The following is a 72,089-nucleotide window of genomic DNA, read 5'->3' on the forward strand; positions in this document are numbered from 1 at the left end:
TCTTCGATTATTCTTTCTTCCTTAATTCTTCTTTTGCAACCAGCGACACCAAATTCTTTTCTTTTTTCTTAGATTGATTTCAAATTTGGATGTAAAATTGATTTCTTAGATTTCTGGGTTTGGTAAAAGAGAAAAGAAATCGACAGTGAGCAATAAATTTGAGATCGATTTCAAATTTGGTTATATTTAGCGGATTTAAAATGAAAAAAAAGAATTGAGATTAAATTTTAAAAGTATGAAGAAGAATAAGGAAGAAGAAGCTACAGTAAAAAATAGTCATTAGGGTATTTTAGTAATTTTATACAAAAATATATCAGTTATGGACAAAAAATCGCATAGCAGACGCGTGATATACAACCACCGTTAAATCCTAATGGATGAGAGATTTTTTGCAACATTTTGGAAACCACAATGAGGTTTTTTTAGAGTTTTAAAACCACGGGGGATTTTAAGTAAATTTGGGAAACCACATGGAGTTTTTTGCTATTTTGCCTAAAATATATATATATATATATATACATACATGTCTTTTTAAAAAAAGTAGTATCTAAAAAAATAAATTGATTAAAGAAAACAGTTATGAATTTTTTTAGCAATATTAAAATTATAAATATTTTATATTCCATAATTTTAAAAAATAATTGTATCGTAAAATTTAAATAATAAATATTTTAAAATAAATAATTTAGTAGTATCAACATTTTGAACTAATTGATTTAGTTTAATACAAAATATTTTAATAAATTTATTAATTAGTTAAATTAAATTTAAAATATATTTTAAAAGTTACTATAAAATACTCCATTCGGCCCACCACAATTGAAATTATTTCCATTTTTGCATGTCATGTAACAATTGACACATTTTTATTTTTGGTAAAAATTATTAAACCAAAACATATTTAATAAATATAAATCAACTTAATTAATTACATAATATACAACATCATAAATGAGGTAGGACCCACTCAAAACTCTTTTATTTCTACCTCTTTCCTAAAAACAAAAATATTACTCCTTCCGTCCCAGATACCGTGTCTGCTACACTGTAGACACGGTATTTTAGGATGGGTGTAATTAGTAGATAATTAAGAATATATTAGTGAAAATAATTATCCTATAATATAAATAATTATAAATTAATATTAAGATAACTTATTAGTTTAATTGAAATTTTAAAAAAATAAAATTTAAAAATTTAAAATGAGATTAAAGTATATAATCATTTTCCAAAAAAGGAAAGTGACATGGTACGTGGGACAGGACAAAAACGGCAACGTGGACATGGTATATGAGACGGAGGGAGTATTATCTATATTTAAAACTACACATCTTTTATAAGATTGATTTATGTTAATTATAAATAAACAAAAATATTTTTTTATTTACTTGTATTATAGAAGATTTTATTCTCTACAAAATGATATTCATATTGTATATATTTTTTAATTGCTATATAATTTTTAAATATTTAAACATATATTTTAATTTTTTTAATCATATATATTAAAGTTACTTTAAAACTATAAATATTATTAATTATACAAAAAATAATATAATAATATCATAACTAATTAAACATCTTCACCTTAAATACCGTCCTTAATTAAATGGTTCAATTCCGATGGAACGAAGGGAGTATAATATTAATGATTAACATAATTATAAATTTACTAGTAGGGAGCCGTGCTATGCACGGTCAAAGTAATAAATTAATTATTTTTTTAAAAAATTTGTTTGTGCAATATATTATATTTAATATAGAACAATTTTGCTAAAAATTTGTATCGTATTTATATGTGTTAAATAAATCTCTGTATGGCTTGAAGCAGTCTCCGAGGCAATGGTACAAGAGATTTGACTCATTTATAGTGTCTAATGGTTATACTCGTAATCAGTTTGATAACTGTGTTTACTCGAAGAAAGTTTCTACTGATTCATTTGTGTATCTGTTGTTGTATGTGGATGATATGTTAATTGCAGCTAAAAGCATGGCTATAATTAATGATTTGAAGGCTCTACTAAAGGGTATGTTTGAGATGAAGGATTTGGGTGCGGCAAAAAAAATACTTGGTATGGAGATCTGGCATGATAGAGAAGCAGGGCGGCTATGGGTTTCTCAAGAAAAGTATATTGAGAAAGTTTTGCAGGCATTCTCTGTTGATCAGTCCAAACCGGTAAGTACCCCTTTGGCGGCACACTTTAAACTTGATCGAAGCACTATACCGGGTACAGATGCAGAGATTAGCTACATGAAGACGGTTCCATATTCAAGTGCAGTTGGAAGTCTTATGTATGCGATGGTATGTACGAGACCGGATCTCTCTTATGCGGCTAGTGTGGTGAGCAGGTTTATGGCTAATCCGGGTAAAGCTCACCGGAGAGCTGTAAAGTGGATCTTGCGATATTTGAAAGGAGCGTCTGATATTTGTCTGGTATATGATGATAAAGGCCATGGTGATGGTCTTGTTGGCTATGCAGACTTTGATTATGGGGGTGACTTGGTGAAACGAAGATCACTGACTTGCTTTATCTTCATTCTGTTTGGATGTGCAGTCAGTTGGAAGTCTACTTTACAACCTACGGTTGCACTGTCAACGACTGAGGCGGAATACATGTCAATGACTGAAGGTATTAAGGAAGGTATTTGGTTACATGGTCTGGTGTAGAGTTTGGATCTGAAGGTGGAGAAACCGGTGTTATTCTATGATAGTCAAAGTGCTTTGAGTTTGGCTAAAAATCCAGTGTATCATGAGAGAACCAAACATATTGATGTAAGGTTGAATTTTATTCGTGATGTTCTGGGGGAAGACAAGTTTTCTATTCAGAAAATAGCTACATAACACAATCCAACTGATATGTTGACAAAAGCGCTGCCGACGGAGAAGTTCGAGCATTGCTTGAACTTGGTGAATATTCACAGGACGTAAAGCCCTCTAGGGGCATCTGGCAGGAAGGAGACGACTGAGAGATACTGACGAACCTTTGGTGGTTGGAGAAACTTCAAGTCAAGGTGGAGATTGTTGAAACGTGACTTGGATTTAGCGGTCTACCCGACCCGAAACCAAAGCGAAAGGGCTGTTTCAATTGGCAGGGTTCCTTTTGGGCTTATCCTAATTAATAATAAATAGGCTTAGGATTTAGGGTGTTTTGGGGTGCTTATAAATAGACAACTATGGTTCTTAGTCGAATGACATAATTGTAAATCTCTGAATCAGTATAATAAAATCTCTCCGGTTCCTGCCCGTGGACGTAGGTTGACACACCGTCACCGAACCACGTAAAACCTCCGTGTTCTTTATTTGCTTTATTTCTCGTTTTCTTATAACAAGTGGTATCAGAGCCATATCTCATTGATTGAAGATGTCCTCGTTTAAGTTTGATCTGGAGAAGTTTAATGGGTCGAATGACTTTACGCTCTGGAAGGTCAAGATGAGGGCACTTCTGGTTCAACAAAGATGTGCGGCTGCGTTGGAGGGAGAAGACAAGTTTCCTAAAGACACGAATGAGGAGGTGAATAAGAAGATTTTGGCAAAGGCTCATTCCGCGATCTTGTTGTCAATTACTGATGAGGTGTTACTGGAGGTTATAGATCAGACAACGGCTTTTGGGTTATGGAATAAACTGTGTGAGAAGTACCAAAGCAACTCTCTCACGAACAGACTATATCAGAAGCAACGTCTTTACACCCTCCGGATGTCCGAAAGTACTCAAGTAAAGGATCATCTTGATACCTTTAACCGTATCATTCTTGATCTTCAAGGGGTTGAGGTTAAAGTAGATGATGAAGATCAAGCCCTAATTTTATTGTGTTCACTACCTGGTTCATATGAGAATTTTGTAGATACTATGCTATATGGTAGAACTACAATTTCTGTTAATGAAGTGAAAGATGACTTTATGTCCAAAGAATTGAAAAGAAAGGTTTTTGTGGAAGAGGGTTTTGGTTCAGGTCTATTTGCAGGTAGGGGAAGACCACAGGAGAGGGGTAACGGGAATAGGAGGTCGCGCTCAAAATCAAAATCCTCTAGAAACTTTAAGTGTTATCTTTGCAAGGAGAAGGGGCACGTTAAAAGGGATTGTCCACAGAAGAAGAGAAATACAAAAGTTGATTCTAGTAACAGTGGCAGCAGTGTTGCTATGGTACAAGATAGTTCTGATGATGATGGGGACTTTGGTGAAGTTCTGACAGCGTATAGTGCTAGTACTGCTGATTCCTGGATTATGGATACCGGTGCTTCTCACCATATGACGTTCTCTCGTGATCTTCTCACTTCTTTTAAGGAGTGGAATGGAACGGTGAAGTTAAGTGATGATGGGATTCTAGACATAAATGGGAGCGAGATAGTGCAGATAAAATTGCATGACGGTACATTCAGAAAATTTGACTGTTGGTATGTTCCTGAACTCAGAAAGAATTTGATTTCTCTTGGCACCTTAGCCAAGAATGGTTTAAAATATTATGGTGAAGGTGAGTGGGTGAAAGTCCTGAAAGGTGCTATGGTAATTATGAAGGGAAAACTGCAGCATGGAATTTATTTTCTACAGGGCAGTTCAGTGATGGGAACGGCGGCGGTATCCCAGTCCTTGGATAAACATGATGACAGGACAAATTTGTGGCACCGTCGATTAGGTCACATGAGTGAACTAGGGTTGTCTGTGTTGAGCAAGCAGGGTTTATTTGGTGGGGATGTGATAGGTAAAATTCAATTATGTGAGGCTTGTGTAAAAGGGAAGCAACGCAGGGTGAGGTTTGGTACCAGTCATCACACTTCAAAAGAAATTCTGGAGTATGTTCATTCAGATTTATGGGGTCCCTCTCCGGTGAAATTGCAGGGTGGGTGTTCTTACTCTGTCACTTTTATAGATGATTATTCGAGAAAAGTCTGGTTGTACTTTCTGAAGACTAAAGATGAGGTGTTTGGGAAGTTCAAAGAGTGGAAGACAATGGTTGAAAAACGGACGGGTAAACAGGTCAAAACTCTAAGAACTGATAATGGGTTGGAGTTCTGCAACGCTCCATTTGATGATTTCTGCAAGAAAGAAGGTATAGTGAGGCACCGCACTGTACGACACACACCACAGCAAAATGGAGTTGCAGAGCGAATGAACCAAACCCTCATGGCGCGTGCTAGGTGTATGCGCATATTTGCTAGCTTATCTAAGCAATTCTGGGCTGAAGCAGTTAACACTGCTAGCTATCTGGTTAATAGATCTCCATCAACTGCAATTGACTTAAAAACTCCTCAAGAGGTATGGTCCGGTAAACCTTCTGATTACTCTAATCTAAAAATATTTGGATGCCCTCATACGCTTATGTGAATGATGGTAAGCTGGAGACGAGGGCGGTAAAATGCATATTTCTATGGTATGCAACACGAGTGAAAGGTTATCGATTGTGGTGTACATAAGGTAAAAGTCCTGGTAAAGTTCTTATTAGCAGAGATGTAACCTTTGATGAATCTGCTATGCTTGATCAGAGTAGAGGTTGTGAAAGTATTGCAGGTACAAAAGATTGTGGTGCTGACCAGAGGGTGGAGTTTGAGCTCCTGATAGAGTTGTGTTAGAAGAAAAGCAGCAGGATAATACTATTGATCAATCCGATCAACCAAATCAGTCAAAACCTCAAGGGAAAAAGGTTGAGGGGGAAGCTGATGACGCTGGTACTGGGGTTGAAGATTCCATAGCAGCAAGAAAGGGAAAGAGAAATATTCAGAAACCAGCTAGGTTTGCAGGATGTGTCAATACATGTGACATGAATTCTGTTGCTTATGCACTGGCGGTTGGTGATGATCTTGGCTCTGATGAGCCAAAGACATATAAAGAAGCTGTGGCGAGTAAAGATGCAGAAACCTGGATTATGGCAATGAATGAAGAGATGCAGTCTCTTGAAAATAACAAGACTTGTTGCACTACCAAAAGGGGTGAAGCTAGTGGGATGCAAGTGGGTCTTTAAAAGAAATGAGGGAATTCCTGGTGTTGAACCTGCTAGGTTCAAGGCAAGACTGGTGGCAAAAGGGTTTTCACAGAAGGAAGGAATCGATTACCATGAAGTCTTTTTTCCTTTGGTGAAATACAAAACCATTCGAGTTCAGGCAATGGTGGGTGCTTTTGATCTGAAGCTGAAGCAGCTTTATGTAAAAACAGCATTCCTCCATGGTAATCTAGAAGAACAGATTTACATGTCTCAACCGGAGGGGTTCTACAGTTCTAAAGAGGACCAGGTATACTTGTTGCAGATATTCCCAGGAAATCAAGATGAGACAATAAAGACAAAAGAACACAAGAATTTGGTAATCCAGTTCGGTCGCAATGATCTACGTCTGGGGGCGCTTCTAAGCCAGGAATTTTAATATAAAGTACGCAGGCATATGTTAAAGTGAGAATACATGGATATTTATAGCCTAAGCCTTTGACAATAATATCCAAATCATATCTCTAAAATCTAAAATATAATATCCAAATCATATCCCTAGATTTTAGGATATAATAAGACTTCATATCCCAACAATCTCCCACTTGAAGACTTATTTCATCTTCCACTTCAACATACCTCATCCAATCTCCACTCCCCACCATTCGGTGTTCTGATTCGAATCATTCCTTTACTTACAATTTTCAGTGTCTCATCTGCAAGATAGACAACACCAAAATTACATGTAGTATAGGATTTCATGATTCCCGAATCACTGCATGAGTGGAATGACGCTCCTGAGACCAAAATCCATGACTTCATTGAACTGCCGACACTCAGAATCAGCGCATCGGATATCTCATCCGTTGCGTTTGCTGAACCCTGATCCTTCTCCAGCGCCCTGCATTGTCGTTTCAAGTGCCCCTTGCAGTTTCAATATACCACCTGACTTGCATCTTCCTTGTCCGTGTTCTCCGGCTTCAACTAAGACCATTCTTGATCTTCACCCTTTCCTTTTGGCTCAGATCTAAATTCAGTCGAAACATTCTCCTAAAGGGTTAGTCAAACCGCACTCATCGTCTTCCTGTCGATCTTCTTTTACTCGACTTCATCCATCTTGACTCCCACAAACAAACCTAAGGTTCACTTGATACGAGAGCACATCGGATATCTCCTCCGCTGCGTTTGCCGAAACCCTTATCCTTCCCTGCCAACCTTGCACAGCCTATCACAAAGGGACTCGCTGGCTGACCTACCAGTCGGGACCGACCCAACACCGCTAGGAGACTTTCGACACAAGGCACCTCCGCAGGTCATAAGGGATTCCCACAACGACCCACTGTCCGATTCCTCTCAATCCACCCTACCAACGAACTAGGCTCTGATACCACTTGTTACGGAAATTCCCAAGAAATCAAGATGAGACAACAAAAACAAAAGAACACAAGAATTTGGTAACCCAGTTCGATCACAATGATCTACGTCTGGGGGAGCTTCCAAGCCAAGAATTTTACTATAAAGTACGCATACACATGTTAAAGTGAGAATACATGGATATTTATAGCCTAAGCCTTTGACAATAATATCCAAATCATATCTCTAAAATCTAAAATATAATATCCAAATCATATCCCTAGATTTTAGGATATAATCAGGCTCCATATCCCAACAATATGTAATATAAGAATTCATTAAAAATTAAAAGAAATTATTAAAGAATAAAATATAAAAGATCGTTACAAATTAAAAAATATACTACTCCCTCCGTCCCAAACATGGTGAAACATTTGGTTTTGGCACGGGTTTTTAGGTGGGTAGTATTAAGTGGGATAATTTAGAAATTAGATGATGTGATGAGAGAGAGAAATATATATTTTATTTTTTTATTTGGATGATGTGAGGGGATAAAATATGGGGTAAAGATTAAGTATAATTAATTATTTCCTATTTTGGAAATATTGCAGGGTGTTTGGGACGTACCAAAAAGAAAATGTTATAGGGTGTTTGAAACGGAAGGAGTACCGGTAGAGTTAGATTGAATTTTTTTTATACTTCTATTAAATAAAAAAATTATTCAATTATCAAGCATATGAAAAGTATACGATGTCATTTTCATTTGTTCAAATACAATGTGTATATATATATATATATATTTTAAGTAAATGTGATCATATTATATATTAAAAATATTTTTAAATTTACATTTATTTAAATAACTATTATTACAACAAATAAAAATTTAAGGACAAAAAATCCGCATACACAAAAAGTAACCATAACTCTCATTTAAATACTACTCTTCTCTCACCTAAATGTATGATCTAATTTATTTTTTTTCCACTTCAAAATGTTCTTAGTTTTCTAATAAAAAATTATATCGAATGTGTTTAGCTGAGGATTTGAGTTTTGAATAATAAAAATTTTAAATTTAAATAATTGTTTGATTTAATATAAATATATATTAGTGTTATATTTTGAATATAAAATTAATTTTTAACATAATTATAAAATAAAAGATAAATATTTAATTTAATTTAATATTTTTTTGAAAAAAATAATGAATATTAAAATCCAGTGTAGAATACCCCAACCAAATACTCCCGTCATTTTTTGTATTTTGTTACAATAAAAAGTAACCAAAATACTTCCTCCATGTAGATCCAAATGGGTGATTTCAGGTTTTGAATGTAAAATTAATTTTTAATATAATGTACAAAATGAAAAATAAATATTTGATTTGGAGTTTGTTTGTTTAGTATTTTGATTTGAAGAATTCTTTTAATATGAGATATAAGGAGGAATCGTGTCGGTAATATAAAAAATAAAATTTTATATTAAATATTGACTTTTGTGATAGGAATCGGGTCAAAAAAAAATCTTAGATAAACAAACATTTGATATTTTTTTTTAAAAAAAATAAAAAGTATTAAAATCCAGTGTGAAATCCCCAAATCAAACACTCCTTTAATTTTTTGTACTTTTTACAGTAAAAAGTAACCAAAATAATTCTTTAGTCCATGTTAAGGTGGGATCCACATGAAAATTTTAAAAAAAAAGTTATGCAACTGACACTTGGTGAACCAAAATCAACGGTAAATATATATGTAGATTAGATTAGATTATTATTATTATTATTTTCTGTTAAGTACAAATTCAAATTTCATATTTAAAATTGTGAAAAAAAGTCTCTTGGAGGAAGTGAAAAAAAAAAGGAGACTCGGCTCAAAAAGAACAATTTCACTGTAGTAATAGATAATCTCTTAAGCCTTTTAAATTAAGCAATGAGACATTACTCATTTGGGGGCAAAGTAGGTTCGATTTCGAAAAGTGCCCGAACAAAATACAATTTAATTGTCTAAACCGCACGAATAGGGCATTATGAGACGTTTGGTATATAAAATGAAATTATAGATAAATAAAAATAGGGAAAACAAAGAAAAAAAAATTAGTAGAGTTATAATTAATTCTTTTATTTTGTAAAATAGAAAATTCAGTTAAAAAGTGTAAAATGCAACTATTCAAATAGATCGAATAAAATAAATGATTAATTAGGAAAAAAAAATTAATGAGTGAAAATTTATAAATATGTTGTAATATTAGTATAGAATTAACCAATAGGAATATTGATTATTTTTACCGCTAACCACTATTTTATATATAGTATAATATTATATAATATAGAGTAGATATATATATATAGAAATGTGTGTGGCGGGTGATATATATGTATTGTGTACATTTATAGATATATATATTATATTATATTATTAAGTAGATAGTAGTAGTGAATGTGAAGAGACAGAGAGAGATATTGAGAATATGAATTGTGTTTGTGCAGAAATGATTTTTTCATTCCATTCCATTTACAAGTATTCTCTCCATTTATATACATGTGCAGGTAAATGTTTGGTAGTGAATAAAAGCATCCACATATCCTCTGTATCGACATATATGTGTACTATTCGTGTACACTTCACAACATTCTCCCATTTGGATGCTTTTGTACGAAGAATGTGTTTCGTTAAAACCTTACTATGAAAAAACTCAGTGAGACAAAAAAATCCTAGTGAAGGAAAAAAAATACAATATTCTTGTATCGATTTGCTCCCCTTGATCTGAGCATTATTTGAGATCTCTGAACCGACGCATTCCAATTTTCTTTACCGATTTTTCAAATGTTGCAGTCGGTAATGCCTTGGTTAATATATCCGCCAAATTATTATCTGATCGAATTTGTTGCACATTGATTTCACCATTTTGTTGTAGATCATGAGTAAAAAAGAATTTTGGTGAAAGATGTCTCGTTTGATCTCCTTTAATGTAACCCCCTTTCAATTGGGCTATACAAGCCGTATTATCTTCATACAATGTAGTTGGAGAAATTTTATTGTCAGGTGTTAACCCACAATTTTTCAAAATATGTTGAGTCATTGACCTCAACCATACACATTCTCGATTAGCCTCATGTATTGCCAATATTTCAGCATGATTTGAAGAAGTGACAGTTAAAGTTTATTTAATCGATCTCCAAGAGATCATTGTTTCGCACAAGTAAATATATAGCCAGTTTGAGACTTGGCTTTATGAGGATCCGATAAATATCCTGCATCGGCAAATCCAATCAATTCATGTTGAGAATCTTTCGAGTAAAATAACCCGAGATCAATTGTTCCTTGGAGATAGCAAAAAATGTACGTAATCTCATTCCAATGTCATCGAGTAGGCGATGAGCTGAATCTTGCCGATAAGTTTACAGCAAATGATATATCAGGTCGGGTGGTGTTAGCAAGATACATCAATGCGCTTATAGCACTCATATATGGCACTTTTGGGTCAAGTGTTTCTTCATTTTCCTCTTTTGGTCTAAATGGATCCTTTATTTGATCGAGTGCCCTGACAATCATTGGGGTACTTAGTGGATGTGACTTATCCATTAGAAATTGTTTCATTACCCTTTTGGTATAATTTGATTGGTGGAAAAAGATTCTACTTTCCAAGTGCTCAATTTGCAAACCAAGGAAAAATTTGGTTTTTCCAAAATCTTTGATCTCAAACTCCTTTTTCAGATATTCAACAACTTTCTGAATTTCATCAGGAGTTCCAATTAAATTGAGATCATCGACATATACAGTGATAATTACGAATCCTGACCTATTTTTCTTTATGAAAACACATGGACAGATAGGGTTATTTATGTAACCTTCTTTTGTTAAACTTTCTCTAAGACGATTTTACCACATTCGGCCCGATTGCTTGAGCCCATACAAAAAATTTTGTAATTTGATGGAATATGATTCTTTTGGCTTTGATTTGAATGATTCAGGTATGTTAATCCCTTTTGGGATTTTTATGTAGACCTTATTGTCTAAGGAGCCATAAAGATAGACAGTAACCACATTCATTAATCGCATATTAAGATTATTGTGTACTGCCAGGCTCACCAAATACCTGAATGTTATTTCATCCATGACCGGTGAATATGTTTCTTCAAAATCAATGCGAAAAATCCTGGGCTACAAGTCTTGCTTTATATCTTGTGATATCATTATTTTCATTTCTTTTTTACACAAACACCCATCTGTAACCAACAGGTTTCACATTTTCAGGTGTTTGGAATATAGGGCCGAATACTTGTCGTTTGTTCAATGAGTCCAATTCAGCCTTAATTGCGTCTTTCCATTTTGCCCAATCATCTATTTGCCGACATTTATCAACTGATTTTGGTTCATAATCCTCGTCATCTTTCATTATATCGAGTGCTACAAAATATGCAAATGCATTATCAATATTTGTTTTCTTTTTGTTCCAATATTTTCTACTTGTGGTATAGTTAACAGAAGTTTCAATAACTTCATCATCACTTTCATCATAATTTTTAGTATCAACATCTTAAGGGGTTGTGCTGACCTTTTCATGTATCTAATCATTGTTGATCTCTTCACCAGTGTTTACAATTTTCTTCTTTCGTGGATTCTTATCTTTGGAACCCAACGGTCTGCCACGTTTTACGCGGGCAATAATCTCATTAGCACTCGATACCTTCCCTTCTGACATATTTATTTTAACGGGTGCATTTGTTGCTATTATATATGATTTCGTAACTTTGGCAGCATCGTTAAAAGTATCAGACAATTGATTGGCAATTTTCTGCAAATGCACAATTATTTGAACTTCAAGTTCACTATGTTTCGTACGATGATCAAATTCAAGTGGTATTTTCCACGAAATTTCTTTTTTCAGTTGATTACTGTCTCCCCCTAATGTCGGAAAATGAGATTCATCAAAATGACAGTCTGCAAACCTTGCAGTAAATAAATCACCCGTTGTTGATTCAAGATATTTTGCAATCAAGGGTGATTCATACCCGACATATATACCCAACCTTTTTTGAGGTCCCATTTTCGTACGTTGAGGTGGTGCAATTGGCACATAAACAGAACACCCAAAAATTTGCAGGTGAGATATATTTGGTACTTTTCCAGATACCAATTGAGTAGGGGAATAACAGTGATAACTTGTCAGCCTTATTTTCACGAGTGCTGCTGCATGTAATATAACATGTCCCCAACATGATTCAAGAAGTTTAGACCTCATCAATAATGGTCTAGCAATTAATTGCAATCTTTTGATAAGGGATTCAGCCAGACCATTTTGCGTATGTACATAGGGAACAGGATGTTGCACAGTAATCCCAATTGACATGCAGTAATCATCAAATGTATACGATGAATACTCTCCAGCATTATCTAAACGTATTTCTTTATCGGGTGATCTGGAAATTGTGCTCACAATTTAATTATTTGTGCAAGTAGTCTAGCGAAAGCTAGATTGCGAGTAGATAACAGGCACACGGGTGACCATCGGGTTGACGCGTCAATTAGCACCATAAATTACTTGAAGGGTCCACACAGAGGATCTATTGGTCCACAAATATCACCCTGAATTCTTTTCGGAAAAGCTGGGGATTCAAATCCAACCTTTGTTGGAGATGACCTGATTATTAACTTCCCTTGGGAATAGGCAGCACAAGAAAATTCATTCGGACTCAAAATATTTTTCTTTTTCAATGAGTGGCCATTTGAATTTTCAACAATTCGCCTCATCATTACATTGCCAGGATGCCCAAGTCGATCGTGCCAAGTTTTGAATTCGCTAGTAGTCATTTGGTCTACTATGTGATATGTTTCAATGGCACTGATTTTTTAGTAATATAAGCCGGAAGAAAATGATGACAATTTTTCTTTTACAATTCTGTTGTCATTCACAATTTGAGTAATCAGGAAATACTCATTTTCTGCCTCATTTTATGTTTCAATATGATACCTATTTTTCCGAATATCACTGAAGCTCGGTAAATTCCTTCGAACTTTTCTCGAGAACAAGACATTTTTAATTGTCATTTTTGTCCATTTTGGGAGATATACAGTAGTTTTTCCTGAGCCTTCAATCATTTTCGATGCACCACTAATAGTAACAATAGTGGTATTTCCCATATTTAGGTTGGAGAAATAATTTTTGTTTTTCAAAATGTTGTAAGTCGTAGCATTGTCGATAAGGCATATATTGTCATTGGCTCCAAAATATTTGACAATCCATATCTTGCGAAAATTAAAATACACAATCATGCTGATAACGTGTTGTAATATTAGTATAAGATTAACCAATAGAAATATTAATTATTTCTACCGCTAATCACTATTTTATATATAGTATAATATTATATAATATAGAATATATATATATATAGAAATGTGTGTGGCGGGTGATATATATATATGTACTGTGTACATATATATATTATATTATATTATTAAGTAGATAGTAGTAATGAATATGAAAAAGGCACATAGATATTGAGAATATGAATTGTGTTTGTGCAGAAATGATTTTTTCATTTCATTCCATTTACAGGTATTCTCTCCATTTATATACATGTGCAGATAAATATTTGATTCTGAATAAAAGCATTCACTTACCCTCTGTGTCGACATATATGTGTATTATTCGTGTACACTTGACAACAGAAAACATATTTTGGTAACTTTTTTGTTTAAATAATAAATTAGATTGATGTTTTGTAAGATCAATTTTAGTGTAATTTTTTTAAAAAAATATAGTAAATAAATAAATATTTGAACAATAAATTAAATATGATGTTTTATAAGTTTGAAATAATATAATTAAAAAATATAAAAATTAAATAATACAAAAAAAAAATACCATCAATATACAATCATATGCATTTCTCTTAAAGAAAAATAAAACAATTTATATTTGTCATTTCTCTATCAAACACACCCTTAAAGTATCCCTTACAATCTTCTTCTTTACTTACCTTTATCATTGTCTTTTCAATTTTTACTATAACAAAACTCATTACCTTTAACAAGAAAGTTATCAAAATTTATTACATTTCAATTTTTTTTAAAAAAAAAATAATTAAATTAAATACTATCCAAATTTTTTTGAAATTTTAAATTATAAATTTAACATAAATTATATATATATATTAAAAATTCATTAATCAATTCATATGATTACTGCATATATTATTTGGATATAATTTAAAAATAAAAATAATAATTCTTTAAATTATATTGTTAATTATTATGATTCTTTTGATGTTATTTTTAATTAATATATATGTTTATTTATTCCGAATATATTCAATTATTACAATTTATATAGATTAATATTTAAAAATTAAAATATAATATTATATAAAAATATTATTAAATAATAAAAATATGATAGATAAATAAATTATTTATATATTGTTTATATATATTATTACATAACAAAAATATATAGAAATAAATAGGACAATAGTTGTTGGACGTCCCAAATAGAAAAGTAGGACATTAGTTTTTGGCGGAGGAAGTATTAATTTAAAAAAAAAATTACTAAACTTAAAGTTCTTTAATAACTTAAGGTAAAAAAAATTCGATTTTATTTAAAAAAACAAAAAACCAGTTGAACAATCAAGAATAATAAAAGGTCACATACACATACTATACTATACTGACTGCTACTGTCAAAGATAGATTTACACACATATATATATATAATATATATATTACCATCATCAACTTCTGCTGTGACTGGTCTGTAATCATCACTGCTCTAGCTCCATCATCATGCCTGCAAAACATTAGATTAACCAACATCATCAACTCTACATTCAATCAAATTCGGCTGTCTCAGTCTCTCTCTCTAACGACATTCATCTTACAGTTTAAGAACCAAGTAGAGAAACCATAATAACTAATAACTGATAGATAAAAGCTGAAGGGCACAGAGGATTGAGCCAGCAATTTGAGAAAAACCTATAATGGGCGGGAAGAATAAGATTGGTGAGCATAGTAAGGAGGTTGGTTGGAAGGCGTTGATGCATACATCTGGGGAAGGGAAGCCATCATTCCACCATCCTGGCCACTGCAAAATTCACCGACTCAGTTATGAAGTTGTATTATTAGTAGTCGACAATAAGTTCATCATCTATACAGCAGCAAAGAAGTAAACCTGTGTGTGTAAAACCCGTGAGCATATCCATAGCCAGGGTACAGAGCATTTGACAAGTCGGATCTGCAGAAAAAATAGTATTTACTTTAATAAAGAGGCGCCTGTAGGATAGGAATCTAGTAGCTTTGATTAATTAACAAAGGAAACGGATTACAATGACTGATGCGTAGCAGCGGCAGTTTGAGGTAGTTGAGCGCCGCCTGCTTGTCTCATCAGCTCGGCGTACACATATTCATCGACACGTTGTTTGGCAAGAGCCACCTGAAATAGGATAACACTGGTGAGCTGATTGTTTGTAGTCAGAAGTTGAATTGGATTAATCAAGTAAGATTGATTTAATTTTCTCGTCTCTTGTTACCTATATAAGAACATTTGACATGTCCTATTAAAGAAGGATAGTTCAGTCGGTTAACTACCATAGCAAAGTCACAGCAGATATCTTCGACAGGACTAGAAAATTTATGTATTACTTGAAAATTTATGTATTACTTTGTGTTTGTCGTAGTTAACTAGAATCAAAAAATTTGTCACATTTAACATTAGAACTTTTCAGATTACAAAAATACCTGTTGAGCACTACCACCTAGATGAATTTGCCTTTGGGTTTGTTCACCTCGGCTTCCGTAAACCTGCAAAGAGATTATTAAAGAAAGGCGAAGAAAGAATACTAATTATCCAATGTGTGAAACTTGAAATCCATACAAGATGTTGTATTTTATTCGTATCAACACATGTGCTTGAGTTTCAAACAGTTCGGCATGTATATTACGACCAACTTTTAGGGTTCTAAACTATTTCACCAAGATAATCAGTGAGGTACTGTAGTTAAAATGAAACTAGAAATCATGTCCACAGGCACTTTCAATCAACTCTACAGAATCAGTAACACCCACCGAGAAGAGATCTTGATTACCTTGATATTAGCTCCAGACTCGTTTCTAATTCTTGAGATGTTGGCACCAAACCTTCCTATCAATCCACCCACCAGATTTTCAGGAACCAAGAGCTCCAGTGTTGCATAATCAGCTGGAAAAAAAATAGGTAAATAAATTCCATTGACGTCATTTGAACATGTCATATCTATAAAATTCTAACATTGTGACAAAATGGAGCAATCAAATGCCTAATGAAGTACTGGTTTCAATTACCTGAAGCAGGATCAACACACAATTGTTGTGATTGTCGATGATATCCAGCACTATAAGATGGGCTGATTGATATCACTTGCTTGGGTGGATTCTCTCTATATAAGTGATTTATGTAAGTGCATATAAACAGATTCGAGGACAGAAAAATAAGTACTAAATGTAAATCACCGTCACTCACCTAAGTTGGCAGCCAATTTCTACCACAGCCCTCAACACAGCAGGAACATCCCCTGATATCTGCAAGAACAAAAAAAGAAGAATGTGATAGACTCCATATCCAAATAATTTTCTTTCAAAGAAGTGTACCAAAGATTAAAATTAAATCTATCTTCAAAAGTTCTATACAGAAGAATAATCCAATATGTTTACCTGAACAACTCGATCGGATTCATGAGCAGAAGCACATGGTGGCAACTGATTTGGAGAAAGAACAGCGACAGTTGCTCCAGAAGTGTTCCTCAAGTTCTCAATATTTTGACCTGATACTCCAATCAAGCCACCTGCTTGAGAACCAGCAATCAGTAGTCTTACGGTATTAGCTGCCACATGCCCTGGACCAACTTTTGCTGCCTCCACACTACCATCATCGTCCTGAAGATAACAACACATTATCCACATTATCATTAGATGAGAGGGACCTCATAATTCTATGATTACACATTTAACTTGGCACAAAAAACACGGTTCTGTGAAAAGATAACTATTACAAGTCATGCATCTCATTCTAACTTGGAGTTCATGCTGTATGGCATCTCCTTTCACAAGGATGAATGAAGCCAAGATAATCGTCCTCTTTAATCATTGTGGGAAAATCGGTTATGAAAAGATCAATATACCTTCCTTTGCTTTCTCGTGCATAATTTTTTGTTTTAGTACCAAAGTATAAAAATTAAAAAAAAAAAAAAAAGTAATTTAGTTCTGCTGAAGCTATGACAATAACATTAGCAAAGTTCTCAAGAGCATAACAACCCTGAAAAGAATAAAAAGGCTGATTACGGGGGCTATAGTTGTATTAAGAAAAAAACTTATTGCACTCGTGTTTCCACAAATCCCATTTTCAATTGTTTGTATGCACAAATGCCCTTCAAAATCCAAAGCTAGAACATAGATCAATTCAAAACAGCATGGGCCTATGTTACAGACTAGCCAGAAGCAGCCCATCCACTGTCCGGGTTTACACCCATCATGGAAAATATGGGCTAGCCTACTTCGGACTCGTTGTTGCCCAATTTTGGCATGTGACTAATGTTTTATTACATTAACCGTTTTTTTATTTCTTAGTAATTTGTATTGGGGCCCCGACCCACCCTAGCAACCTAGTGCTGCTACCACCGCTCTGCAATTCTGTTTTTATGCAATAGGAGCTTGTAGCAGTGCAGCTTATTAAATTGAATAATATATTATAAACTTCATGATTAGTAGATTTAGATAATTAGATTTTATAATATTATATTATAAATTTATTTGATAAATATAGATTTTATACTATTATATAACATTGTACAATCTGACTAACATACGATGGATAAAATGAATAAAAATGTTCATACAAGAGTAGCAGGGAGATCGTGAAAATGTGGAAGCAAATTATTTATTAGATTTTGAACCTAATTAACTCTATAAACTATGATTATATATTTTTTTTGCAACTTTATTATTAGTATAAACAATAATTACAAAATTAATCTACATATTTTTCTTATGCATTTTTATTGTATTGCATATAAAATTTTATATGTATATTCTTAAATTTTTAAATAGTCCGCTATAGTATTTTTAGAGGTTGACTGTTATGTAACACTATCAAAGATTGACAACTATGCGATAGTCATTTAGTTTGTGATGGCTTTGGGTTGGGACATAGTCTTTGCTCTGTAATATTGATTTTTTTGTGTTGTTTCCAATAAAATGTTCGAAAATCAATCAGTCAAGAAGGTTCAATAGATAGAATTTTATCATGGAGTATGTAAGGAGCTAATCTTCAGATGGTATCCATTAATCTAGTAGGGCTTCGAACATGTTTGTCAAGTTATCATTTTGGCCCCTAAACATGCTCTCAAGGCATCTGGCATAAAAAGGAATAAAATCACGAAGATAAAAGCATATGAGTTTCATGAAATTAAGAGTACCTGAAGGATCAGGCTGACAATTTGATGAAGGGCATTTTCTGCATCAGAAAAACTGCCATTACAATCTTTAGAGCTTATAATGATTACTCGCTCTTCATTCCGCTGCAAAGACAGAAGAAAATTAATATAGTTTAAATTTACTCCCACCATCTTATCGTCAGTACACATGTCAAGCATATCTCAGTAAATTATAAGACGACAAACAAGATTAACTGGTAAATATGGAAAAAACTAAATATCCCTCTTTTTAAGCAACAAATCGTAAAAATTACTTTTCCAAGATTATTCTATATCCTATCACATCCCAACAGATGGAGCACCGGCTTAATCCAGACATAGTCAGGATAGCCATTTGCATGACCACCCTAAGTTCCCATTCAAAACCAAACTCGTTTCTTTTCTCTTGGTTGATTAGTGGAGGGGGAAATTCATTGAATAGAGACATAATAAAATACATAGAGGGGGGAGGGTACACAACACATAAGTGGATGGGGTGGGGAGGATGATCTGGGCACCAGAAAAGGGGAGGGGTGGAAGTGTTGCATGAGAAGGGGAAAGGTAAGGAGGGGTGGGGTGGGAAGGTAGGGAGGGGCGGGGTGGGAAGGTAGGGAGGGGCGTGAATTTCAACATTCTCAGAAGACAAGGCCATATCTGACCTAAAATACAGACATTTGGTCATTAGCTTGTATCTAAGTATCTGTCCGAACCAATACTTCGCAGTGAAACTCAGTAGAATGTCAATTGAACTTATAGATCCGCATTATAGAGGAAAATCCTGTTTGACTAGTGGTCTACTTCGTCTATCTGTCAATGAAAAACTGCAGAGCAAGAAAACAGGAACGTGAGTAACGTACCCATATTAAACTTCATAGACTACGTACTTACTCATCAATACGCAGACAGAATCAAATAACATGCAGTTAACCTAATAAAAAAAAAAGGAATCTTGATTATTGCAAGCTACTTTGAACAACTGATTTTCTCACATGCCTGAGTTGTATGCTTAGTGAAAGCTCTTGCTAAAATCCAATCAGGGCACTTTTCCATTTAATGTAAAACACTAGATTTGCAAATCAGTTGCAATGTCTTAATTACAGTAACATCGATCCTACTCATCTACACTTGCACAAGAAGTTCTTACACTTTTTGTGCAGGAATGGCTTTAATTATGAAAACTTTTCGTCAATATCAGAAGTTCAACAGATTTAACATGAGAAATCATACAAAGAATCGCGAAGATCAACCTAATCCTTTTCTTCAATCATCTTTGGAACCATTTTCAAAGCATAATATCAAAATTACCAAATCACAGAATCTTCCAAGCCAATGAAATTTCAGAACATCTCCATTCAACAAATCTAGGAATTCACTAAACGAGTAAGTTCGATAATCGTTGGAATTCGAATCAGAAAAAATTAAATGACAAGAGTGTCGTATGTTCGTCTATCAGATAATCGTTTTATCCGCAAAACATTAAGAATATATATATATATATATAATCAACTCACAGAGATTGCATCAGCAATCTTGATGGTGGCCTTTGTATCCTCCCGAATCCTCTTAATCCGATGCCCCGCTCTACCAATGACCTTTCCGATCTGCTTTGACGGCACTACAATCCTGTATATCACATCGTAAGTGGCCTTCACGCGTCGCTTCGCCTCCGGCACATCAGTTGAAGCGGTGGCCTCCGCAGCCGCGTCGGCGTCGACGTCTTCCTCCCGACGCCTCTTCAGATTGGCAACTGGGGCAGTAAGAAAAGCAGTGGAGGTATTGTATAGCCCGGAATCGTCCGCAACGTCTCCGGCGTCCATCTGAGGCGGCGATGGCGATGTTGCCGGATTGGGCCTAGGGTTGGAAGTCCGGTCCCGGTCCCAGTACTCGCGAGCATTAACCATACCTTACCTTAGATTATGTGAGGGAATGGGTTGGATTTTGGTAGTGCAGACTAGACTTGCTCCTTCGGTTTCGAACCGTCGGTTCGCCTGTTACGGTTCAAACCGTAAACCGGCGTTTTCGGTTTGAATCAGCGGTTCTGCTTTTCTTTTTTTTTTTTTTTCTTTTTTTTTAAAAAAATCTCTCACCATGTGCAGGCAGGCAGGCGCCGAGGAAGAAGAAGGAGGAAAGAAGGAGGAGAAGGAGCGAGGTTGGAAGAAAAAACAGAAAGAAATGGGAGGAAGAAGAAGGAAGAGGAGAACCTGGTGCGCTGGCGCGGCTGCGGCGGTTGTGTAATTGTATTGATTAGGCATTAGGTTAAATTATACGTATTTTATAATAATATTATTATATTTATAATTATTTTTTTATATATATATTATTAAATTCGAAGATATAACAATAATATTAATATTAATACATATAAATAATTATAATAATATTGAAAACTAATAATACTATAATATTTTTTATTTTTTTATTAAATTCTATAATTTTTTATTATATAATTATATTTAATTTAAATTATTTTATTATTTATTACAATGTTTCTATAATTTATTTTTTTACTTTTAAATTTAAATTTAATTTAATTATTTATCAAATTTATTATTTTAATTATTTTTATATTATAATAATTTAATTAATTATTTGTATATATAATATTTACATAATAAATAAATAATAAATATATAAATAAAATTAAGATGAAACTCAATTATTTTAAAATAAAATTCAAATTTAAAAAAAAAATAAAAAATAAAAAAATATATATGTGAAAAATGAGTATATATAAGTTGACGGTTCAAACCGTTTTTAAGTCGTAATGATTTGTAACTATTATAGAATATAATGTATAAATAAATTTTATGTAATGTATTATTTGAACATTTATCATATATAGTTCATATCAATACTTAATATTTTCATTTATCATATATAGTTCATATCAATACTTAGGATGTGTTTGTTCAGGGATTGGATTTTTTTGCCACTATTCATCCAATTTTTTTTCCCAAAAACATCAAATCAAACACATGTTTTTTATTTTATATGTTATACTAAAAATCAATTCTACATTCAAAACATCACACCAACACCTATTTATATCACATCAAACAATTATTCAAATTCAAAATTTGTACTATTCAAATCCCAACTCAAAATCCAAACCCCCAATCAAACACACCCTTAATATTTTCAACAATGCAACAGCAGCCCATCACATTATAGGTCACTAAAATGGTAGCATAAACATACATTTGTTACTCCAATCCCTCCAACAAAAAATAGTAAAAACAACATCATTCAAGTAACAAAAAAAGATGAGATAAAATTTTACATGACATATGTCAATAGGCATTTCAACAGACAGCTACTTGGGACCTCCCTAGTATTGTTCCTGTTCCGGCATAATATTATTCGCATTCACCGGCAATACAAACTTACCACAGGGAAGAAGACAAGGATAAGAAACCTCAAAAACATGACATGAAACTTCAATTTGATCAGAGACAAAATCATTTATAATTAATTGTAGAATCCATGGGGAAAATGGATCTGTGTTGCAATATATTTTCTACATATTAAATTTTCGAGCAAAAGCTTAATAGATAGTCAATACATGCAATGAAAAAACACTCAAAACCATATGATTTGAATGTCTTTATAAATTTCAGATAAGCCAAGAAAAAGAACACTAAAATGGACCAGACAATGAGCATCAATCACTTCAAAAATTAGAGTTCAAAACATCAGATTTGAAATGGTATGAGAAAAGTTGAAGACAGTTACCAGAATCAGAAGAAGCTTTGGTGCCTTGTGCAAGCCATTTTGACACATGTCGTCATTTACCAAATGCTGATTTTGCTGTATCAAGTTTTCCCCAGCTCCTCTACATTCTCACGATTTCTGAAGATACAGAACCTGTCCATGTATTTCCTACCGAGCATTCTATCATCGTGTAAACGAGAATTGTGACACGATAGCCAAACAAACGCATAATTCACGAAATTAACTACAAGTGTAATAATACAATAAGCCATAAATCGAGCAAACCAAATCGTAGGAATATCAAAAAACAGCTCGCGCATCAACAGGGAAGGGAAGGGAAGGGAAGGACATCCCAAATCGCAATCGCCGGACAAGGAAGGTCACTGGAGAACGCAGAGGGCTTTCAACTGACTCCAAGACTGTCTGTTCTGTTCTGTTCTATTCTGTGCATTACACTATTTATTCTCATCGAACATCACAAGTAAATCACCGTTGTAAAAAAAAAAAAGAAAAACCCTTCAAATATAGATCAATAAATTCTGATAAATGTAACAATCAAATAACAACAAACGTTAAACAAAATTCAAATCCACAAAATCAATTGTGATTGTAATTGCATCATCAGCTTAATTAAATTAACAGGGTATGATCCAAAAACAGCAAAAAACCAGGCAGGCAGGCAGGCAATAAACATGTCATTTTTCACGCTGTAAAAGCTCACTAGCTTCTTTGAATGACAGGATTTCTTGAAGCAATGCCGCCAGCTTCGCTTCATCGACGTCTCGGATATGGGCCGGAACTTTATCTTTGTATCCGGGGGCGCTAGTCTTCTTCACCAAGGTCTCGTGTTGCCTGTACCAAACATATCCATCATTAATTGAAAAAAAAAAACTGTATCCAAAAAGAAACAAGTAGCAAGCTTCGACTATTTTCTCACTTTTGAACATCCTCCATTTTCTTCTTGAGTTTTTCAAGTTCGGCTTCCACGTTGATGTTTCCTTTTTGTTTGAGGAAAACCTGAAGGGCTTCATTCACGACATCTACCTTACACCCGGCTGGAGCATCATCGCCCTCCGTTAATACCTGAAAATAATCACATTATGGATAAATAAAATGATGAAAGCCCTGAGAAGGAATATTAGAGAATAGATAAAAAGGTAAAAGGGAAAAGAATTTTATACACTCAGAGACGATAAAGTGGCGAGAGTAGTGATCTCGAGTTCATGTTTTTTTACAGTATCGCGTGCTTCATGTGTGCGGCATCGAACAAAAGCAGCTCGCCTGACAAACAAATCAGGAAATTAAACTTTAAAGGCTTGTTAAACAATTACGAACAAGCCTCTGAAAAGCTATTTACATAATATACTTCAACTAAAACTTTAGGGATGCTTTACTCTGTATGTTCCAATAAAAACGTATATACTCGTCTTTGTAAAGGAAATGGATATAGTTTTGGACAGGGGGAGTACTATTTTTCTTACAGAATATTTGAAAATTAATAAACTATTTCACTCGGTACACTTTCGTAATTCCAAATGACTAACAACAAAATTTCCACAATTTAAAACACTGAAAGAAACTATTTTCTAAGTCACAGATGTGATCCATCCATTTAATGAGATAACTGAAAATTCAAGAACAATTGACGGATATAGATTAGGGATCTACACCAGGTTAACCTTATACTCATTCGGTTCCAAATTTTTTGCTAGTATTTCTAATTCAGGATGTCCTAAAACTTTTGCAACTTTCTTTCATCTACATCCAATTTTGTTTATTTTCTATCTTTCTAAATTCAATTTATAAAATCATTTCAAGTAAAAAGCAAGGGTCAAAAACAAAAAAACTATCAAATTATATCATCTATAAAATCATGTCAAAAATAAATATAGGAAAAATATTGGGACAAAAGGATTATAATTTTATTATTTATACAAAATGCAGAGAATTAAATGAAATTCTCCATGTTACCTTTCATGCCTCTCATTTGGTTCTAACTGTGATCGAAGAGACCTCAGTGATTTCACCACCGATTCAACGATATCCATCTCCAACTCCACATCAGCATTAGTCCAGCTCTGTAGAGGAAGGATTGAGCATTGGGTGAGTTTGATCATGAGCAAAAACCTTAATATGATTTGACTATTAGATTAAGTCGTATGCCAAGTATCACCACAATATTCGCAATGTTAACAAATAACCACAGCTGCTACATAAAGAAATGAGAACGCAATTCTAGCACCTAAAAAAGCTAGGACAGAGTTTAAATTTCTTTATGAAAGCCGGGAACAAAAATGGTGAACCACTCTTGAATTCCAGAGAAAACCAAATAATGATTATTGCAGTGCTGCTAAATTTATAACCACCTAAACTAATAACAACTAAATAGATCACAGTAAGTGAAGCAATTGAAGAATTATTGATCACAATTTCTCGTATCAACACTGTTAAACACATTAAAGTTGAAATAATAACTTGATGGGGTAGCAGATACGTTAACTTCAACGTCAAGTAACACCAATGGAATTCATGTTTTAGAAGCTGGAATGTCCATGTTATCTACTTTATGTTAAAATAGTGGCAGGCCAAAAGCATAATTGGTAGTGCATACGGTAATTTCTGAGCATCCAAAAATCCTTTCATAAAAAGGTGTGGAGATTACCTCTACAACGGCTGGATATTCGGATACCACAATAGATTCTTTCCTCACAGAATCTTTCTTAGAAGGAAGACGCTGCCACAATTCCTCAGTGACAAATGGCATAAAAGGATGAAGTAACCGCAACCCGTAATCCAAACACAGCCACAAGGTATCCTGGGCAAACCTTCTTTCTGACTCTAAGTTTGGGTTATTGCCAGAAAAATATGGTTTAATTACTTCAATAAACACATCACACAATTGAAACTGCCACCAAGAATATAAGGCAGTGGCTGCATCAGAAAATTCATAGGCATCTAATGATACCACCGTTTTTGATATAGCTTTGTTTAGAACCGATAATATCCATTTGCAGCTGGAAGGCATGGCAGCAAGATCAATCTCCGATGGCGGTGTATAATTGTCTCCGAGTTTGGTCATGGCAAATCGAATAGCATTCCACAGCTTATTGCACCATTGGCGATATCCAACCACCCTTTGGATGTCCAGATTTATTTTATCCGACTGAAACAATGGGATATTAAGAACAAACTTAAAACAGAATGAAGAAGCACATAGAGAGGGATAAGAAAATGTGTTCACCTGAGCTGTATACGAAACAAGAGCAAAACGCAAAGCATCAGCTCCACATTCCGGAATACCCTTTGGAAAATCCTTCTTTTGCCCTTCCTTCGCAGTTTTAAGCTCATTTGGGTCTAAGTTGCCATCCTCCAGCCTTTTGTGAAGATTTTCAAGGGTTACTCCTTTTATAACTTCTAGTGGATCAATGACGTTACCTAATGACTTGGACATTTTGCGTCCATGTGCATCCCGAATCATAGGATGTAAGTAAACCTGCAGAGTTGAAAATACAGTGTGAAGATATTTGCAATCTTGTAGTAACACAAAGACGACACATAATTCGATTGATGTAAAAATAGAGTAGCCTTTGGATGTCTGTCAAATCCAGAGACTGCCTTACCCAAAATTTTCAATTTTTTATATAGAATTAACCCAGCTGCGAACATCAATCTTGAAAGTTCATGCCAAAAGATATAAATATTGCAAGCAAGAGAAGATTAGAAAGCCATAATTAAGCATTTCAAGACTAGTGTTGCACACCTTGCTGAAAGGTACATCGCCTCCGAGCGTTATACCCAACATCACCATCCGCGCAACCCAGAAAAAGAGGATGTCATGGCCAGTTTCAAGTACGGATGTAGGATAGAAAGCCCTGAGATCGTCTGTATTATCTGGCCAGCCCAACACTGATAATGGGAAAAGGCCAGAGGAAAACCATGTATCCAGAACGTCTGGATCTTGGAAAAGCTGAAACTTCTTTCCAGAATATAATCTGCTTGCCTCCTTCTGAGCCTCTTCTTCATTCCTGGCAACCACCCAGTGATCATTGTATGCCCCAAGTTCTTTCAGCTCATCCTCCTCCAGAACTGCATACCATGCCGGAATACGGTGACCCCACCAAAGCTGCCTTGAAATGCACCAATCACGAATGTTCTCAAGCCATCTGCCATGCACAAGGCATTTATCAAGTTTAACATTATAGGAACTGAAATGATGAAAATTCTATCAGCGTATTTAAATATTTGACCATACACAAGTGAAGACAATGCTGATCATATCAGATTTAATAGGAAAGGGCAGTGCATATCATTCATTGTTAAATACCTCTTCCAATCAGCAACATATTGTTTGGGTATGATTTCCATCTTAGGATTTGTGGCATCTATGACAGCATCAAGACTTTGTTGTGCCATGTTTTTGCAGTTTACATACCACTGTGGCTTTATGAGAGGCTCTATAACATCATTGCTTCTTGAACAAACCCCAAGGCGCATTTCATTGTTTTTATCACCTCGGTAGAGTCCCTTAAATACAAAGCACAGTAAAAGTAATTATAATTATGATAGAGATGAATCAAAATCCTTGGACAGAGTGAATGTCTGTCCCCGCAGTAAGAGAATTGCATGAAAAACACTAGCTACTAGGACCAAGTTTAATCTTTTCTGAAAGGAATATAAAATGATAAGCTTATAAAATCTCGTCAACAACATTGCAGTTTAACTAGTCTAATTGTATCAAGCTTACAATGGAAACGCTACGCTCAAAATATCTATAATAAAAAAATACAAAGAATACCTTTTCCTTCAAAGCTTCAATAATAGTCACACGAGCTTTAAAGCGTGGCATCCCTTCAAAATCTGAACCACCATTGCTATTTATTTTTCCATCATCAGTAAACACATTGATAAAATCAAGATTGTGGCGCCTTCCAACCTCAAAATCATTAGGATCATGGGCTGGAGTTATCTGCAAAACATTTATGGTTCATTCGAATCAGCTTCCTTCAAAAAGGAATTATACATGCAGAAAGTCAGCACCTTAGCACCAAAGATTCTTTTACCTTAACAGCACCAGTCCCGAAGTTCATATCCACAAGCACTGCATCACAAACTATAGGAAGTTTCCTTCCATTAAAAGGATGAACAACAAATTTCCCATGAAGATGACTGTATCTAGGATCTTCTGGATGTACGGCAACGGCAGTATCACCCAGCATTGTTTCCACTCGAGTAGTGGCCACAACAATCTCACCCAAGCCTCCTTCCAAGGGATAAGCAAATGATGTCAGCACTCCAAACTCAACTGGGGTGTCATATCCAGGAACGCGCAATGGTGTTCTCTCTTTGATTTCTATATAGTCTACCTAAAAATGCAAGCGAACACACAGAAACTCAGGATATCCTTGTGCAGATGCATACCAACAGATGAAGTAGAACAACTCTAACATACCTCAATATCAGATATTGCTGTTCTCAGTACACAATCCCAATTCACCAGACGCAAATCCCTAAGGGAAACATAAAAAAATATCAGACAGCTATTGATCAATAAAAAGGAAAAAATTAATTCAAAAGCAATCATATACTGTATCTCCATTACACGAAAAGGTGCCAAATAACCCCAGACAAAATAGAAAAATTGGACTCAGGCAGCAAGCCAATCATTTAGTTGACCATGTTTGACCAAAAGTTGATAAAGAAACATTATTTTAAGTATTAAAAAGATTCAGCAAACAATCATCCACACTTTCAAACATTAGCTAAGAATATCCAAGTCCAGAATCCAAACAGAATTCCTAACTAAGATTCCACAATGGACAAGAAAATAAATACAAGAAAACTGAAAATTCATGATGGATTCTGAAGTACCTATATATAAGGCCTTGCTTGTGAAGCCTTACAAAAGCCTCATTCACAGCTACAGATCTCTTCTCATCCATGGTAAAGCACTATAAAGAAGAAAATCATGGATAATGAGCACCCGATTTATCAGTACATTTAGAACAGAACTCAAACATTTATCTATAAAATTAAAGAAGTGACAACCCTATCATCACCTCACGTGACCAATCCAGTGATGCTCCCAAGCGTCGAAGTTGTTTCAATATGGTGCCCCCATACTCCTCTTTCCATTTCCAAACCTATAACCACTTCAGCAGGTGAGCAGTTGCAAGTACATAAACTATAATAACTGTGTCAGAAAGATGTATAATTGAATGCAATATCATCTTCTTGGTAACTTGTGGTAAAACCAGTTAAATGATATACTGAATCAAAACTAGTGTGATTCAGAAAACAAACAATATCCAGCTTATCAAACTTACTTGTGCCACAAAGTTTTCACGACCTACATCATGCCTTGTCAATTTCAATTCCCTCATTATTTTCTTCTCCACAACAACCTGGATAATCAACAACAGCAAACCACTCATAAATTACAGCTATAGCCAAAGAAATAAAAATAAGAATAAAAATTACAGCTACGGCAATCTAAAAAACCTTGTAGCTACATTAAACTATTTAAGGCACATCAAAGTTGTTTATAAGTTGTTACAATAATAATATAGCCTAGTATTGGATTTCCATTTGAAGGTCTGATATTCTTTAGCAAGCAAAATGAATTAAAACTTCAATTTGTAGGACATTCGGAGTTTTTGAATGTTACAGGTACATGTACATTTAAGGTACAAAAAAGTTCCCTATAACTATAATAGAGCTTTAGGCTATTGCTGAATTTCTATAAATAGATGTAAATTTACAATCTCAATGTCAACTTAGGCATCGCATGGAGTTATTTATAAACCTGACTAAACCAATAGAATCCATGGTGGCAACAGAAAAATGGTAAAAGTATTCAAAAATAACACCTGGTCAGAGTTCATATCTAACAAAAAATGACACTATGCTACATATGCATCACAGTTTTCAAGGAAAACACAAGCATTCCTGCCCAGGAATCACTAATATAAAACAATAAACCAACAACACTAAAAGACAACCTGTGTTGCAATTCCAGCATGATCCATTCCAGGCACCCATAACGCATTGTATCCAGACATTCTCCTCCAGCGAATAATTGTATCCTGAAGGGAATTAGTGAGAAAAAATCAAATAAAGCTGTAATTGGGGAAAAGTCTACAAAAAGCTTGTCATATTTCAACACAAACCTCAATTGCAGCAGTAAGGGCATGGCCTATATGTAGGGCTCCAGTAACATTTGGAGGGGGCAAAACCTGCATTTTCAAGGAGAAAATGGAGCACACACTAGTTCAGTATTTAATTGAAGGTCTTGAAGCCTCTCCATTACTTCAGTAAGTACAATTATAAATTGATCCAATATGAATTCACAACAATACCATCAGACGATAAAAACATATACAAGCAACCTTTACGATTTACACGAGGAAGAAAATTCACACTCCCATGCAATTCAAACAACATACAGATCATATTTATAATAAACTATCAAAATGTTACTGCATTATGAAAACTAGCAGCACTACACTATTGACAAATTTTCTGCTTCTTTACAGTCAACATTGAAACATCAATACGTAAATAGCTATATCTGCTTCATATTTCCATTTTCATCCATTGCCTATTTCCGAGTAACATTCCAATGTTAAGATTGGATATATGTTTGCAGATACTTCCATACATGAAACTCATTAGTATTGATTGTGGATTTAATACCATGAAACACTGCTCTTTATCCATCATTTCCAATGGATTTCAGGAAAGATTTTGCATTGCAACCCAATTCATAAACAATTTATATATGATCGATGTAAGCTAGAACAGCTTATTAAACACATAATACCCATTAGCAGAACAATTTCAAAATCACCAAATGACACAATATACCGAACATGAAAACATGAAAAACACAATTATAGAAGTATGTAAATGCATGGGTAACACATGAAATGTTTACCTATAGGTTTTCATACATAGACCTAACACTATTTTTCAACAGTTACCAGTTGTTAAGGACTCACAATTACAAAAGGTGGTTTGGAGCTTTTTGCATCTGCCTCAAAGAATTTAGACTTCTCCCACCATTCATACCACCTATGTAAGATACGAAGCACAGAGATGAAAAGGAAGCATTTCATGATATATACAAGAAAATGGATAAATAGAGCATACGAATTCTCAACAGCACTGGGATTGTAAGTCTTTGCCATCTGACGAGAAAGCTTCTTCTTTTCACCCAAGGGTGTTACAGGGTCTACATAATCCTCAGGGTTATCCTCCTCCGATTCCCTCTTTGAACTCTTTTTCTTCTCTGATTTCGAAGCATTTTGTGGTTGCTGTGCCTAAAGTTGCCAGCAGTTAGAGGTGGAAAGAAACATCACCATAATTATCTTTAAAATTATGATAGTCATGACTTTCATGACTGCAAATATCATCAACGAACACCTGAATTTTAGCTGCTGCTGCTTTTTGTGCTGCCTTTTGTTTCTTCAACTCCTTTTCTCTGGCCTGTAATTTAATGCAAAAGTCTAGATTTAAAATTTTACAGCAAAAACAGTGTCATTAAAACTGAATGCAAAAAAAATATAAAGAAACTAAGAGTAGAGAGAAGGAACAGAACCATAGCATCTACAAAAACGACTCATGTATCTTAAAAATTGAATAACACTTGCACTCATTCTCACATTTTTGCAATATTCATCTATTTCTAACAACTAAGTAATTAAATAAATCACATCAAACATCTATTTTTCATTTAAAATTATACATTTAAAAATTATTTTCCATTCAAAACATAACATCAGCTATGTATCCTCCCCGCCATTTTCGCATTTTCACACTATTTATCAAATTTTATCGCACACCAGACACCTATTTCCCATTTAAATGATTACATCTAAAATAATTTTAGATTCAAAATACCACATTAAACACTTACGCCAGCATAAACCTATTTGGATTCAAATTTAACTATTCCCAAAATGCTCAAAATATTTCCAAAAACACAACTATTGTTTTCACAGAGTAAAGCCCAATAGTCTACATTTGATCCATGGTTAATCAATTAAATAGAAATGAACTGCCCATTGCTCATTCTAGTTTCCTGTCCGAAACTATATCTGTATAGCAATATTATTCGTGAAATGGAAACATTAGGACGAAAACAAACAACATGAATACCGATCCCAATTAGAATCATTTCAATTCGCACTTACAGTTAACAACAGAAAAAGCCGAAACAAGATATTAAAAAACGAACCTTCTCTTCTTTTTTCTTCTTCTTTTCGAGTTCCTCCGGCGTAAGCTCCCGGGAATCCATTGCCTATCAGGAAGATATGAAAAGATTGCAATCTCACAAACAAGAAATGAAACAATCACAGCACTAATTTCAACTCTACTCCTCAGTTTAAACGAATTGCAACTCAAAATGAAGCGACAAAGGTAGAAATTAACAAAAATAAAATGCACCAGAAGTAGAACAAGACCACCCAACTGATAAACAATATGGAAAGCAAACAGAAAATGAAGAAAATGGCAGGGGAGACGTTCCAGCGTCTTACCAAATCTTGTTCAAATGCCCTAGTTTTGTGAATTCCTGGGATAGATTGCCAGATTGAAGTAGATTGAAGGGTTGACGAAGAAGAAGATGAGGCCGGCGTCTGATGTAGGGTTTTGGGGCTTCAGTGGAAGCAAGAATTTATTCTTTCTGCATGCCACGCTTAAAAATAAAATATAAATATAATTTTTAATCCAGAAAGAATTAATTTTGGTCCTAATATAATCAAAATTGATAAATTATCAATTTTTAATATAAAAATTCATCAATTTTGGTCCCAATATAATTAAAATTTGTCAATTTTTTAGTCCCAATATAAAAAACTCATCAATTTTAGTCCAAATATAAACAATTTCATTCAATTTTAGTCTCATTATAAACAATTTTAATCAATTTTGGTCTCAGCGTTAAAAAACTAACGAAAATTGCCGATGACATGACGGAGGTGACGTGACAGTTGACCTGGAAAGTACACGGTTATGTACAATTATACACGGTCATGTTGTTACATGACCATGTATATTTTAGTGTATAATTATACATGACCATGTTGTTACACGACCATGTACAATTATACACAGTCATGTTGTTATATGGCCATGTATATTTCAATATATAATTATACATGATCATGTTCTTATACGGTCATTTACAATTATACACGGCCATGTTGTTACATAACGATGTATATTTCAATGTATAATTATATATGATCATGTTGTTACATGACCATGTATAATTCTACAATACCTTTATGTTTCGGTCTAAAATTTTAATTTTTTGTTATATTTTATTTTTTAATTTTTTTGTTTTTTGAATTTAGAGTAGTTGATATAGTTAAAAATGGAAAAAAAATCAATAATAATCATAATATATTTAAAATATATCAATTTTAGTTCAAATATAAGTATTTATTGAGTATGTTCTTTTGGAAGATTATGTCTAAAATTCTACTATTTAGAAAAAAAATTTCTTTTACAAACATCCAATTAATGTATTGAAATAATAAATTAATTTTTAATACTACTATAATATACAAAATTAAAAAATAGTTGACATGGTATCGGGTGACCTGAACCCGAATATCGGCGGACCAATCGCGACCCGTACCCGATCAAAGATATTATTTTGTTTAGAGGTTGTGAGCCGTTGATTTTTAGATTAGATATATGGCCCAGATTAAATTACGTCTTCTTAGCATATATTCCTTATATTCTATTTGTAAAACATATTACATACATTTTTCAGAAAAAAGTAACTACCACTTTGAAGAAGTTTTCTTCTTTTCGGAGAGATTTCAACCATCCATTGGAGTAATTCCAATCAACCGAGATGGTTAATTTTTTTAGCCTTCGGAATGCAGCTTACGTGAGAGATGGAAGAAGCATTCACAAGCCCCAAATAGTTCGTGTGGATTCATGAAGGTGTTTGCTTGAGAGAAGTATTCGTGGATTGATTCCAAATTATCCGCCGGTTCGTTTATTCAATTTCGTTGTTGATACTTCTCTTGAATTGAGATTATATGTCATGGATTTGATCATATCCATGTCATAAAAATTTGGTATCAGAGCGGTTATCATACTTGCTTCGAGTTGATCTCAATGTGTTCGATCATATGTCTCAATACCTTTTTTGATCCAATCGTTTTTGATCAAATCCGTTTTTTTTTTCCAATCTATTTTTGATATCATATTTTGTTTGGAAATCTATAAATTTCAGTCCGTGATGAAGATTTTTTGAATTTTTTATTGAAAAATGGTTGTTAATTGTTGGAAATGAATGCTAGTTCCAATCGATTGCTAGTTGTCAAATGTAAGTAGTGTTCTTGAATTTGATATAAAAAACACAACTAGTAGTAATTTTTAGCCACTAGCAAGCCTTGTTCGTAGTTTTCTAAGAGTTCTTAGGCCTTGATTAATCAATATAGTTGAATTGGAGTCTAATCGCATTAAGGTGATCTAGGAATTGAGTGATTTGGGTGTGAATCGAGTGAAATTTGTGAGTTTTGTTGGTTGATCGTATTTTGGCCGTAACTTTTGCATACGAACTCCGATTCTAGATTGTGAGGAGGTTTCGGAATTGGCATCAAATTTTCTATACATAGAGAACTTCTTTTCAGTGATTCGATCTCAAAATCGTCAAAAAATTCCTGGAATACAGAGATCGGTTAATACAAAATTTTGGGGTTGAACTTTCTGTTTTTCTGTTTTGAGCAGTCGGTTTGTTTTATTAACTGCTCTTGATTGGCTAGGATTTTCTGAGTGATTTTTGTTTTCTCTGTTAGATAACTACTTGAATTTGATTTTAAGTTTTGGAATCATGACATTTGGACGTGAATAGCCCTCTCAACTTGCGTTTGAAGTTGACTGTTATGCACTATCCTCTGTTTTGTTAAAAGGTGTGGCAAAATTGCATTGAAAGAGCCAATATGGTAATCCAATTTTTAAAAAGGCATGCTCTAAACATCAATTAACATCAATTAAAAGCCTAGAGCATAAAAAAAAAGAAAACAGAAACAAAAAAAAAATTGAGCAGCACACCTTAGTATTCTATTACAGTGCATCGATTAATATTCTTGTAGTAGTCATGTTGTATTTTGAGGGTTCCTAGTCCGTGTTGTGGGAGTTGTTTCACCAGGTTTGTCTCTTGAGTGTGTTGAGAGGTTGTTGATGATTCTTATTCACCTGGTGCGTTAGGATTTTGATTTCGACTAGTTGCTTAATTGAGGAAAAAAATTTGTATCAACCTTTATTTGACATTCTGCGTTTATAGTTTGGGGTCGAATCTTCTAGTTTTGTTCCCCTAGTTCAAGCGTTTGTATTTCATGCTTCTCTTGAATATTGCATTTGAAGGATTCCTACGTTCTGTTTTGAGGTAATTGCGCTCGTTTCTTCCCTTTCATGATCGTGGTTGTTTCTGATTTTTCCTTTTGAGTGTTGTGAGGGAGAGTGAGGATACTAACGTTTCGATATACATATATAGTTTGTCTTTTGAGTGCAGGATGGCTTCTTTTGAACAAATGAAGGAACTATTGGGGTCTAATATGCAGCAATTGGAAGCTAATATGGAGAAAGCATTGTCCATGCAACAAAAAACGACTTGGGATCATGTAGAGTATACCATGAATAAAAAGTTAGATGATATCAATCATAGACTGTCATCTTTGGAGAATGCTCGAACAGGGATCCCTTTTGGAGTAGCTACTGCTGTTCGGGAAAAACAAGCCGCGGCTGAATCTTCACATCACCGCGATTTGAGCCCTTCGATGAGGTCGGTCTCACACCATAGCAACAGTTCGAATTACTTGTTCAATGATCGAACTCATCATCGGCGCAGTAGGTTGGATGACGATCTCTCCACCATTAAGATTACCTTGTCCACTTTCGGAGGATTAGACGGGGCAGAGAAGTTCCTTGATTGGGTAACCAAGTGTGATATGGCGTTCGACTGTCACAATTATTCGGAAGGCAAGAAATTCCGCATGGCAATCTGTGAGTTCAGAGATTATGCCTTGACTTGTGGGAGAAGGAGAGACGTTATAGGGAGCGACATCGAAGAAATCCAATTGATACTTGGACGCGACTGAAGGAGATCATGAGGAGACGCTTTGTGCCGGATAGTTATGAGCGGGATATGAATATTAAGTTGCAATCATTGGTACAAGGTTCGAAGTCGGTAGAAGAGTATTTTAAGGAGCTGAAAATTTTGATGATGAGGTTGGACATTGATGAGAGTGAATCCTTGACAAAGGCTCGATTCATTAAGGGTTTGAGGCGTGAGATAGCCGATACGGTTGAGCTGCACCGTTTTCGTTATCTTCGGGAAGCTGTGGATTTGGCAATCAAACGGGAGGAACAGCTCAAGAGACCAACATCAAGCGGGCATTCCTATCGAAGGAAGTTTCCAACCAGCTTTGTAACTTCGTTCGTCTCTTCCACCGGTTCTAAGGGAGTAGTTTCCACAAAGCCTTTTGATAAAAATGTGGATAAAGACAAGGCGAAAATAATAGACAAAAAGGATGATGCTGCTGTAAGGTTCAAGGAAAAGGAGTTGGGGCATAGAAAAGAGAAGATTGTGACATGTTATAAGTGCCATGGGCAAGGGCACTATGCCGGCCAATGTCCCAATAAGCGGACTGTTATGATTTTAGAGAATGACAAATGAGGTTATGTAGATGATGAAGATGGTGATAAAGATGGTGATGACGTAGTAGTTGCTGAAGATAATGATGATGTTGTTGAGGAAGTTTGTGATTAGGATCCTTTAAGTTTAGTGGTGATGCGAGCCTTGACATCTCTACCACGTGAAGATGCAAACCGTAGGGAAGACGAACAACGAGAAAATTTGTTCCATTGTCATTGCAAGGTAGCAGGGCGTACCATATCCATGATAGTTGATTCGGGCAGCTGCACTAATGTTGTTAGTTCGTATATGGTAGAGAAGTTGTGTTTAAATACTACCGCTCATCCGAAGCCATATAGTTTATATTGGATGAGTGACAAAGGGGCTGTTCGTGTGGATAAGCAAGCATGAGTGACGTTTTACATTAGTGGATTCAGCGATGTGTTTTGTGACATGTGTCCCATGACCGCATGTCATCTTCTTTTAGGACGTCCTTGGCAATTTGATCGGCGTGTCTTGTACAATAGGTATAAAAATCAAATATCATTTTCTAAGGACGATAAGAAGCTGAGCATTTCTTCCCTACCACCCGAGCCCGTACGTCGTGATGCTGAATACTTGCGTAGATCTATGTGTGATGTGGTGAAACAAAAGGGGGTTGTGATGAAGGCTAGAGATGTGTTTTATTTTACACAATTCACAGGGAATTTATATTCGAAAATCAATGAGTGGAAATTTATAGAAAACGATCAGATATGGAAATTTTTGTGGTTGTAGACCCTGAGTAGTCATCACAATTATTTATACTCTTTTTACTGGTGAGTTTCCAGGTCGAACACAAGGATTTTAAGTCATGAATTTCTACGGTGAAGATCTTGAAAAAGCGATGAGAAGGCGAAAAGGGATCCGCTTACAGCGGATCCAATAACTAGACTACAAAAAGTGGTAATGAAAGCGATTAAGATGGGATGAGCGGTGGTGAGCGAAGCGGAGGCGGAAGATGAAGTGCCAGCGGTAACCAGATGATCGGGACATGAGCGAAAGCGGGGACCAGATGAACGGGACATGAGTGAGTGGCGGTTACCAAGTGAACGGGACATGAGCGAGCGGCACATTATATGTATACATATATATTAATATATATAGATGAGCGACCGAGAGTGAATGAGAGATGTTGTGTCTGAACTGTGCGTTACTAAATGGCTAGATGTCCCTTGAGGCAATGAACGAGCGATGAAATTGTGTTATCAGAATTATATGTATTTACGAAAGCGGTGAGAAGGAAGTATTGTAATTATATAAACTGAATATAAGGAATTCATGACACTGGAATTTTTGACCTTAAGGGATTTACAACAAGACTTCAATGACACCCAGATTCAAGATATTATAAGAAAGAAACCCTACTGTCACTAGGAATCTCTGCGAGCTACAGCAGTTAAGCAGGTCGATAAGGCTCCCGCGTACTTAACTACATTGAACTACCTTGAGACCGCTTTTGGCGCATAACAAGGCTTAAATAATCAATTATTCTTTAGTTCTAAACCAGTGAAATGAAATTCTTTAATTTCGAAGTTTATATAAGTATGTAAAAATGGTGGAAGAATTTATGATGAAGAACTGAATGATAATTCATTATCTACTACGAAAGCATGAAAAGATTTACACTACAAAGCTGTAAATGAAAGCAATAATCTAATCTAAGAAAAACCGTAAAGACTTGGCCAAGGGAGGATATGCTCCTATTTGGAGTTATCAGGCTGCCACTACAGTTTCAGCGAAATCTTCGGGGGGAGACGAAGTCAAAATATTGCTTAGTCTCAAAGAGTTCAACAAGGAAATTCGCCAAAACAGTAGCCAAGATGAGGGAAGTTACTTTTATATTCTTCTACTAAAAGATATACTTGTGATAGATTTTGATTCATTTGCTCACTTGTCTCCTCCTTTTGTAGACTTGCCAAAGGAGTTTGTAATTCACACGGATCATGAGACCCTTAAGCATTTCCGTGGGCAACAACAACTCAGTAAGCGTCATGCTGGTGGGTAAGCTTTATTGAATAATTTTCGTATGTTATTAAGTATAAACAAGGGAAGGAGAACGTAGTTGCTGATGCACTCTCTTGGAGGTATGTTTTACTTATTCATACTCGTGCACATTTGGTTGGATTTGCCTATATCCGTGAGTTGTATGAGCATGATGTAGATTTTGGTGATATATTTAGGAGATGTGAAAAATATGGTTTGATGATTATTATATGCATGATGTCTATTTGTTCCGTGGTGATAAGTTGTGCATTCCCATATATAGCATTAAGGATGTTTTGATTGAGGAGAGTCATGGTAGTCATATGCTTGGACATTTTGGAAGACATGCTACTTTTGATGTTCTTAGTGTTCATTTTTATTGGCCATATATGCGTAAACATGTTGATTCTTTTGTGGATAAGTGTCTTGCTTGTAGAGTGGCAAATAGTACTTTGAAGCCACATGGTATGTATACTCCTCTTCCCACTCCGGAGAATGTATTCCCCATGTTGAATTTTCTTATAATAGACGTGTTAGCTCTACTACTCATTTGTCTCAATTTGAGGCTGTTTATGGTTTTAACCCCTTAACTCCTATGGATTTACTGCCACTACCTAGTAGTGAGCATCTGAATTTTAGTGGCAGGGATCGTGCTACATCAATTAAGGAGCTGCATGCCAAAGTACGGGAGAATATTGACAAGGCGGCCGCGATATATGCACGATATGCTAATTAAGGAAGGAAGCGTGTGATATTTGAACCCGGCGATTGGGTGTGGGTGCACTTGCGTAAAGAACGTTTCCCGGGGCTGCAGTGTGGGAAACTTTCCCCTCATGGAGCTGGACCATATCGTTTATTGGAGTGCATTAACGACAATGTCTACCGCATTGTACTTCCGAAAGAGTTTGGCGTGAACCGCGACCTTCAATGTTGCCGACTTGAGTCTATTTGATCATGCCGATGATATTTCTACTGTGGTGGAGCCTAGCCTTGAGGACAAGGCAGCAGAAGAGGGAGAGGATGACATGGTATCGGGTGACCCGAACTCGAATATCGGCGGACCAATCGCGACCCGTACCCCATCAAAGATATTATTTTGTTTAGAGGTTATGAGCTGTTGATTTTTAGATTAGATGTATGGCCCATATTAGATTAGGTCTTCTTAGCATATATTTCTTATATTCTACTTGTAAAACATATTCCATACATTTTTCAGAAAAAGTAACTACCACTTTGAAGAAGTTTCCTTCTTTTCGGAGAGATTCCAACCATCCATTGGAGTGATTTCAATTAACCGAGAGGGTTAATTTTTTAGCCTTCGAAATGCAGCTTACGTGAGAGATGGAAGAAGCATTCACAAGCCTCAAACAGTTCGTGTGGATTCATGAAGATGTTTGCTCGAGAGAAGTATTCGTCAATTGATTCCAAATTATCCGTCGGTTCGTTTATTCAATTTCTTTGTTGATACTTCTCTTGAATTGAGATTAGATGTCATGGATTTGATCCTATCCATGTCAATACTTGTGTAATTGGATGTTTGTAAGAGATTTTTTTTTTTTTTTTTTTTATGAATAATAAAATTTTAGATAAAACATTTCAAAAGAATATATCTTATAAATTTTTATATTACAATTAAAATTGATAAATTTTAATTATATTATAATTACTATTGATTTTTTTTTTTTAATTTTAACTATATCAACTATTTTAAATTCAAAATAATTTGTTTTTTTTTAAATATAACAAAAAAATAAAATTTTAAACTAAAATAGAAATGTAAATGGCCATTTATAATTGTATATGGCCGTGTAACAACATGACCATGTATAATTATACACTAAAATATACATGACCATGTAACAACATGGCCGTGTATAATTGTACTTGGCCGTCTACTTTCCAGGTCAACTGCCACGTCACCTCCGTCATGTCCACGTCAGCAATTTCCGTTAATTTTTTAACGGTGAGATCAAAATTGATTAAAATTGTTTATAATGGGACCAAAATTGATTGAAATTGTTTATATTGAGACTAAAATTGATGAATTTTTTTATATTGAGACTAAAATTAATTTTTTTCCTTTTTAATATTTTAAAAATAATAAAAATAAATATTTTAATAGTAATATTTTATAGTTCTTCCCACTTATCTTAAATTGACAGTAATTAAAAAAATTTAAGTAAAATATAATAAATAAATAATTACAAAACGCATTAATAAAAATAATTATTATATTATATAAATAATTATAATTTAAAATAAAGTAATTTAATTAATAATTATAAAAAATATAAATTATAAAATTTAAAATGTAATTAAAATGTATAATAATTTTTTTTTTAAAAAAAACAAATAAAATGAAATGCACAAGAATAGAAATAATAGATAAAGATGAGAGCAAGAGAGTAGTTTTTAGCAAAAGAAAATAAATTTAAAAAACACGACTTTGTGTGTTTAGATGTGAGATTTGTAAATGTTTTTCATTATTCATTTTAAAATTTTCTTTAAAATATCAAATTAAATTATTATATTCATCATATAAAAAAATTATTATTTTTTATTTTTGTTCATCCAAAAATCAAATTAATATTTTCTTATTTGGTATTTTTATTACTGATCTAATATTATAAATATATATATTATATATTACATAAATGTTATCTTTATATTATATAATACTGTTGGATATTTGATATTTTTTTTATTGATTCGTAATATATACAATATAATGTTAATATTAAAAATTTTACGTCAAAAAATCAAACGACCATTTTGTTCCAAAAGGGAGAGAGTATTTATTTTTTTATTTTTTATATTAATAAAAAATTAATTTTACATTTAAAATAATACTCTCTTTGTCCCATGAAATTAGTCCAGTTTCTTTTGGGCACGTAGTTTAATAAATATTGTATTAGATAGTTAATTAGTTTGATTAATGGATGTAATAAAGTATTATATTTAATATTTTTTATTTGATAAAAATGTTAAATTAAAAGTTAAAATATTTTTTATTTTAATTTTTAAATATTGAATTTTTTATTTACCGATATTATTTTAAAAAAATAATAATAATTGTATTTATTGTAAATCAATACATGCATTTAGATAAAAAAAATTAATTTTAATAACTTAAATGTAATTTATATAATAAAAAATTAATAAAAAAAATTATATAAACAATACATAAAATTCGTCGAATTTGGTTATTGTTAGAGATAGTTTGTTATGACATACCAAATTTAATACCACATCCCATACGTATGGTAAAAAAAATTTTTTATGATATTTTACCGTACCGTACAAATATTTTGGTATACCGAATTTGCGAATAAAAAATACTGAATTACGGAAATAACATGCATACTCGTAAAAAAATACCGAAAAAATTTCAAAATTTCGATACAATATCACTTTTTTTTGTATAATAATGATATACAATAAGATATTTTCAGTGTAATTAGATAATTAAAAAAAATTGGTATTTTTGTATATACTGATTATTTGATACAATATCGATATATTTTTTAATAAATTAAAAAATTTGATACGGTATACAATATATTTCAATATTTTCGGTATACTATCTCAAATCATCTCTAACTAAATTGTATACACGGTATTAGAATATAATATTTTACGTCAAATATCAAAATTAAAAATAAGTTTATAATTTTGTTTTATAAATAAGTTCTATTTTTTTATTTCTTTTGAATAAAGAAAAAAAATCAATATCAAATCTCATTTTTAATTAATTTTTCCGCCATAAAATTTTAAATCAAATATCAAATTTTATTATATATTACATTAAAATTTAATTTTAAAATTAAATGAATATTTATTTTTATAATATTAAATATTTATTATTTTTATTATTCAAAATTTTAGCCCAACTTCTAAATTTACAATTAACAAATAATAAAACTAAAGATACTCGTAAGTTAATAAAATATAGTTAAGTTTTTTTAGTTAGAAGTATTAGTTATTAATTATTACTAAAATAGGAAAGTAGACTAATTTCATGGGACGTCTAAAAAAAGGAAAAGTGGACTAATTTCGTGGAGGAAGTATATCAATAATTATTAATATCATATTAAATAATTATTTCAATTTAAAATTTTACTATTTATTACAAACAAAGAAAAAAAAATCTCAATAACTTAGGAGAAATGTATTTTGTTTATTTTGTGATATTTTTATTTTGGTTTTCGTTTTGATTTTGATTTTTTTTTTATCAGATTGATTTTTTTTATTTAAATAGTAATTTGGATATGATATTATATTAGATAAAAATAATGTATTTTAAGAAAAAAATAAATATTGAATAATAAAAAAATATGAATGTTGAATAATAATTAAAAAAAAAACCAATTATGGTATTTTTAAGAGAGAAAGAAAAATTCTTAGTAGAGAATGAGATCTTATTCTTTATGATTTTGTCGATCAATGTAAAAAATATATATAACAAAAGAGGACAATGTATTTGCAAGTGGAAAAAAATGAATAGATTAGGACAAAATAAGAGATATAAGAAAAATATTACTCCCTTGGTGTCGGAAAAAATTAGAACATTTGAATCCGGCACGAAAATTAAGAAAAATAAATATTTAAAAAAATGATGAGAGAGAATGTAATAAAAATAGTGATATTTGCTGATTTTGTCAAAATTAGTAATAGAGTAAATTTATAGGACATACTAAAAAAGAAATATCAAAATTAACAAATAAATACATATTAAATCATATTTTAAGATAAAAAATAATAAACTAATGTAAAAATTTGTTGAATTTGCCAATAGTTAAATGTAATATTTTATAAAATTAAAATAATATAAAAATTATAAAAATTAAATAACATTAAAAAATTAATTTAACAAATAAATACATATTAAATTATAAAAAAAAAGGAAAAAGTAACAATAAATAAACACTGCAACTTTATCAATTTTATTTTTATCTCTCCCTATTCATGGAAGAAGAATGAAATTAGAGAGGAAGAAATTATTTATTTCATTTCTATGTTACCATTTTTTTGCACCAAATATTCTTTATTTTTGTTTGACTTTTTTAAATTTTAATAATAATAATAATAATAATAATAATAATAATAATAAGTATTTGATTTTTTTTTTTCAAATTTGATCCCCAAGAATGTAAACTAAAATACTACTCTCTCCGTCCCACATAATTTGTCCATATTTTTTATTTTCGTCCGTCCTACATAATTTATCATTTCTTTTTTTTGAAAATTAATTATACACTTTAATCATATTTTAAAATTTTAATTTTAATTTTTTTTAATCTTAATTAAACTATTTAGTTATCTTAATCTTAGTCTATAATTATTTTTACTAATACATTTCTTAATTACTTATTAATTATACTTTACATAAATTCTCGTGTTTACAGTAATACACCCATATTACATGGGACGGAGGGAGTATTAAAAATAATTTCAAACTTGAATTCATTACTTGATATGCACTCAAAAGACTTGGCATTATATAATAATAATAATAATAATAAAAGTTTGATTCAAACATATGCAACAAATTTGGACGTCCATTTGGTTCGAAGGATTGGAATGTGAGGAAAGGAAAAGGAAGGAGTTCTAATTTTTGTTGTATCGTTTGATTCAATAATTTTTTTTTTCTTTTTTTTTTTTTTTTTTTTTCTGTAAGAAAAGGGAAGGGAGGAGAAAGGAGACAAATTGTATTAATTATTTTTTTTCCTCTCCAATTTAGGAGAATTTGAAGGAAAGAGAGTTTTATTAAAATCATTGTTTATTGAATTACCTATATACCTTCATATCTTATTATATTATTTAAAATTTTTAATATTTATTTATTTTACTTTTTATCTAATATTGAAATTAGAATATTACTATATATTGTACATATATTTAATTATATATCTAAATATATAATTATATTATATATTTTTAAATAGGTAAAATTGCTTATAACTTTCCCGTGGTTTCGAAATTCAATGTAAAATTTCCCTATACTTTAAAAATTGCATAGTACCCCCTTATACTTTAAAAAATGTTGCATGAAACTCCACCACCATGAAACTTTCCTCGTGTGATAAGAAGATGATTTCCTATCTATATGTTTTGCATGGCAGGGGGTTTTATGCAATATTTTTGAAAGTATAAGTGAGTGTCATGCAATTTTTTAAAGTAAAATGGGGATTTATGCTGAGTTTGAAACCACAAAGTGATTTCATGCAATATTTTTTAAAGTATAAGGGGACGTCATGCAATTTTTAAAGTAAAGGGGGAATTTACGCTAAGTTTCGAAACCACAACGGAGTTATGGACAATTTTGCCTTTTAAATATTTTAAATAAGTTCAATTATAACAAATATAATTATAATTTACAATAGAATATTTAAATAAATATAATTGTTGATGCCGATTTTCAACAATAAAAAGTAAAATCCGAAAGTAGAAATTATCTTCGAATTTGATAAAATAAATGTCTGAGATTAAGAATCTTTAGACACCGTACGATACATAAGTAAACTAGAAAAATAAATATTACAAACTAAAAAAAAGTAAATGGTGATCCCCAAAAGCAATTCACTGAATTTGATGTCGATTGAAGATGGTTTCTCTATGTCATGAAAAACCTATTTAAAAACCCATGTCAACCGTCACAACCAAGTCGTGCCTTCATATCCGCTCACCGGTTGTAACTTCTCTCAACCGTCTTAGAACTGCTTTTCACCCGACCTGCACACCTGCTGCCACGTCTCCTCTTGCCCGTCTTCCACTTGTCTGACCTCCGTATCGACCGTCTCATCTTTCTTCGCCCGATCTTATCTTGCCCGACCTCCGTATCGGTCGTCTCATCATTTTTTGCCCGACTTCATCTTGTCTGATCTCCGTATCGGTCGTCTCATTCTTTTTTGCCCGACTTCATCTTGTCCGACCTCTGTATCCACTGCTCACTTAATTTACCATTTCTCCTGATCCAAACCCATTTAAGACCCTACTACAATTATCAGGCCCATTGGGCTATACATCAATCTAATTTATAAGCTCATTCTCAAGAAACCGTATACATTGGTTTTTCCACTCAATAACTTGCCTCCTCCCGCCCGACTTCTAAGCGTTACTTCTCGAACTGTGTGAGACGCGACGTTTAAGGGTTTGCAGAACAGTGCCATCATTATACTGTTTTATGTCACATCGTGGGGTTTATGTAAAACCCTCACCCTTCCATATTCACGCACTCAAACTCTTGAAATTCTCATTTCTCTCCCCAGCGACCATCTTCCAAAAACCCTTGCTCCTTTGTTCTCTGCATACCCTTCGCAAATGGCCAACCAATATGTTCCTGCCCTTCCTTTTGATGGGACTAATCCATCAGTCCCTTTTGTAGCTTCAAAGGTTCTCACCCCTACTGTTCGACCTTACTGTACTACCAATGAAGATGCCGACCGTATGAGATCTATAATATCTCAGGTTTCTCCAATAGCTATAAATGATGCCGCTCTCAAACCAGAAAGGCTCTTGGACAGTATTAGGACTCACCTTACTGATCCTAAAGACACCTATCGCCAATGTACATGAGGCTCCTTCCCCACTTCGAAGCACAATGGAGAAGGCAAGGCATTTACAAGGCTATTCTTCTTTCGACTCAACACCTCCATCTCCACGACAAGGCTTTACTAGCAATGGCGGCCTTCTGGCATTCCCAGATGGGAGTCTTCTTCTTGCCTTCTGGCCCTATTGGCCCGTCCCTCATGGATGTGGCCATTATCGCCCACTTACCCATAGTGGGTGATGATCCCTTCCTGGCTTCCTTTGAAGGCCGGGAGCCTTCGCCCGACCACGCTGGTTGGGCCCTTGCCAAGCTTCCTAAAAAAGAAAGAAGTTGGACCAACTTTGTCACCAAGTTTCTAGGTGAGGAAGGCACTCCTATCTCCGAGTTGGAACATACAACATTTCTCATTTTTTGGTTGTGCAGGTACATTTTCTTTCTTACCTTTTCATGTAAACTCAATAATTATACATTTAGTTGAATTTCTTTTTTTTTTTTCCATAGATATATAATTCTATCCCCTTCCAAACTCGTTCTTTCTTCCCAGGTCGATCTGGCCATTCATCTGGCCAGCGGCCAATTTTTCTCTTTAGGAACCTTATTTTTGGCTAACCTTTTTGAGGGCTTAACCCGAGTAACCACCCGTTTAACCGATACCAAGAGGGCGGATACAACTGCTTCGGGACCATTTTGGTTCCTGGAGCTGTGGCTTCGCCTATATTTCCCGACCGCCTTTTTCGGCCGACTACCTATTACCCCGAACTCTCAAAGGTCGATCGGTCTTGCCCTAGCTAAATTAACCCCTAGTTCCTTTAATCTTTATCCATCCGACCTTGTCATCACCCAAATTTTGACCGAAGACGGTAGCAATTCTCACTTTTATGTATATGAAACTTTTGTACAATATACTACTGAGCTTTTTTGGCTTTACCCCGACACACCATATCCCCTAACTTATCCTGATCCTTTTCCCCATCTGATCTATCCTTTTTTCTGGGATTCCACCATGAAGCCTCGATCTCTATTTTCCAGTAAGAAATCGGACAAGAAAAACCATAGATAATTTTATACTTTTAATTATAAACCCCAATTCTTGGCCCGACAGTTCGGTTGCTGTCAGGGTCTGCCGGGACCACTAGCCCGACCACACCTTATACCTCAAAGCCCAGAAGGGCTGGTGATCCCCGAGCTCATCCCGACCTACCTTTCTCAACTCACCGCCTACATTACCTCTAACTCTTACTTATCTTTCCGCCTTAAACCTTCGGCGGCTGAGGCCTTCCCTGCCTGGTGGTCGGCCACTTGGTCTCTAATTGCCCCCCCAACCGACTAGCTGGTCGGGAAACTTATCCCGCCCCCAGCATCGGCGCTGGGTTCTCCTCGACTTGCCTCTGCTCCGAGAAGGAAGAGGCAGGCGCCTGCCGAAGGCGGGTCTGGGTCAAAAAAGAAAAAGCAAAAGGCCGCCCCTGTTATCGATAGGCAGGCAATCGAGGAGTACCTGACATCTCTGCCAGTGGATACGAGCGGACTACCGAAATACTTGAGGGAGCAATTTGGTAAGTCTTTTTCCTTTCATGTTTCCTTTTCAATGTATGCCCTTTTAACTTTAATGATTCCTATTTCAGAACCCCCTTCGCCACGCTGACTACTGTCCCAGCCAGCTCTCAGCCGACCGCAACCCAGCCGACCGCGGCTCAACCGACCCTCATTTCAGATTCTCCTCCGCGGACCGCAGTCCAGCCAGCCGGTCCTCAACCGACCACTACTCCGTCTGTGGGACTGCCAGTGACCCGTCGGGGAGAGGACCCGACAGTGAGGCAGTTATCCTTATCCACTTCTACTCCGACCGCCACCTAACTAACTACCGCATTACCGATTCCGGCTGAGCAACCGATTGCCCAAGGTCTGCCGGCCGTGGTAAGCTATTTCCTTAAAAAATTTCTAAGGAAAATACTTACTCAATTTTTTACTAACTTTGATTCTCCTTTTTATAGGACAACCCCAGCACTCCATCGGCCATCCCTCAACCGACCCCTCTTCCTGCAGAAGGGGACCTGCCAATGATTCGTCGACCAGAGGAACCGACGGGGAGGCAGACTTCTCCTCCGATTTTGCCTTCCCCTGCTCCTCAACCATCCAAGGTAACTACCAAGATATTTCCATATGATCCTTTTATAAATATCTGACTCATGTATCATTATTTCAACTAGGAACCTGATGCGGTCGCGGTGGTGCCCGACCAACTTGTCGCCTTACCCGACCAGGTCGCGGAACTACCTGACCTAGTCGTGGCACCACCCGATCACGCTGCTGTGCTGCCTTTGCAGCCAGCTGCCCAACCCATGGGCGAGAATCCGCTGGCCGCTCTCCAACCAGTTCAACCGATCCCGCCGCCTCACGACATAGAAAAGATCTCTTCCTCGAAGTCAGGCGAGGCTTCAGTCAATTTTGCCCCAAGGGGTTCGGTTAGTATTTTCATCCATTTTCTGACTTTCACCTCTTCTCCCTTACTTAACATTCTCCTTTCAGGGAATGGAGCTGGCTGTCGCCCATCGTCTGCAACCAGCAGACGAGTCGGTCGCTGGCCCAACGACTCGCCATGGTGCCCCCACGGTGTTCCGGCTCATGGCCCCTTCTGAGGCCACGGCCATTCTAGATCAGGTAAACTCCATCTTTATATTGTAATGAGTTCACCACGTCCCTCCATACTTAACATTTTCTTTTTGTCTCAGGCTGCCCATAAGATGAACGTTTTGGCCCGAGTGAACCTCCCGGCTTCGGCCAGATCTATCGTAGCACGTTCTGCCGACCTGTCTTTCGCCGACCTGAGTTCAGCCGATCTTGAGGCTTTAATTCAAGTCGCGATAGACTTTTTGGTGCAGCCCACACTGGAGTCGGGAGCTCCCCCCGTCCTCGATCGGATGATGGCAAGGATCACCGAACTTTAAGCCAAGCTGCCTCTGATCCGACCTCCATCGTTCGAGGCCACGTCATCTCAACCGACCGCTGATACAGCCAGTCTTGAGGCAACCTTGAAGAAGGTCGATCAAGACCTTAATCTTGCCAAGGCTACGCTGGAAGAACTCCGACAAGCGCGACAAATGTTGGCGTCTGAGCTCTTCCGCGCTGAGATCCCCCAAAAGTCGGAAGAGCTCAGACGCCTCCAAGAACAGTTGGAGTCCCTGGATGACAGCATTCAGGAAGGGGGTCGCCTGGTGGAGGCACATTGCCAGACCCAGATGAGTCTCTGCGAGCAACTCCAAACCAGCATACGAATGAGACTCGTCAGGGGACACCAGGAGGCCTACCAGCATCGGCGGGCCACAAGGTCGGAGCTAAAGTGGGCCAACCTCCGAACCGCCCTTAGGGCCTTGCTTTCTCTGTAATCCCGATGTAATATGTATATAACTCCTAAACTTAGTCTATATATGCATCCTACTTTTCAGAACACAGATCCATGTTCTTTGCACTTTTACTAAGTCAGGAATTAAACACCACAGCACCTATATATATACTCCATTTTTCTTACTGCAAACATCATCAGCTTCCACCACATCACACTAAAAAAACTCCTCGTATTCGCGTTCCTTCTTCCAACTGGGAAGGTTCTTTGCAACCATTCATTATGGGAAAACACCCCATAGGTCATCATGCTGAGGACATGATACAGGTGCTTAAAAAACTGGACTTTAAATTTAAATTTTTTGGCAGATGAAGAAGAACCATACATCGTACAATCCATTTAATGGAACGTGTATCCACCAGTTATGAACCATTTACTAATATACTTACCCGCATTTCTGATCTCGACCATCATCTAGATATGATAGACCATCATGTCTCGGCCATTCTCCCAGACCTTAGCTGGAACAACATTTTCGATCAGCAAAGATCAACACTCTCCAGGCTGCGTGTTCTTGTTGAACGAGAAAGCCAATCTCTACAAGACATGAAAGTCCGCACTGAACAAAACCTTCAAGAAATGCAAGATCAATGGGATCGTTATCGTCTTGATTTAGACGACCTCCTGGATAAAGAATCTGAAATGGTTTCTGCGAGTTGGGATGAATCCTCTAAACCAGAAGACAATCACCCTTGTGTCACCCTTTCGGATGCTGACTAAAGAACCCTTTCCTATAGGTTTGAACCCTTTAAAGAGGTTCCTAGATTTTGTAATAAGAATTAATGAAAATGTTCTGAAAAGGCAGGAAAATACCTTTTCAGATACTTAGCATTAATATTTTCATGTACCAGCTTTCCTTCTTGGTTCACAATAATAAAAGCTCAATTTCCAATTACTCTGTGAATGATAAAAGGGCCTTCCCAACTGGGGGACCATTTCCCTAATTGGTCCACCTTCTTATACGTAGGTAGAATTGTTTTTAACACCAAATTTCCTTCTGCAAAAATCTTTGGGGACACTATTTTTCCATAATACTTTGCTCTAATCTCACTCAGTTTAACCACTTGATCTAGAGCATTTAACCGATCTGTGTTCACCTCCTTCAGTTGTTGCCACATCCCTTGTGCATACGCCTTATCAACATTTGCTGTTGTATTAACCACTCTGGGTGAAGATACAACAAATTCTGCTGGCAGAACAACATCTTGCCCGAACGTTAATTGGTATGGGGAGAATCCAGTAGAAGTATTTCTACTATTTCGGTGGGCCCACAATGCCTGAGACAACAATGTGTGCCATTTCTTTGGATTTCCCTCTACCATTTTTCGGATGATACCAATGACGATTTTATTTGTTGCTTCAGCCAACCCATTAGCCTGTGGGTAATAAGGTGAAGAATGATGCAATTTGATGTTGAACTCGGCCAAAAACTCAATAAATTTCTCCCCGGTAAACATCAAACCCTGATCAGTTGTAAAGGTGTGGGGAATCCCAAACCGGTAAATAATGTGATTAAGTACGAACTCAATCACTTCTTTATGCGTCAAATTTTTCAAAGGGACTGCCTCAACCCATTTGGTAAATTAATCAGTTGCTACCAAAATGAATGAATGTTGCTTTGATGACGCCGGATGAATCTTTTCTATTACATCCAACGCCCAAGCTTTGAATGGCCACGGCTTAATCATCGCCTGGAGTTCCACTGTTGGCAGATGATTCAATGGACCATAGCTCTGGCACTCCTGACACCCTTTAGCAAATTTGATACAATCATCAAATATCTTTGGCCAATAAAATCCTATACGATGAATAGACCATCGCATGTTTAATCCTGCTCGGTGTGCCCTACTAATTCCACCATGAACTTCTTCCATTACTTTGATGGATTCTTCTGGTCACAGATATCTCAATAATATTCCTTCAAAGGTTCTTTTATACAAAACCCCTCCAGTAAGCTGGAAACGTAAAGCTTTCAACCGAACGCTCACATGAGTCGTGGAATTTGGTGATTTTAAATAAACCATAATTTCCGTTCTCCAATCAATATTGGCATCGACGCCACCAATTATTTGCTAACAGGCATTTTGAGCCAGATCATCTGCTTCTCGATTCTCTGCTCTCGGTACATGCTCAATAACCACCTCCGCAATTCTATATAATAGGCGATATACCAAATCTCGATACTAACGCGGATGCGGATAATTACAAGCGTACCGTCTTAAAACTTGATTGATAACCATATGAGAATCTCCACAAATCATAACCGCTTGCGCTCCTTAGGCCACAAGTGCTTCCAGACCCAAATTTAGTGTTTCATATTTGGCAGAGTTGTGAGTCATTTCCTCCATTTGAAGCTGCAAACTGATCTTGCGAGCTCCAGCTCCTTCTAATTTAACTCATGCTCCTGACTTCCCTTTTGAACGAAAACCATCAAAAAACATTTTCCAAGGACTGGTGCCTATATACGGTACCATTTTGTTTTCCACTAGTTCGTTGTTCGTAATTTCAGCCAATAAGTCGGCCACTACCTGCCCTTTCACCGCTTTGATAGGTCGGTGTTGTAGCGTGAAAGGAGCCAGTCTGATTGCCCATTTCATTAACCTCCCCTGCAAGGTTGGTCTGTGCAGAATTAATCTGATCAGATCCACTTTGGAAACCACCTCAGTTTCTCTTGGCAAGATGTAGTGCTCCAACCGAGTACATACGAAGACTAAAGAATAGCATATTTTCTCGGGCATTGTATAATTCAACTCTGGTCCTGCCAGAGTTTTGTTTATATAATAAATAGCTCTTTCTTTACCATCTTCCTATTCTTGCGCGAGCAGACTGGTTACCACATCGAAACTGTTTGTAACATACAGCCTAAGGGGTCGATATCCTCTTGGGGGAACCAACACGGGTGGTTTAGTTAATGCCTGCTTGATTTTTTCTAATGCCTCTTGTTGCTTCAGACCCCAACAGAAATCAGTTGCCTTATTCTTTAGCAACTTTGTGATGGGTTTTAATTTTCCTGCGGCATTTTATATCAACCTCCTTAGGTATTTCACTTTACCCAACAGGCTTTGAACATTTTTTTATCGTCCGAAGGGATCGCATGGTCAGAACAGCTTTAGTTTTGTTCGCATCAACCTCTATCCCCTTTTCATGCACCAGAAAACCTAGGAAATTTTCTGCCGAAACTCCAAAGGCACATTTAGTTGGGTTCATCTTTAGGTTGTACTGCTTCATCCGTAGAAAAGCATTTTCCAAGTCGGCCAAGTGTGTATCAAAGTCAGTAGACTTAATGATCACATCATCAATATATACTTCCATGGACCGCCCAATTAAATCGTGAAAAATAGTATTCATTACCCGTTGATAGGTTGCTCCAGCATTCTTTAAACCGAATGGCTTAACCGTCCATTCGTAGATCCACAAGGCTCTTTGGCACCTGAACGCAGTTTTGGGTATATCTTCATCTGCTAGTGAGATTTGATTATACCCTGCATAAGCATCCATCAGGCTCAAAATTCGATGCCCTGCTGTTGAGTCGATCAACATATCGGCTAAGGGTATCACATACTCATCTTTAGGAGTGGCGAGATTGAGATCTCTAAAGTCAATGCAGATCCGAATCTTTCCATTTTTCTTGGTTACCGGGATGATGTTGGCTAACCATTCTGAATATCGACAGGGTCGAATGAACCCTACTTTCAGCAATTTCTCAATTTCTTCTTTGATCTGTGGCAGCAATTCTAGACTAACTCTTTTTGGTGGTTGCTTATACGGCTTAAACCCCTTTTTAATAGGCAACCTATGTTCTATTAAATCGCGTGCTAATCCGGACATTTCTGAGTAGTCCCATGCCAGACATTCCATATGATCACGAATTACCGTCACCATTTGTTCCTGCTGGTTTTTAGACAATAAACCACTAACCCTGACCATCTTGGGTATCTATTAGGTTCCTACATTGTACTCAATGAACGGATCCTGAGTTGACAAAGAAGGTTCTGTCTTTTCCAAGAGATCAGGCCAGCGAAAACCTTCTCCCTCATCAACATTATTGTTGGAACCTTCCATACTATATAGTCTAACCATTAATTGGTTTAAATAAAACTGCCTAATCAGCTCGTCACATTTACCTATTTCTTCCATAATTAAACTTTAATAAATTTAAAGCTTTTTGGCTGACATCAGAGCCATAATAAAGAAAAGAATATGTTTCTAATGAAACACATATCCCTGCGCAGTGAGCCTACAGCTCTTCCGGGGATAATCACCTACCACAGCTGTTTGTGAGATCAGAGGTACACACTCAGAATAAAGTGCAGACTCTTCCACAACTTTTGTAGAACCGAACGGGTTAGCGCTGGCATCCATTCTGAACACTTGATCTCCTTCCCAAAACATGATTTGCTGATGGAGAGAAGAAGGCAGCATTTGGAAGCGTGAATCCAATCTCGCCCTAACAAGACCGAGTAAGTGGTGTTGGCATGTACCACAAAGAACACCATTGGAATCACCTTCGGTCCGACTTCAATAGGGGCTACCATCATCCCTTCTGGTTTCATTGGTTGCCCCGTGAAGCTTGTCATCTCGATATCTACTGGAGACAGATCCCCAATTCCTTTTCCCATTTCTTCAAAGTCTTGAGAGACATAACGTTGAAGACAACTCCGTTATCTATGAAAACCTTGTTAATCGGCTTACCACAGATGTGAGCTTTAACATATAATGGTTTCAAGTGCGGGATTGCTCCTTCTGGTATGCGGTAGTTCGACGAAGAAGATGAGCCCATCTAGGCAAGGTTGGAGGAAGAAGAACCATAATGGGCGGCAATGGCTGGCAGTCCCAGACATACACACGGCAGTCTCCCACCGATTTTTAACAATAAAAAGTAAAACCCGAAAATAGAAATTATCTTCGAATTTGATAAAATAAATGCCTGAGATTAAGAATCTCTAGACACCGTACGATACATAAGTAAACTAGAAAAATAAATATTACAGACTAAAAAAAATTAAATGGTGATCCCCAAAAGCAATTCACTGAATTTGATGTCGATTGAAGATGGTTTCTCTAGGTCGTGAAAAACCTATTTAAAAACCCATGTCAACCGTCACAACCAGGTCGTGCCTTTATATCCGCTCACCGGTTGTAACTTCTCTCAATCGTCTTAGAACTGCTTTTCACCCGACCTGCACACCTGCTGCCACGTCTCCTCTTGCCCGTCTTCCACTTGTCTGACCTCCGTATCGACCGTCTCATCTTTCTTCGCCCGACCTTATCTTGCCTGACCTCCGTATCGGTCGTCTCATCATTCTTTGCCCGACTTCATCTTGTTTGATCTCCGTATCGGTCGTCTCATCCTTCTTTGCCCGACTTTATCTTGTCCGACCTCTCTATCCACCACTCACTTAATTTACCATTTCTCCTAATCCAAACTCATTTAAGACCCTACTACCATTACCAGGCCCATTGGACTATACATCAATCCAATTTATAATCCCATTCTCAAGAAACCCTATACTTTGGTTTTTCCACTCAACAATAATTAATTTAACTAAATTTTAAATTATTAAAATTAGTATTAATAATTAATTTAATCGGTATATTTTATATATTTTTTCTATTATTAATTTTAAATAAAATTATATTTATCTATGTTTTAGTTTTAATAAATATTTTCTAATTATAAAAAAAATTATATTTTATTTATATTAACCAAGGCATTGCGGACGACAACATTTGAAAAACTGGTGAAGAAAATTGGGATGCGTCGGTTAAGAGATCTCAAATAATGCTCAGATCAGGGGGAGCGAATCGATACAAGAATGTTGTACTCTTTTTCCTTCACTAGAATTTTTTGTCCCACAGGGTTTTTTTCTAGTAAAGTTTTAACGAGACACATTCTTTGTATAAAAGCATCCAAGGGGGAGTGTTGTACACATAATCAATACGTGTACATAAATGGATGCGTTTAATCAAATTAGCGTAGAGCCTACGTAGAGGTCTTGTTGGCAATTCCATAGCCATCTGTTATCACCTCCATTTAGTATATATGTGTGTGTATGTTTCACAATGTAAAAGAAGGAATGCATGAAGGAAACAAATATTTTCATTTACTCCACCGAATCCTCTCGTCAACAATATCATACATACATTTATATATACATACATACATTATATAATATAATACATATACAATAGCCTACATACTACATACATATATATATACACACTCACGCACACACATCTATATATATATTTACTTATATATTACATACAATATATAATATAATACAAAATATAAATAATAGTTAACGGTAAAAGTAATTAATATTTCAATTGGAGAATCCTATAATAATATTACAACATAATTTATATATTATATTTAAATTAAAATTTATAATTGTATGTTATACTTCAATTAAAAATCAATCATTATAACACTAAAGACAAATATAATATTATATCATTCACTTTATTTAATAATAAGTTTATTAGTTCAGGTTTTTTAAATGTAAATATGTAGATTCTTTTATTAATTTAGATTCAATTTATGATGATGTATTGGCACCCAATCAAGATAAGGGGTATGCAATTCTATTATAATTATATTACTTTATTCAATTTATTATCCAGGGTGTGTTTTTCTTAAGATATTTGAAGAATTTGAATTTAAGTTTGGATTGGATTTGAATTTTAAAATGAGTTTGATATTTCCTGCTTCTTTAGGTTTATAGGTTTGGTTTAGGTTTGAAAATTTTGATATGTATTGATTTGATGGATTAAAAATGTAATGATATAGATATATATTAAATTAAATTTATAAAATTAATAATGATATGATTTGAGAATTAAATTGTGATTATTATAAATAAATATTTAAAAATGATTTATTAATTTATATTGTATAAAATTTTATTTTCTGCAAAATGACATATATTTTATGTATTTTATTAAAATAATTAAATAATTAATTTACTGTTATTTTGCAAGTATGTACATTTTTTTAAAAAAATAAAAAATAAACAAATAAGGGAAAATGCAAGTGTCATAACTACTCATAGACGGCACAAATTGTCCCTACCCATCAGTTTCGCGCCCAAACCGAAACAAACAGTGATTGTACGGTGCGAAACCTAAAATATTGTCTAAAGAAACACACCATCAATAATTTTCTATTACTGTTTTTATTAATTTATCAATATCGTGAGTTGATAGTATATATACATATTATTTTTTAATACAATGCATTCTATTTGTCTTAGGCTAAGAAAGTAGACTTTGGCATAAAACGACATTAGTTTCATAAAATTCAAGTAGAAAGATAATTGATAAATTCTTTTCTTATAGTGTCGAAGGTAAAAAGAAAGAAGATAAAGACAATATCTATGTGAAAACTCCACTACCTATAACAAATATTGAGTGCAAGACTATGATAAAATTCCATTTGAAGGACAGTATGAAGTATCAAGTATTTGAATTCATTTTCGAACATATTCATTATTTTACCAATATTAATAAGACTTACTTATTTAGATCTCATAAGAGGATAGATGATGCCCATGTTGCCCACATTGATATGATTGAATATACGAGACTTCTTCCAAAAGTCTTATATGATTATATAGTTTAGAAAGCATGCAACTTGCAACTGAGATAGCTTAGGATATTAAGTAGGATTATAAAAATTACTTGATCCAAAAAAACAAAGTGCATAGAAGGTGGAAAACCAGAGAGGTGCTAAATTATTTGCAAGAGATGTAAAGTAAAGATTCATTTTTTTTATTCGATTTAAGTGGACGACAATGGATTGATTACAAATATATTTTGGGTTGATGGGATAAAGAAAACCGATTATGTTGATTTTGGTGATGTAGTTAGTTTTGATACTACATATAGAACAAAATAGGAAAAATCATCATTTGGCTTTATTTGTTGGTGTTAATCATCATTAGCAAATAGTTATTTTCGGCTTAACATTTATATATGATGAGACTATTTCATCTTTTGAGTGATTGTTTGACACTTTTGTTGACACAATATATGGAAGAAAGCCTACTATAATTTTGACCAATCAAAATCATGTTATAACAAATGCATTGGCTTCGACGTGACCTGAGACTCATCACCTGTTATGTATTTCACACATATATCAAATGGGTGCAATACTTTTATATTTTATTTTTGAAAAGGATAAATATAAATTGGAGTGAATTAATTATTTTATTTTATTTTTCAAATATTAAAGTTATGTATTTGAAAGATTTATCAAAATGCTTCAATACATTTAAATTCTATTTTTTTTTCTGAACATAAAAGTTTTTCATAGGGGATGCCTGCACGAATTTGAGGAAGAAGATGATTTTTCGGAGAGATGGGATGAAATGTTGGTACACTATGATTAGTTGAAAAATGATTGGTTGAAGTGATTGTTCAAAATTAAATAAGGATAGGCATTGGTATACGACCGTCAGTTCTTTTATGCTGATATTACTACGACAACTTGCGAATACTTCTCGAAAGATTTGAGAATTTGGTAGAATCTTGTCGTTACGGGTAATGGAAAGTTGATTTCGAAGCAAACACCAATACCTCCAGTTCTATCTATTCTACTTTTAAAGCATACTACAAGCTTATATACCCCAAAAATGTTTAATTTTTTCCAATATGAATTATGCAAAATTTATGATTGTGTCGAAGTTGATGACACTATAACACAATATTAGTTAAGAAATCTTGGAAGATCAAGGGCTCATATTGTTACATAAAACTCGCCTGATGATATTATTTCTTGTAGTTGTAAGAAATTTGATCATTTCAGGATACTATGTTCACATGGACTTAAATTTCTTACAAAAAATAATATTTTGACGATTCCAAATTGATATAACAAAGAGGTGACAAAAGGTGCAAGATTAGAATATTCGCATAGTGAAATTTTCCATTGAACAAGACAAGGATGACCTTAAGAAAGAGTTAAGCACCCGGTATAAGAATTTGAGTATGTTCTATAAAAAAACTAGTTACAAAAACTACAAAGAGTAAAAAAATATACATGTTTGTGAAGATACATTAAGGCAGCTAAAAGGTGAATTAACAATTATAGAAAAATAAAGTTGATTGTGAAGGATTGCGTTGCGAGGATGCTGATTTGAATTCACACACTCACACTACTTTAGACAAAGAAAAAGATGTCTATTTGAAAAGGATAAAAAGAAAAGAGTAAGGATTCGTCTGAGTAAGAAAAAAATCCAAAGTAGATTGAAAAAGAACTTAAGAAGAAAAATAAATAATTTGTAATACATTATGTTACAGTTTGCTCAAATTCTTTAGCAACAAGTTTATTGTTTAATTCCAAAATGTTTTTTTTTTAATTTAAAAGAACATATTATTGACATAATTGCTCTATAAATTTAACTTATTCAAAATTTATTTGAAAATATTATTTATAATGCAGTCAATAATGAATTATATATATATTCGGCCGCATGACACAGTGTTACAGTCTGATCAAATTTTTCGGCAACTGTTTTTTTTTTTCAATTACTAAATATATTAAAGCATTTACTTCTTGAAATCTTATTTGAGGATATTATTTATTATTCAGTCCTGTAAGGCATATCTTTGGTTGTATGTTATGTTGCAACCTTATCAAGTATCTCAGAATTATTTTCTTTTCAATCCTAAAATTTATTTTACATATCAATGATTTATTGGCATAGTATTGTTGTAACACCCCCAGTTGGCTCATACTGGAAATGCTACCACCACACTGCATCATGAGGTCGTCACCTCCTACTTCGGGCCCCACAATACAGTGTTAAGGCTAAAATTACCATAAAAGCGCATTATTATATAACATAATCTGATTTATAAATATTTACAAAACACACCCTTTAACAAGAGGTTTTTTTTCCGGTTAAAAATTTACATATAATACAATAGACGTAAGTTCACTCACTCAGCCCGTCTTTCTATATCCCGAGACGTCCTCTGTCTCGGATGTGCCATGCATACCTGAAACAAATATTTTCTTAAAAGCAGTCTAGAATTAAATCCATTTTAAGAACTAACGTGAAATATGTCATTTCATACCTTTTTAAAATAAAGTCTAATTCCCGTTGATCATAAAATACGTGTCATTTCATGCCAATAGTGAAATGATGCAATACAGATATCAAACTCGACAACAATGCACATCCACATATATATATATCCGCCAAAGTGAGTAGCCGGAATAACCTCGGCTCCATAATCACAGGCTCACTACATCTGTCTAAGTGAGCAGCCGGAATACCCTCGGCCCCGTAATAACAAGCTCACTAGACCATCATCAATAAATAGCCGAAAAATCCTCGGCTCAAGGAAGGACCTGATAAACCCATAATAATATAACGGTCATCCGGTCACTTCCATATACCCACCATACCACTCCCACAATCAATACATGGATAGCCGAACGTTGTCGCCATTAACCACAAGACGCCCCATAGTCTGTGATAGCGAGATAGGACCCCCACTGACTAGCCCTATCCCGTGTAATGTAGTAGAATCCGTGCAACCTGGAATCACCCAAGGGAAACCCGGAAACTCTACTCCTCCTCGCGCGCCCTAACGGGATCACGTTTGGAGTTTGACATATGATCCTAAACTACCGGTAGACCTCACTAGTAGCTACTCCAATGAGTGGAACAACACCGAACACGAATGATTAGACCAAAATACGTCTCAACTACCATGGCTCTAATCCCTGAATGACCGTGCGACTAACTCACCTAGTTGTCCGACTACTATCGTCCACTATCGCCAAAGTGTTACGGTACATCGGGGTCGAATATCCTAACCCCAGATGATGCCCTCGCCTAGCACTACCGCACACGGCGACTAGACGATAGATCCATAAATCATATCCGATAACCGTGCAATATGTGTGCAACATGCCAAATAAGTGAATTTACCGAAAAGGGCTGGTGAGACAGCTCACCTATCTTCCTTTTCATAAATTCACCAATGCGATCAAATACGTATATCAAATATCATAAACCGTGAAGTCTCCCACATGCATACGCACACATATATATAAATATATACATGCAACAAAATGATTCACATAATATCACATTAACATATTAATCAAAATCGCATGCAACATGCATACCTAATTTCTTAAAATTAGATTTAATTCCCTACTGCTTACCTCTTGTCGACACTCCCTAGCTTTCGCAATTTCACCCAAATCTCTTCCAACGTACACCTGTTCCATTATTTACTCAATTCAGCTGAGCTATATGCTTATTCATAGGAGCTACCTGCTTATTCAAAAGCTAATTTCTATAATTAACTCGTGGGGTTTCAAACTTTTATATTTAGTAGACTACGATATTCTAGCTATAAAACTCTTATACCTCATAATATTTATATCGCCCGATTATTAAATAAAAATACTTAAAGATATGAATAAACAGGTAGGTGCAGTACACTGCCATTTTCGATTCGGCTCGGATCGATACGAAATTATCAGAATATAATGCTAGGACTACGAATAGGCTATTAGCTAAATAAATTCGCCGATTAAATAGCTAAATAGCCAGTTATAAATTTTTTTAAAGAATTTTTAATTTAATATTCCCAATATCGAAATTTATATTAAAATCCATAATTAAATTCTACGTATAACAAGAAATACAATATCGAAATCGGAATCGAAATCAAACGGCTAAATTTTTTTCTTTCTTCTTTTCTTTTTCTCCTTTCTTCTCCTTCGCGTTTCTTCCTCTGCCTTCCTTCGCTTCGCAAGTAAGTTTGGTTGTTTTATATATATAATTATATTATTATTATATATATTATATTATATTATATTATTATTATTATTATAAATATTATCTTTATCATCGTTACCTTTATTATTATTATTATTATATTATTATTATATATTTTATATTTTATATTTATATTTATCGATATTTATCCGTTTAACAGTCTTTTCAATCATAATTAATATATAAAATAGGAATAAAATTTATCCCAAAATATTAATTTCTTGATTCCAAAATATTATAAAAATATTTATTTGCTATAATAATATTATTTTATATATTCTAAAATTGGGGCATTAGTTGTAACATTGTAACATTTTCTAGTACTTAATTACTCGAAAAACATACATTCCCTATGCCAAAATGACTTAACTTATTCTATAAATTTTACTATTCTACTTAGGTATTTATCACAAAAGTACCAATTTGTTTTAATAGATTAATTAATTGCAATTTCATTAATTTGTGTTTTTTGTTTTCTTTCAAATATTGTATGAATGCAAGTTCAATTTGCTTATACCGCTTAAAGAAAGAGATCAATATCCAAACAATTAGAGAGTGCTTACCTTTTATACCTTTGATTGTCGTTAACTTTTAATATTTTGGTTATTTTTAATTTGTTTTTTTGTTTTTTTCCAAATATTGTATGAACGCAAGTTCAATTTGCTTATACCGCTTAAAGAAGAGATCAATATCCAAACAATTAGAGAGTGCTTACCTTTTATACCTTTGATTGTCGTTAACTTTTAATATTTTGGTTATTTTTAATTTGTTTTTTTGTTTTTTTCCAAATATTGTATGAATGCAAGTTCAATTTGCTTATACCGCTTAAAGAAAAGATCAATATCCAAACAATTAGAGAGTGCTTACCTTTTATACCTTTGATTGTCGTTAACTTTTATACCGCTTAACTTTTTGTTTTTTTGTTTTATTACTATAATTGACTAAATGAGCCTCAAATACTTAATGGAATAAGATATACCCACACCTTTATAGCATAGGTATTTGACTAAATTATTAGGATTTGATTACATCATTGGATATAAGAAGGGGATTGAAATAGAGATCATTGGACGAAGGAGATCATTAAAAACTATCACAATGATCATATGGTAAAAGATATTATTGTTGAACTTGTTATAGTCCCTTTTTGATGTTTCTCTCTATGAATATTTAGATGGGCTCTTCAAGTTCAAAGAAAGGCTAGTAGTGGGATCACATGAGAACTGATATCACAAATCCTACACCAAATGCATAATTCTAGTTTTTTTTGGGGGGGTGGGGAGGAGGGGGCATTCTAGGTACAATGCTACTTATCAAAGAATCTCTAACATTTTTTTGTGTCCAGGACTTAAACAACATGTCAAATCCCATGCACATTTCTGTCAGGTATGCCAAGTCATAAGCATGAGAATGTTCAAAATCTAGGATTTTTGCAACCAGACCCTGTTTCAGATCAAGCCTGGTCTCATATCTTAATGGATTTCATTGAGCAACTGCCTATTTCAAATAGGAAGGACATTATATGGTTAATTGTGGATATATTTACTATGTATGCTTATTTTTTGGCCATTTCTCATATCTCATCCTTATACTGAATCAAGTCTTGCTATTTTATTTGTGAATTCTATCTACAAATTGCATGGTATTCATGTGAGCATGGTGTTTGATAAGGATAGGATTTTTACAAGTCAGTTCTAGCATGAGTGATTCAAATTGTTGGGGATTGAACAAGGCTTGAGTATTGCCTATCGCCCTCAATCAAATTGGCATATTGAACGGGTTAATCATTGTTTGAACTCATACTTCTAATGCATGTGCAGTTGAGATCCTAAGCATTGAATTTCTTGGCTGCCCTTGGCTAAGTTGTGGTACAATATCTCCTTCCATGTTTCCTGGAACACTACTCTTTATGCATTGTATAGTTTTCATCCCTTTTTTTGGTTCTATCTGAAACACTAAAGTGGAAGGAGTGGACGACCTTATCAGTTCTAGAAAGAAAAGAGTGCTTACCTTTTATACCTTTGATTGTCGTTAACTTTTAATATTTTGGTTATTTTTCTAAGTCACCTTACATATTTCTTTTGTTGTTATCCGAAAGCGTAATTCAATTTATAATATTATAGATAATCGCCTAATTGACTTTATAATTCTTTACTAATCTTTGCAGGGAATAATAATGAAAATTTTGTTCCAATAACAGAGCACTATACAAGCATATAGAAGTAGATTTTTTGTTACATAAATTTACATACACAGTATGTTTGTTTGAGGGATTGGATTAGATTTCTACTATTAATTCCATTTTTTCCCCCAAAAATATCAAATCAAACACCTATTTTTCATTTTTTATATTATACTAAAAATCAATTTTACATTCAAAACATCACACAACACCTATTTATATTACATCATACAACTATTCAAATTCAAAATTTTTACTATTCAAATCTCAATTCAAAATCCAAACCCCCAAACAAACACACTGAGTAAACAAAATTGTGATGATAATAACAAATTGTGCTGTTTAGTTCATCATTGTATTTCTTTTTTTGGTAATGTACAAGTGTTGAAGGCAATTGATAATCCTGATAAAATGGAAAAACCATCAATGGAAGTTTTGTTCATTAATGTTTATGATCAAATGCCTAAAATACTCCAAGAACAAGAAAAAAGAGTGTCAGTAGGCATGGATGGTAGTGTACATGTGTTTATGGTAATGTAAAATTATTTTTTATATTATCAACAATGTTTCTAATGTTAAAAACTGTTTTGTACAACATGTACTACTAATTAAGCTTTCTAGATTATAGTAAGTAGTTATTTGAGAAATAAATGATTATACATTGTTTAGCACATACACCATAAATTGCGTTTAGCAGAAGACAATATTTAATACATTTTTCCTCATAAATAGGGAAATTTAACTGAATAGGGTCTGAAACATTTTGTCTCACCGTCTCGATGCTTAGAAATTTTTTTGGTCACGAATTCGCCCTGTCCCGATCAAAGTCGATTCAGCCGTGCACAACTAGGGGAGAGGTGCCACTACCATCAAAAGTTCGTTGGTTGCAACAAACTATCATGACTGAAGGTACGACAGCACAAAATTTGAGCTTTTTTCAAAAAGAATGAGAGAAAATACAAGTGTTTTTTTTTTTTTAACACAATTCAGATCCCTTCTTATTAATCAAAGAAAGTGAGTATTTGTAGTTGATTATAGGAATAAAATGAAAAAGGAAAAATATGATTTATTCATTCAAGTATTTAATCTTTGAAATGCATAACTCCTCAAAACAAATGTTTTGTCCTCAAGACAAAAGTTGGGAAAATCTTTGTTAGACATTTTCAAAATACTCCTAGGTGGCCTCGGGTTTAGGTAAGTGAGACCACTACACCAGATGCTTGATAGCCGGCGATGATCCTTGTTTCACAAGACAACAGTTGTGCAAAATTATCAATTCTTAAATTATCAACCGATTTCAAATTTAAATTGAAAATTTTTGGTAATTCAAATAGTATTCATATATTTTGAATTCAAAATATTTGAAAAGAAATTGAAAATGATTTTATATTTTGAATTCAAAATTATCCAATTTTTAATTTAATTAATTAACTAAATTTTTTAATAATATATATACTTATATTTGAATATATAATATTGATTTTATATAAATATAATACCTCATTTAGATATACTATTGTAAATACACATATTTACTTATAATCAATAGTTTATTTACGTTTACTTATATTTCTATAATATTTTAAATTAAATTAATAAATTTTAATTATACGATTAATTTTGGTCAAAAAAATCTACCGATTTCGATTTAATTGTGTTCAATTTGAATTTGGTCAATTCCATTAATACCGAATTCGGATTGATATCAAATTGGAAATTTGAAATAAGAAAATATAAAATTAAAATTAAATTTGAAGAAAATATTTTTAAAAAATATCTTAAATAACCAAATTCAAAGATCCAAATTACTAATTTTATTTTCAATGCACACCCCTAAAGTTGATGGGTTGCCTAAGGATCTTACCATTATCATCAAATTCATGAAAACCTGCCGTAATAGTTTAAAGAGCTTCAACATGCTATTTGAGCAAAGAAACATAGAATATGGGAAGAAGCCTAGCAGTTGAGGGTACTTACAATTTGTAGTCCACCTTTCCTACCTTTGCCACAACCTGAAATTGACATGCAAACGTCAGGCTAAGTTTCCATGCACATTTGAAATAAAGGGAGGCATGTCTATATCGCTTCAATTTCATATATACCCAAAACATTCTTAAGAATATATTTTTTCTTTCTAGAACTGATAAGGTCGTCCACTCCTTCCACTTTAGTGTTTCAGATAGAACCAAAAAAAGGGATGAAAACTATACAATGCATAAAGAGTAGTGTTCCAGGAAACATGGAAGGAGATATTGTACCACAACTTAGCCAAGGGCAGCCAAGAAATTCAATGCTTAGGATCTCAACTGCACATGCATTAGAAGTATGAGTTCAAACAATGATTAACCCGTTCAATATGCCAATTTGATTGAGGGCGATAGGCAATACTCAAGCCTTGTTCAATCCCCAACAATTTGAATCACTCATGCTAGAACTGACTTGTAAAAATCCTATCCTTATCAAACACCATGCTCACATGAATACCATGCAATTTGTAGATAGAATTCACAAATAAAATAGCAAGACTTGATTCAGTATAAGGATGAGATATGAGAAATGGCCAAAAAATAAGCATACATAGTAAATATATCCACAATTAACCATATAATGTCCTTCCTATTTGAAATAGGCAGTTGCTCAATGAAATCCATTAAGATATGAGACCAGGCTTGATCTGAAACAGGGTCTGGTTGCAAAAATCCTAGATTTTGAACATTCTCATGCTTATGACTTGGCATACCTGACAGAAATGTGCATGGGATTTGACATGTTGTTTAAGTCCTGGACACAAAAAAATGTTAGAGATTCTTTGATAAGTAGCATTGTACCTAGAATGCCCCCTCCTCCCCACCCCCCCAAAAAAAACTAGAATTATGCATTTGGTGTAGGATTTGTGATATCAGTTCTCATGTGATCCCACTACTAGCCTTTCTTTGAACTTGAAGAGCCCATCTAAATATTCATAGAGAGAAACATCAAAAAGGGACTATAACAAGTTCAACAATAATATCTTTTACCATATGATCATTGTGATAGTTTTTAATGATCTCCTTCGTCCAATGATCTCTATTTCAATCCCCTTCTTATATCCAATGATGTAATCAAATCCTAATAATTTAGTCAAATACCTATGCTATAAAGGTGTGGGTATATCTTATTCCATTAAGTATTTGAGGCTCATTTGGTCAATTATAGTAATAAAAGGGGCATGCAACAAGTAAAATCTCCACTTTTCCGCAACCACGATGATTACTAGAAACATTTCTCATAAATTGAAAGTCCTAAACTCTTGACACCCAAAGATTTAATCAAGAAAGCCAAGGGTGATAATCTTGCATCAATACAACACCCAACCAATTTATATGAAACATCAAACTCCACAATGAAAATTTTGGTGAAATCTAGTAATTGAAGTACAATAGCAGTTGCCATGGCTATCTTAAGAACTTGAAATTCATCTTGAGCTACCTCATTCTATTTGAATTTACTTTACTTAGTAAGATCTGCCAAAAGTTTGGCAATAAGCCCATATTTCTTAACAAACTTTATGTAGCATCGTGTCATGCCCAAAAAGCCCCTCAAAACCTTGATATTATAGGGCGTAGGCCAGTTCCGCACAACTGCTATTTTGTTGTGCTCCATTTGAATCACAATGTGACCAATAACATGATCTAAATACTTTTTTTCCTTCAAATTTGCACTTGGAAAGTTTGAAAACAAAATTGTGTTGTTATTGTAGAAAACACAATCAACAAATAATGAAGAGTTTTTCTATGTATTAAAATATCATAACAAAGTACTAGAATGTAATCTTTCAAATATACATTGAAGATGCTATTCATTGCAGGTTGAAAGGTTGTAAAGGCATTGATATGTCCAAATGGCATCACAATAAATTTATACAATCCTAAGACAGTGAAAAAAAGTTATCTCTGAATATCATTATCACCTATCCTTATTTAATGATATCCAACTCTCAAATCCACCTTTTAAAAAATTGTAGCTCCCTTTAATTCATCCAATAAGTCTGTTACCAAAGGTATGGGGTAACTATCCTTAATGGTAGCAACATTTAATTTTATATAACCAACACAAAATCTCCAAATAATATATTTCTTTTTAACTAACAACACTAGTGAAGAATAAAGGTTGTTGCAAAAATCCTTGGCTCGAAGTCTGACTTGTCTTCCTGCCTTTGCCCAAAAATAATGCATATGCACCCTTATTATCATCATTTTGCATTTCCTTTTCTCACCGCGCTTTAGAAATCATATTGAGAGAAGAAAAAATATAAAGAAACTTTGGATATCTTGAAGTTTAACAAGATTTCCCTTGATGTAAAACTAAACAATGTAATTTTTAAAATCCATCAAAATCTCAACGAATTGACTAAGCAGATCTACATATATCACCATGTCACATCCTCCTAAATTTTAAAGCCTGACAGAGGAGCTGTGAACTTATGAGCTCCCATTTCTCACTCAAAGGAAGAATATTTTGAGTTACATTCAACTTTATTACCATCAGTTATGGTAATAATCCAGGGATTAATGTATTCCACCTAACAACCAAACTTAGCTGCTGTTTTAAGGTCCAAAAATGTATATGTGCTCCTAGAATCCAACAAAATTATTAACTCACACCTAGTAGATTTTACAAGCAATTTAATGGTGTTGGAAGAAGTTTGTCATTTCACAACATTAAGAAACAATTTAAGTTCATCTGTCTCCATCTCAATTACAGTAAGTTATAAAGTGTCATCCACTCTCTCATAATTTTTACCTTCATATTTCAATATCAAAAACACCTTCTTGCACTTATGTTCAATGCAAAATACCTCATCACAATTAAAATATAAGTTTTTCTCCCTTTTAACCCTCATCTCCTCAAGTGTAAGCTTTTTAATAGGGGAACCTTTGATTTTACAAGTTTCCCACTCTTTTTTTCTTGAAGGTTTTGAGGAATAGATCTTCTATTCACCACTCTCTGTCATTTGGTTAGCACATGGATTATGTCATCACTTTGTATAACCACATGCATGGCCACTATGAGGGTAAAAAAACGACCTTACTTGAACATGATATGTTCTATAGGCTCGTACCGATGCATCCTTGAGTTCTAAGGAGGCAAGAAACCATAAGAGTAAAAGGCCTCTGCGTGGTGACAGATTTTCCAATCTTCTTCTTTAGTCCCCTGTAAAACTCTCTAGTTAGTAATCATCATTCAAAGCTCTATTAGTCTTCTTTTTATTAATAAAAAATAGGTAATTTTATTTAAAAAGTTCACTTTATTTTTTATTAATCACAAATATAGGGTATTGATAGTTGATTAAAGAGATAAAATGCAAAAGAGAAAAACATGATTCCTTCACTCTAAGCATTCAGTCTCTGACATAAATATTGAAAATCGAGGGAAAGTAGATAAAATTGCAATGTATGCCAATTATTTTTGAGGGTTTTTGATCGATTTAGGGTTTGGATGAAGTTGTTATTTTTAAAGTCATTTTCATTGATGTTGATATGTAGGGGTTACAGATTTTTGAATAGTCATTTTTCTCCGACACAGTTCAAGCACAATTCGATTAATTGGTTAGTTGTATTACATTTGGGTTTTCTATGGTCGGATTGGGTTTAGGGATTACTTGACGGGGTGGTTACGAATATCTGGATACCATTACTAACCTGCTTTGATTTTTCTAATATGAAGGGGTTTTTTCTAAACTAGTTTGGTTTTTCTGATGCTATTACTTTGTATTTTTTTTTATTTTTTTATCGGAAAGATTAAGGATTTTATATATAAATAAATAAAATAATAAAAGTTAAATACATATACACCGGGCATACCCGAGAAGTAACCAACTCAGAAGGAACAATTAATAGTAGCCTATCAGCTGCTAATTCGAAAGTGTTTGACTAATCAAAACTAATTGATATAAAATTGTGCACGCAGGCAGGGGCATCACCAAAGGGCCAATCCCTACAATTAATAAAATTAATAAAATTAAAGTAAACAAACTCCATAAAGCTGGAGCTGTCGAACAATCACAACAGCCTCCTCACCTTGGGATCAAAAGAGCCAAAACCTATACATTAAAAAGTGAAGAACATGTTTCATCTACTGTTTGGTTTTAAGGAGTATAAGATGCAATATGAGCATAATTTAATTTTATCTATAGAGATCCGGGGATCCAACGAGAAATTTTCAAAAGCCCCTTTGTTACGGGCAGTCCAAATGTAGTATACTGTTGATGCGAAGGCGAGACGATGAAGAAATCTGAGAGAGGGATCCTGAGAGGTGTTGGAGCTGATCCGACTCGCAGCCGACTCAAGGCAGCACATGGTGATTGGGGCCTGCATCCACAAACAAATTGTAGCCCAGATTTGCGACGAGAATGGGCATGCAAAAAAGAGGTGTTGGATGCTTTCTGATTGAGTTTTGCAGAGGACACAGTTGCGATCAATATCCAGAAACTCAAGTCTGTCCTCCGTCTTAAGTTTACCCGAAGCCGCCAGCCACAAAATGAAGGAGTGTTTCGGGAGGATTGGGTAGTCCCAGACGGGGTTAAAAAACTGTCTGTTGCTAAATTGTGTAATTAATGTTTCTTCTTTCTAAATTGGTCATGGAATGTGGGGAAGATTTTTCAGCTATTTTAACATATATTATAATAATTTGGAATGATTATAAAAGCTTGTATTTGTTGTACTAAGTGAATCACAATTTTTTTGGTGGAATTTCTATAGATGCGATGAGGCAAACCAAAAGCTGATAATTATGTTACAAAGTAGAACAGTGTGATGAAATGCCTTGAATTGATAGGAGGAATGGACTGACCTTGAGGTGAGCACATCTTATGATAATGAAATTTGTATTGAATTATGAAACTCATCAGTTAATTGTATTATTTTCATTACTTAAATACCGATCAGAAGCTAGCCAAGAATGATAACTGAAAATTAATGTATCCCTGGTTATTATTCATTTATTCCGCAATTATTTATGCTATATTAAGTTCAATAATATTAAAAATGATTCCATAATACAGTGAATAAGATTTTGCAATGGCCTCAAAAACAAATCACCAAAAAAAAAAAAAAAAAAGATAAAATCCATTGAGAAGATAATTTAGATAGCAAATCAAATGAGAATTTTTTGCTTCATTGTGAATTTTTGAGAAGCATGATGTGAAATTACATTTAAGGTTTGTTTGTTGGGGATTTGGATTTTGAATTTGAATTTACGGAGGATTTTAAAGTAGAATTTTGTATAATGTATGTTTTAGGGTTTGGATGTGTAATGATTATGTTTGAAAAATTATTATTTATTGAAAGAAATGATATATTGATATGAAAGTTTGAAAATGGATATTTAAATATATTAAAAAAAAATTATGAGTAATAAATAAAGACATTACTTGATTTGACTTGTATGAATAAAATGAAGGGAAAAGTTATCGAATGAGGTTAATTTCTATATTTCTCTATGCAAAAACTCGTATTCACTGCCAAGACAGGGCGATAGTAGGCTGTCAGTGGAGCACCATATGGCGTAAGTAGGATTTTTAACATTTCTGAGAATAATTGCACGGTGGAATTCCATAAAAATCTACGAATCAAACACAACCTTACCTTTCTTTTGTCAATTTAACTCTCTCTTTCTCTCTCTCTCTGCCTAATAGATAAATAGATAGACGTCCCATAAGAGATGACCTGATGGTGTGATGATAGACTCGTGATCGTGAGGTCATGAGTTCAAACTCTGATGCCTCCAGGTCTTGCCTGCCACACATGGTTTGCCTAGTGTAACTTGCTTTGTCGAGCCTAGTTTACACGCTATTAAGTTCGGACGGAGGATTACCTAAAGTGTACCGAAGGGTAGCAGCTGTGAGTTCCCATGTTATATGGGTAAACTATGAGATTTCTTGTTAATTTTCCGTACATTATTAAATGACGATATATGGTGTGTTTGCAATTTTAATATGTAATAGTTGTGTTATCTTAAGTGATTATGTAATAGTAAAAGCATGCCACGATTGACTCTTGCGTATTTGGCTGCTTGTGTGATGTACTATTGTAAGTTTCAAAAATAGTTTGTTGGTGTTGTATGGCCTGTTTGAGGACTTCTTTTGTTGTTGAGCAATTAATTCTGCACTTAGCCTGTTTGGATATTAGAAGGAATGTGCATATTTTTTTTAAGTTTTATTTTTTTGAAAACTAATTCAATTTATTTGGAAAATAAATACTTATATAACTTTACAATTCGTTGCAGCTTGTTTGCTTTGCTGCCTCTGAGTGCCTCCCTGTAAATTCTAGTTGGATGAGCATGTTACTGATTAGTGTTATGTAACTATTTTTGACATGTTTTAAGATGTCGTTGGATCGATCTCATTTATGTAAGTTTGATTAAAAATTTCATAATATATTATAAAAAAAAAATAGGTTTTAAGTTGTTTGTTATGAAATCGTAACAAGTATCCTAAAAATTACTTCAATTTTTAGGTCACAACAAAAATTTTATTTGACGCACAAAAAATATTTGTACAGTATGTTTGTTACAAACTAATTTTGTAACAGAAAATATGTTTAACATTTTGTTGCGTAGCAAAAACAGTAAGAAATACATTTTTTATGCGGTTATTAAAGGTGTTTGACCATTCACTACAAAAAAATACTATATTTGTAACGGAATTCCGTTCCTAAAGTTCACTTAGCTAACGTAATTTCATCTCTAATTCCGTCTCTAATATCATTAGTAACGGAAAAAGTGGATTTAGGAACGAAAAATCATCGTTACAAATTTGATATTTTCTTGTAGTGATTTTTTGTTGCCAAAATTTTCCTAATAAATATTCTTTGTTACTCATTTTTTTTAATAATAAAAATTCGCAACAAAATCGATATAAATAAAATATTTGAAATAAAAAACAAAAAATATCAGAACTTTTATAATAAATGATTTTTTTTAGGAAATAAATTATATTTTATTATAAATTGAATTATATAAAAAGTATGAAAAAGCACAATGAAGAAAACTTACAGGACTTGAATTTTAT

At 34.1% G+C, this 72,089-nt stretch overlaps 2 protein-coding genes across 2 annotated transcripts; both read right to left on the reverse strand.

The window, feature by feature from the left end:
• Positions 1 to 14,840: 14,840 nt before the first annotated feature.
• LOC127250601 (uncharacterized) lies at positions 14,841 to 20,932 on the reverse strand. The gene is made up of 11 exons (XM_051273965.1): positions 20,221 to 20,932; positions 18,713 to 18,814; positions 16,953 to 17,174; positions 16,762 to 16,820; positions 16,584 to 16,678; positions 16,349 to 16,461; positions 16,002 to 16,064; positions 15,590 to 15,696; positions 15,436 to 15,498; positions 15,240 to 15,348; positions 14,841 to 15,054 (listed from the first exon to the last, which is right to left on the reverse strand). Exons 1-10 carry the CDS (start codon positions 20,608 to 20,610, stop codon positions 15,240 to 15,242), a joined length of 1,323 nt encoding a protein of 440 aa, XP_051129922.1. The 5' UTR covers positions 20,611 to 20,932; the 3' UTR covers positions 14,841 to 15,054.
• A 2,011-nt stretch (positions 20,933 to 22,943) lies between these two features.
• Positions 22,944 to 32,095, reverse strand: LOC127250364 (valine--tRNA ligase, mitochondrial 1). Its single transcript, XM_051273607.1, has 21 exons — positions 31,957 to 32,095; positions 31,656 to 31,718; positions 30,842 to 30,904; positions 30,569 to 30,738; positions 30,418 to 30,490; positions 29,587 to 29,652; positions 29,419 to 29,502; positions 28,744 to 28,821; positions 28,477 to 28,560; positions 28,289 to 28,368; positions 27,870 to 27,927; positions 27,481 to 27,783; positions 27,216 to 27,386; positions 26,745 to 26,944; positions 26,181 to 26,583; positions 25,662 to 25,913; positions 25,083 to 25,583; positions 24,392 to 24,498; positions 23,602 to 23,701; positions 23,358 to 23,503; positions 22,944 to 23,272 (listed from the first exon to the last, which is right to left on the reverse strand). The coding sequence occupies exons 2-21, from the start codon at positions 31,713 to 31,715 to the stop codon at positions 23,116 to 23,118; spliced, it is 3,156 nt and encodes a 1,051-aa protein (XP_051129564.1). The 5' UTR covers positions 31,716 to 31,718; positions 31,957 to 32,095; the 3' UTR covers positions 22,944 to 23,115.
• Between the last annotated feature and the right edge of the window lie 39,994 nt (positions 32,096 to 72,089).

Source organism: Andrographis paniculata, unplaced genomic scaffold (assembly GCF_009805555.1).
Source record: "Andrographis paniculata isolate CXL003 unplaced genomic scaffold, ASM980555v1 Contig37END, whole genome shotgun sequence".
NCBI classification, from domain to species: domain Eukaryota; kingdom Viridiplantae; phylum Streptophyta; class Magnoliopsida; order Lamiales; family Acanthaceae; genus Andrographis; species Andrographis paniculata.

Bases quoted from the DNA above. Each gene is read 5' to 3' on its own strand.
- LOC127250601 (XM_051273965.1), bottom strand. From the start codon at position 20,610: ATGGTTAATGCTCGCGAGTACTGGGACCGGGACCGGACTTCCAACCCT. The intron at 16,065-16,348 runs GTAATCAAGATC...ATCTCTTTGCAG, and splicing joins AGTCTGGAGCTAATATCAAG to GTTTACGGAAGCCGAGGTGA. The intron at 15,697-16,001 runs GTATTTTTGTAA...ATCCTATTTCAG, and splicing joins TAGGTGGTAGTGCTCAACAG to GTGGCTCTTGCCAAACAACG.
- LOC127250364 (XM_051273607.1), bottom strand. From the start codon at position 31,715: ATGGATTCCCGGGAGCTTACGCCGGAGGAACTCGAAAAGAAGAAGAAA. The intron at 27,387-27,480 runs GTAAAAGAATCT...AATGTTTTGCAG, and splicing joins TCGGGACTGGTGCTGTTAAG to ATAACTCCAGCCCATGATCC. The intron at 25,914-26,180 runs GTGTGCAACACT...TCAACTCTGCAG, and splicing joins GCGATGTACCTTTCAGCAAG to GTTTACTTACATCCTATGAT.